The sequence below is a fragment of the Furipterus horrens genome, unplaced genomic scaffold, assembly GCF_987537825.1.
Source record: "Furipterus horrens unplaced genomic scaffold, mFurHor1.1.pri manual_scaffold_5, whole genome shotgun sequence".
Classification (NCBI taxonomy): Eukaryota; Metazoa; Chordata; class Mammalia; order Chiroptera; family Furipteridae; genus Furipterus; species Furipterus horrens.
In genome coordinates this window covers 28,008,729-28,080,817 of record NW_028327175.1, presented here as the reverse complement: position 1 = coordinate 28,080,817, position 72,089 = coordinate 28,008,729, and the positions used below count along the sequence as shown (strand labels likewise).

At 41.6% G+C, this 72,089-nt stretch overlaps 3 protein-coding genes across 4 annotated transcripts in view; 1 reads left to right on the top strand and 2 right to left on the bottom strand.

The window, feature by feature from the left end:
* Positions 1-33,048: 33,048 nt before the first annotated feature.
* Positions 33,049-48,769, bottom strand: ATPSCKMT (ATP synthase c subunit lysine N-methyltransferase). Of its 2 annotated transcripts, none has more exons than XM_090276232.1 (5): positions 48,690-48,769; positions 43,292-43,581; positions 41,304-41,441; positions 40,045-40,095; positions 33,049-33,270 (listed from the first exon to the last, which is right to left on the bottom strand). In XM_090276232.1, the coding sequence occupies exons 1-5, from the start codon at positions 48,757-48,759 to the stop codon at positions 33,055-33,057; spliced, it is 765 nt and encodes a 254-aa protein (XP_090132358.1). In that variant the 5' UTR covers positions 48,760-48,769; the 3' UTR covers positions 33,049-33,054. The 2 variants fall into 2 exon arrangements, with proteins under 2 accessions (XP_090132358.1, XP_090132359.1); XM_090276233.1 differs by lacking the exon at positions 33,049-33,270 and adding an exon at positions 38,318-38,487.
* A 294-nt stretch (positions 48,770-49,063) lies between these two features.
* CCT5 (chaperonin containing TCP1 subunit 5) lies at positions 49,064-63,894 on the top strand. Its single transcript, XM_090276231.1, has 11 exons — positions 49,064-49,259; positions 51,848-51,908; positions 54,997-55,161; positions 56,208-56,406; positions 57,286-57,478; positions 57,559-57,708; positions 59,709-59,828; positions 60,482-60,667; positions 61,152-61,289; positions 62,326-62,506; positions 63,539-63,894. The coding sequence occupies exons 1-11, from the start codon at positions 49,155-49,157 to the stop codon at positions 63,664-63,666; spliced, it is 1,626 nt and encodes a 541-aa protein (XP_090132357.1). The 5' UTR covers positions 49,064-49,154; the 3' UTR covers positions 63,667-63,894.
* Positions 63,895-68,784: 4,890 nt separating this feature from the next.
* The window catches only part of CMBL (carboxymethylenebutenolidase homolog), a 17,190-nt gene continuing 13,885 nt past the window's right edge, over positions 68,785-72,089 (bottom strand). Inside the window, exons 5-6 of the mRNA XM_090276230.1 lie at positions 70,559-70,650; positions 68,785-69,179 (exon numbers count right to left, since the gene is read on the bottom strand). Coding sequence (XP_090132356.1) covers positions 69,000-69,179; positions 70,559-70,650 — 272 coding nt within the window. The 3' untranslated portion in view covers positions 68,785-68,999. The remainder of the gene's footprint in view (positions 69,180-70,558; positions 70,651-72,089) is intronic.

Sequence of the window (72,089 nt, the reverse complement as noted above, 5' to 3'; positions counted from 1 at the left end):
CAAATAAACAAAATCAGAAATGAAAGAGGAGAAATCATGACTGATACCTCAGAAATACAAACAATTATAAGAAATTACTACAAACAACTCTATGGCAAGAAATTTGACAACCTAGTAGAAATGGACAGATTTCTAGAAACATATAACCTTCCAAAACTGAATCAAGAAGAAGTAGAAAGTCTCAACAGACCAATAACAAAGAAGGAAATTGAAACAGTAATCCAAAATCTCCCTGCACACAAAAGCCCTGGACCGGATGGCTTCACAGGTGAATTTTACAAAACATTTAGGGAAGAACTAACTCCTACCCTCCTCAAACTATTCCAGAAAATCCAAGAAGAGGGAAAAATCCCAAACTCTTTCTATGAAGCCAGTATTACCCTCATCCCAAAACCAGGTCAAGACACAGCAAAGAAAGAAAACTACAGGCCAATATCACTGATGAACATAGATGCTAAAATCCTCAATAAAATTTTGGCAAACAGGATCCAACAATACATCAAAAAGATCATACACCATGACCAAGTGGGATTCATCCCAGGGATGCAAGGATGGTTTAATATTCGCAAATCAATAAATATAATACATCACCTAAACAAAATGAAAGACAAAAATCACATGATCATATCTATAGATGCAGAAAAAGGATTTGATAAAGTACAACACCCATTTATGTTGCAAACACTCAGCAAAATGGGAATAGAGGGAGCATACCTTAACATCATTAAGGCTATATATGAGAAGCCTGGAGCCAACATCATACTCAATGGACAAAAACTGAAAGCATTCCCCCTGAACTCAGGAACTAGACAAGGCTGTCCACTCTCCCCACTTCTATTCAACATAGTGTTGGAAGTCCTAGCCACAGCAATCAGACAAGACAGAGAAATAAAAGGCATCCAAATTGGGAAAGAGGAAGTAAAACTATCACTATTTGTAGACGACATGATAGTATACCTAGAAAACCCTGTAAAATCCACGAAAAGATTACTTGACGTAATAAGTGAATTTGGCAAAATAGCAGGGTACAAAATAAATATACAGAAATCTAAGGCATTTCTGTACACCAACAATAAAATCTCAGAGACAGAAGCAAAAAAGAAAATACCATTTACTATAGCAACAAGAAAAATAAAGTACCTAGGAATAAACTTAACCAAAGAGATAAAAGACCTGTACACTGAAAATTATGCAACATTGAAGAAAGAAATTAAGGAAGATACAAATAAATGGAGGCAAATACCATGTTCTTGGATGGGAAGAATCAACATCATCAAAATGGCCATACTACCCAAAGCAATTTACAAATTCAATGCAATCCCTGTTAAAATACCAATGACATATTTCACTGACCTAGAACAAATCCTCCAAAAATTCATATGGAACCAAAAAAGACCCCGAATAGCAAAAGCAATCTTGAAACAGAAGAACACAGCAGGAGGAATCACGATACCAGACATCAAACAATACTACAAAGCCACTGTGATCAAAACAGTCTGGTACTGGCATAAGAACAGACATATAGATCAGTGAAACAGAATTGAAAGCCCAGAAATAAACCCAGGCCTCTATGGTCAACTAATCTTCGATAAAGGAGGAAAGAACATAAAATGGAGTGAGAAGAGCCTCTTTAACAAATGGTGCTGGGAGAACTGGACAGGGACGTGCAAGAAAATGAAACTAGACCACCAACTTACACCACACACGAGAATAAATTCAAGATGGACTAAAGACTTAAATGTAAGCCGTGATACCATAAAAGTCCTAGAGGAAAACATAGGCAGGAAGATTTCAGATATCTCACGTAACAATCTCTTCACGGATACATCTCCTAAAGCAAGAGAAATAAAGGAAAAAATAAACAAATGGGACTACATCAAACTAAAAAGTTTCTGCTCAGCAAAAGAAAACATCAGCAAGATGAAAAGGAAACCAACCATATGGGAAAACATATTTGCCAATGATATCACAGACAGGGGACTGATCTCCAAAATATATAAAGAGCTAATACGACTCAACATCAAGAAAACAAACAACCCAATTAAAAAATGGGCAAAGGACCTGAACAAACACTTCTCCGAAGAGGACATACAGAAGGTCCATAGGCACATGAAAAAATGCTCAACATCATTGGCCATCAGAGAGATGCAAGTAAAAACCACAATGAGATACCACCTTACACCTGTCAGAATGGCCATCATCAACAAATCAACAAGGAACAAATGCTGGCGAGGATGTGGAGAAACGGGAACCCTACTGCACTGTTGGTGGGAATGCAGACTGGTGCAGCCACTATGGAAAACAGTATGGAATTACCTCAAAAAACTAAAAATGGAACTGCCATTTGAACCAGTGATTCCACTGCTAGGATTATACCCGAAAAATCCTGAAACCCTAATTCACCAGAACTTATGCACCCCTATGTTCATAGCAGCCCTGTTTACAATAGCTAAGTGCTGGAAACAGCCTAGGTGCCCGTCTGTGGATGAGTGGATCAAAAAACTTTGGTACATCTACACAATGGAATACTATGTAGCAGAAAGAAAGAAGGAACTCCTGCCATTTGCGACAACATGGATGGAATTAGAGAGAATTATGCTTAGTGAAATAAGCCAGGCAAAGAAAGCAAAATACCATATGATATCACCCAATACAGGAAACTAAAGAGCAACACAAACAAATGAACTAAATAGGCAAAGACTAGAATAGTAGTCAGTAGGGGGGAGGGGGGAGGGAGAGAAGGGGGATAAGTAAGGGAAGGGTCAGGTCAGGGAACGTATATGAATGACTCATGGACATGGACAACGGGGAGGGATATGATTGTGGGAGAAGGGATGGGTTGGGAGGGGGGAGCAATGGGGGAAAAATGGGACAACTGTAATTGAATAACAAAAAATAAAATTTAAAAAAATGCAAATAGGGCACACTGAGGTTCAGAGATCATAATGGAGAAAACAATTAACACACCAGAAATGGGAAACAAAGGGAAGAGATGGGGGTTATTAAACCCTAGAGCAGAGGTAAGAGCCCCGTAGAGGACCAAGATCTCTGAGGAGGGGACATGAACCACCAGTGTGGACACTTCTGAGGAGACCAGTGAGACTGGTTGTGGGCATGTGGAAAAAACTGCTCTTGAAAGCAGTCGTTGTTACTAGGATATCTGATGTTCCAAGATAAGAACCCATCGGCGGGCAGTCAGTGACAGGAAACAAATGGAAGAAGTAGGTCCCTCCTTGCTCCTTCAGGCTAGCAGCTACCTTTTGGCAGAGCCTACAAGGGAGCAACTGACAAAGCAGCCCCAACACCACAACACTGAATAGAGAAGGGTCAGGGGAGCTGAGAGACAATAGCTCAGTCAGCACAGGACTTATTTTCTAATACTAGTTGTAGTCGAATTGATGGTCTAAGAAGATATAGCATATTAATTCATCCAACGGCTTTATACACTTCTGCAAAACATTTTAGACTTGATAATGTGCCAGCACTGGCTTTACCAGCCTAGTGTGAATTAACTAACCAGGGAATTAGCAAGGTCCAAGACACCTGCATTCCCATCCCAGTCCAGCCACTTTTGGCATGGCCAGACACATCACTTCTCAGTTACCACTCATCTAACATGAAGGAGTTGGATTAAATTTCCTTAAAGCTCATTCCAATTTTATAATTACCAAAGATTAGTATGAGAAAGATCACCTTTTATAAGCAAAGTTTTTGTGGAGAGAGAAATCCAAAATAGTGAGATTTCTAAGATGTTGGTGAGCATCCAGAGTAACTTGAGGGTACTGGGAGGAGGAGAGCCTTGGAGAAGAGATGAGGGAGGAGGAAACAAACCAGGAATGCAAGAGTGCTGAGGAGGGATCTGTAAGGAATGATAAGTGAGAGCATACATGCCAAGCAGAAGAGAGCACCTGGTATTTCTGTGATTCTGATTACTTGAATTTTTCTCGATAGTTCATCTTACTGCTTTCTGGTGATTGTGATAAATAAGCTTTGTGTGTTCTATAATCCTGTGTGGAAACAAGATAGAATGGGCACAAGTCCACGCAGGGGAATTAGAGTCCAAGGTTGAACACTTAATCCTCTTTTCCCTTCAGGACTGTAAAAATGGAGGGTAGGAGACCTGGACATATTGCCACCTGGCTCAAAACATTTCTTGACATCAAACGGCCTTTATATAGATGAAGTAGTTTGTGCTTCTTGGCAGAATGGTGACGTTATTTCAATGCAATGTACATGTAACTCACTTCCTTACAGAGGAAAGAATTGCTTGTAACTGAATCACAGAGAAGCCAGGTGAGTACCAAAGGATAGACGATGTTTGTGACTAGATTTTGTATATGTAGTGTTGATGTCTAATGCTTACAATTTCTCTATAACCCTCCCACTAATCTGGTTACAAATCTTCCAGTAATTAAATATACTCTTTCAGATATTATGGCTGATTTCATCAAGGCCAAACCCATCACAAGAGATTTTTAATCCACCCTGACTGGCGTAGCTCAGTGGGTTGGATGTCGCCCTACAAACCAAAAGATCACCCATTCAATTCCCGGTAAGAGTACATGCCTGGGTTGCAGGCCAGGTCCCCATTGGGAGGCATGTGAGAGGCAGCCTATTGATGTTTCTCTCCCTCTCTTTCTCCCTCCCTTCCCCTCGATTTTTATTACAGCAAGATATTTGGTAATAGTCTTTATTAGGCTGATGAGTTTTGAATTGCTTTCCATTTTATTATCACATTAGTTCCTTCTTAATGATTTTACTAGAACTCCGAAGTCTCCCAAGTTTTAATAACCTCTTTTTTTTTCAGTACTTAAGAGTCATGAAATTAATTATATAAAATCATGATCCTTCACTGAATGTGTCACCAGGCCAAAAGAAGAAAATTTAGTAGAAAGAAATAGACCTTGAAGAGTGATTGAAGATTCATCCCGCTACAGATTTTTCCCTATGAGACTTTCATTTGCTTCTCAGTAGCACAATTTCCTTTCTCTCTACCTCTACGAATATCCTTTAGATTGAGGAATTTTGCAATTCTCTGAACTTAGATTGCTAAAATTAAACTTTTTAGAGATCTATTGACTATGAAAGACATGCTTCTATTCACTTAAGAATATTCTCTTTATGGTAAGCTTTATTTAAAGGAGAGACAACAATAAAGTGAACTATAAGAAATTATCAAATTAGTAATTAGAAAGTTTTCTTAGAATCTGACTTTCATGTTTATCTTCCTTGATCCATCCTGGTAGCAATTCTCTTAAAAGTAAATGTCTAATTAAAGTCCTGATGTCAACTCACCTTTGTTAAATCATAGTTAATTACCTAAATGACAAAATATCAGATATAACAGGTTCAAAAAGAACAGAAATTCTAAATATTTTATCTTATATTTTGGCAAACAATGAGAATATCAAGTGAAATTCAGTGTCCAGGTTTTCAAAAAGGAATAAATAATTAAATACTCAATAATGAGATAAAGAGTAGGGTAAATTAAAATCATAATTAAAAATTTTCATTATCAAGTGAACAGTTACTTTGGGTGATCAAAAACTTCCACTTTTACCAGTGCACAATTAATTACATCTAAAGTCTCTCCAGCAGCAGCAAATTAGAACATTATCCTGATGTCAAAAGTTCCCTTCTAAATCTAACACATAATAGATGTGCAATAAATGTCTTCTGAATGAATGGGTTTGGTCAATTAATGGTTTTCTTCAGTTAAAAGAGAACTGAGTCTATCACACATAACTCCTTGGTCTGACCAAACTTTGCAACTAGCCAATTATTGACAGACCTAATTTTTTTAACAATTCATTTGGGACATGAACTTTTCTAAAGATATTTAAATAAGCAAACTATTAAGGTGATAAGCAAACTATTACACAAACTATTAATACATTGATCCTTGATGTATGTAAAAGTAAATGCAGATTTTATTTTTTTCAAAAGCATCAGGTAACCAAATGGCTTCACTGGTTTAATTTGGCTCCACCAAATGTTTATAGAAAAATTAACATCAATCCTTCACAAACCTTACCAAACAACGGAAGAGAAAAAAATTTCCAAACTCAGTCTACGAGTATAGTTTTACTCTGGTAGTAAAACCAGACAAAGACATCATAAGATACAAAAACTATAGAAAAATATTCCTTAAGACTATAAGCTCAAAAGTCTTCAACAAAATACTAACAAACTAAAGACTGTGACATAAAAAAATCATCCCAGGAAGAAAAGGTTGATTCAATATATGAAAATCAATCATTGTAAAACACCATAATAATAGAATAAAAAACAAAGACAATATGATCATCTCAATAGATATTGAGAAAGCTGACAAGATCTAACACTCTTTCATCATAACAATGCAATAAACTCAAGAAGGAAACTCTCATTCTGACAAAAGTTATCTACAAGAACCCTACAAAGAGCATTATACTAAATGCTAAAAGACTGAAAGTTTTCTCCCTAAGACCAGGAATAAGATAAGGATGGCCAATCCCACCATTTCTATTCAAAATTGTACTAGAGGTTCTAGCCAAGGCAATTAGACACGAAAAATAAATCAATGTATCCAGGTTAGATGATAAGAAAATACTAAGGGATACACAAATATACTATTAGAGCTAATAGACAAATTCAGAAAGGTTTCAGGGGACACAGTCAATAATCAAGTGCTTTTCTATACACTAGCAATAAACAATCTGAAAAGAAAATTAAGACAACAATAGCATAAAAAAAAAAAAAAGTATCTTCCAGTCAAGGTGGTGGCATAGGTAAACAGGGCTCTCCTCCTGGTACAACCATGCCAGAAATTACAACTAAATTACAGAATGACCATCACTCCGAATTATCAGGAACTGAGCTGAATGGAAGTCTGACACTACAGAATTAAAGAAGCTACATCCATCCAGACTTGTAGGAGGGGTAAAAATGCAGAACAGGCTGGTCCCACATCCACATGTGGTGAATAAAAATTTGGGAGGAAGTATCAGAAACTATCAAATTAGCAATTAGAAAATTTTCTTAGAATACATTTTTTCTTTATTATCTCAGGAGCAAGGAGTCCCAGCCCCATACCAGGGCCCCAACCCAGGGTTCCAGTGCCAGGAAGATAAGTCCCCATAACTTCTGGCTGAAAAACCCAGCAGGAATTAAGCCAATGGAAGAAACTTCTGGAGTCCCAAGCCATTCCACTTAAAGAACCCACACATGGGACTTCCAGCCAACATGGAGGTATAGAAAGACATGCTGCATCTCCCTCCACAACTAAGAAGGAATACAACTACCTCAAAACTAGAAACAACTAGAAGTTCCAGAAAATCAAACTACATGGAAGTCCAGCAAACAAAGATATAAAGAAGAAATACTCATCCAGACAGGTAGGAGGGATGGAACTGGGGTGGAGAGGACATGGTGTGGTGGCAGCAGGAGTAGCAACAGCAGCGGCAGCAGCAGCAGCAGCAGTGGCAGCAGCAGCAGGCTGGCAGAAAGTGCAATCACAGATTTTAAAGTTAGGAGGGACACCTGGGGAGCGTTCCTAGCTCCTCACCAGACCTAACAGGTCACCATCCCATCACCAAGGTAAATCAAGCCTCATTGCTTCTGACTGTGCAGACCAGTGGGGGTTGGGGTGGAGGCAGAAACTGCCAGTCTCTCAGCAGAGTCCGCTTGTTTAAAGGGCCCCCACAGTCCTAGAATGTCTGCAGACCCACCCACTCTGGGAACAACAGCCAGGGCAGCACCTAGAGGGGCACCAGTCTGGTGCGGAAGTGGGAGAAGTGCCTGGGAAAGGGGCGAGTGCTGGGCAGGTGGCATTGTTCCCTCTTGGACCCCTCCCCCACATACAGTGCCACAACATGGTGAAACAGGTCACCCTGTACTGACAAATCCCTAAGGCTCTGCCCCTTGCAATGTAACAGGAGTGACAGCTCTACCTGGGACGCGGAGGCAAACAAACACAGGAGCCTGTCAGAATGAGGAGACAGAGAAGTATGGCCCAAAAGGGGGAATGGATCAAGGGTCCAGTGGGAGAACTAAGTGACGAGGAGATAACCAACCTAACAGATGAAATGTCAAAGGGACTTACTTATGATAAAGAAGATAAAAACTATGAACACTAAAATGACAACAAACTCACAACTATCAACAACTGAATCTAAAAAATAAAAACAAAATCCAACTAAGCAAACCAGAATAGGAACAGAATCATAGGTATGGGGTTCATTTGGAGGGTTATCAGCTGGGAGCAGCGAGGGGGAGAAATGGGGATATGGTGCAGGGATGAAGAAGCATAATTGGTTGCTACAAAATAGACAGGGGGGAGTTAAGAATAATATAGGAAATGGTTAAACCAAAGAACTTATATGCATGACCCATGGACATGAACTAAGGAAGGTAGGATTATTGGAGGGAAGTGGGGTACTGGGCAGAGGGGAGCAAAGGGGGAAAAAATGGAACTACTGTAACAAAAGAATCAATAAAATATATAAAAGAAAGAAAGAAGAAAAGAAAAGAAAGAGAAAGAACACAGACATGGACTTACTCTGAGCTACAGCACTGGGGTAGCAGTTTGAAAGGCACCAGTGGAATACAGGGAGGAACTGAAGTGTCTGGCATCAAGGCAAGAGAGCAGGACAGCTTTCTTTCAGAAAGGCAGGCGGAGGCCATTGTCCCTTTTCTGAACCTTCCTCACAACAGACCACAGAGTTGGCAGGTGGGTGCCATATCTGAGACTCCATAAATCTGGCTAACACTGTTTGCCCCACCCCGGAGATCCCCTGAGGCTCCATCCCACCTTATAGCTATTGACAGTAGTTTTTCCATAATAATCACTAGTCTTGGCTCATGCTTCACAACTTCCTAAACCCTTTCAAACAAGCAACAGCCAGCCTCAGTGAGCCTCAGCCCCATGCCTTTTGCTAAGTGGCCCCAGGCACAGCACTAGCAGCAGCCAGTCTAGAGTCACAGTTTGGCTTCCCCTGGGAATCTCCAAACATAGCACAACTAGCAGCCATCTCAGATTGTTTTATAACTCAAGCAGGGTGGCCCCAGGAAAAACACAGGTGGGGGCTCACCTTGGCCTGCACCACCTGGGACACCCCAGTAGACAGCTACAGACCACATCAAGAGCACCACCACCCTGTCCCTGTGCAGCTGATCCTCCATGAAAAGTGGAAGTTGGTGGTCAGTGGTCACAGCCAGTCCTTGTAGCTGACAGACCTGGATAAATCCCTCTCATTGACCTGCCAATAGCAACCAAGGCTCAACTACAAGAGGAGGGTGTATTCTGCCCACAGCACCCAGCTTAATTGATAAAGGAGACTGTACCACTGAACCTACTACATTAGACCACTCTAGCAAGACACGGAGTCATAGCGGCTCTACCTAATACATAGAAACATACACAGGAAGGCTGCCAAAATGAGGAGACAAAGAAACATGACCTAAATGAAGAACAAATCAAAACCAGAAAAATAGTTTAACAAAATAGAGATAAACCATCTATCAGATGCAGAGTTCAATACATTGGTTATAAGGATTCTCAAGGAACTTAGTGAGGACCACAAGAGCATAAAAAAGATCCAGTCAGAAATGAAGGATACACTAATTGAAATAAAGAACAATTTACAGAATAGCAACAGTAGAGTGAATGATGCTGAGAATCAAATCAATGATTTGAAACATGAGGAAGCAAAAAACAACCAATCATAATAATAAGAAAAAAGAATCCAAAAAAATAAGGGAAGAATAAGCAGCCTCTGGGACAACTTCAAGAGGTCCAGCATCCACTTTATAGCGGTGCCAGAAGAAGAAGTGGAAGAGCAAGAAATTGGAAATCTATTTGAAAAAATAATAAAAGAAAACTCCCCTAATTTGGTGAAGAAAATAGATATGTAATTCCAGGAAGCACAGAGTCCCTAATAAGATGGATGCACAGAGGCCCACTCCAAGACATGTCATAATTAAAATGCTATAGGTTAAAAATAAAGAGAGAATCTTAAAAGCAGCAAGAGAAAAGTAGTTAGTTGCCTACAGGGCTGTTCCCATAAGATGATCAGCTGATTTCTCAAAAGAAACTTTGCAGGCTAAAGGGATTAGCAAGAAATATTCAAAGTCATGAAAAGCAGGTACCTACAGCCAACATTGCTCTACCCAGCAAAGCTATCTTTTAGAATCGAAGGGCAGACAAAGAGCTTCCCAGACAAGAGAAAACTAAAGGAGTTCATCATCACCAAACCATTATGATATGAAATGTTAAAGGGACTTATTTAAGAAAAGTAGATGATCAAAACTATGAATAAAAATGGCAATAAATACATATCTATCAACAATTGAATCTAAAAACAAACTAAGCAAACAAGAAGGAGAGAGACAAAATTATGGATACAGAGAGCATTTTGATGAGAGGAAGGTGTAGGGGAATGGGCGAAGAGGTGAGGGGATTAATAAGTCCAAATAGGTAGTTACAGAATAGCCATGGGAGTGTAAAGTACAGTATAGGAAATGGACTAGTCAAAGAACATATTTAAATGACCCATGAACATAAGCAATCGTGGGGGGATTGCCTGAGGAAGTTGGTGGTGCTGGGTGGAGGGGGGCAAATGTGGGAAAATTAAGATAACTGTAATAGCATAATCAATAAAATATAATTAAAAATTTTTTTAAACAAAATAAAATACTTAGGAATACACTTAACAAAAAAAGGTTTGAACATGGAAAACTACAAAACCCTATTGAAAGAAATTAAAGATCTAAATAAACAGAACAGGATCCCATTTTCATAGAGCAAATGACTTAATATTGTTGAGATGGCAATATTACACAAACCAGTCTTCAGATTCAATATAGTATCTCCTCATTTCATACTCAACATTTCACTATCTTGATCTTCAGTTTTAAGTGGTATCCTTTGACTCTCTCCTACTAACTATACAGCAATCAATGATATTTCCTTTCTTTCCTATGTGTTAGTAGTACTTTATTTCAACTTTGGCAGAAGATAAGGCTTTTTACATATTTTTTCTGTGCACATTTCCACTCTTGATTTTGTCCTAGATCTACAATAAAATTTGTCAATTTGTCATCATCAGTCCTTTTGCCAAATTTTCCCAGTTTCTTGTTGGTTTGATAGAGCTTCTCCTCTAGTAGTACCTGAGGAAGGTTCCCAAGCAGAATATATTCCCTGAGTCCTTGCACTTTCACAATTTTTATATATACATTTGATTATTTTTTAATTTGTTAAATTTTTTTTTAAGAGAAGGGAAAAAGAGAGGGAGAGAAATATTGATGTGTGAGAGAAACATCCTCAGTTGCCTCTCGCACACCCAGGCATGTCCCCTGACTGAGAATCAAACTGGCAAACTTTCAGTTCACAGGGCAGCACTCAATCCACTGAGCCACACCAGCCAGTGTATATACACCCTTGATTCTTAAAGAACAGCTCAACAGGATGTAAAATTCTTGGTTTTCACTTTCTTTCTTTGAGTCTCTTAAAAACAATACTTTGCTGTTAACTGTTTTTTATATTGTTCTTGAGAAATATAATGCCAACCTAATATTCTTACCCTTGTTACTAATTTTGTCCTTTTTGCCTGGAGACCCAGAGGAATTTTTTTTCTTCAAAACCAACTAGTTTTACTAGCATATTATAGCCCAGAGATGATTTTTACAGTTTATTGTCTCAGACATATGGTGGACCATTTCAGTATTTAGATTTAAATTTACTCTTATTTCCAAAAAGTTGATATTCACCAGCTTCAACAAAATTTATGTTCACAAAAGAAAGCCTGTATACAAATGTTTATACTGGCTTTATCCATAATCATCAGAAACTGGGGAAAACCTAAATGATTTTCTGCTAATGATCAAGTCAGGTACATTCATACAGCCCCACTCAGCAATGAACAGTAACAAACATGTAACAACCAGGATGAATTTCAAATGTATTACATTAAGTGAGAGAAGCTGACTCAAAGGGTTACCTTCTGCAGGATTCCATCTATATGACACCCTTAAAAATGTAAAACTATAGGGAAAAGAAACAGATCAATGGTTGTCAGGGAGTAGGGTCGGGAGAGGGGCTGACCATGAGGGAATTTTGTGGGTAATGGGATTATTCTATATCTTAATTGTGTCATTGATATGAGGCTGAATGCATTGTCAAAGTAGCACTATAAACTAAAAAGGGTGGATTTTTATGTATATAAATTATACCTCAAATTTTTGAAAGTGTAAAGCTTTCATATTCTACCATTAACACCTCAAAATATTACATTAAAACATTTCTGCATAGCACTTACATGTTACCATTATCAGCCTACACTTGAAAGATTTCTTTTTTTAGGCAAGAATACTGGTTTTTCTGAACATAGGAAAGAAAAATACATCAAGTCCACTTTGAAACTTTCTGCTTCTATGGGAAAAAAATGTAAAGAGCAAATCATTGTCCTCCATCATTTTCCTCCACATACAAATTGAACTGTAAAATTCTCTTCCTCATTTTAATTCAAGCAATAATTCATTTGATTCTGGGAAAGAACTCATCGTGATTGGTCTGAATTATTTTCATGTTTGCTAGCAGTTTGCAGGATTTGACCAAGTCATATGAATAATTTGAAATATTTGTGTGTTCATATCAGTCTAAACATAATCCATTGTGTTTTACAGCAACATAATTCCATGTGCCTAAAAAAAAAATCAGAACCTTGTTTTAATGGAAATTCTCTTTATACAGGATCAAAATTCATTTCTTCAAAAACATTGAGTAAAAACCTGAACAAATAATCACCAAGCTACTGCAGATACAAAATGCCAGCATGTGAACCAAACCATGAAGCAGAGTAAAATGTAAATCCATCATGCACTTATCTCATCTGAGAGATTGCTGAGCACTCAAGCTTTTTTCCTTCCCTCTGCCTAACTACTAAGTGGGTGGAAATGTTTTCCTTTCATTGACTGGAAACAAAAGTGATGCTGCATCAGCAGATAGGTTACAAAATAAAGCATTAAAAAAAAAAAAAAAACAAGATGGCTCCTCTTAAATGTGAACAAAACAAATTGACAAAAGGCTTTATTACAGCATGAATTTTGCAATCAAAAATTGTATTCAAAAAAAAATTAAAATGTGGAAGGAAAGGGCCTAAGACCCATCAAAGACAGAAAGAATACAAAGCACAAGCTAGAACCCACAGGGCCCAGGATTCAAGGGTCAGAACAGCAAAAAACATGAAGGTGAGCATCAGGGGGAACAGAGAGAAGTCAGCCCAGCTGAACTGATGGATGGGGAAAAAAAAACTATTAAATGGAAAAAATTTAATTTAATTGTGATAAATGTGAAATTCATTGTTCCATATTTGGAATTTGTCATCCCCGCCATGTGATAAATGTGAAATTCATTGTTATATATTTGAAATTCACCATCCCCAAAAAACTTAGTCTGTAATTGACATATTATCGTCGTCGTCGGCAGCCGTCCGTCTCGAGAGACGATGGTGTAGCTTCCTAAGAGTCTATCTGCACCGCCGAGAATGGCTGTGCAGTCCGACTCGGGAGTGACACGGTATCTGTCTCCTCCCATGTTGAAGCTACAGAGCCTGGGCAGGGTGATATGGAGGGTCTGCTGTTGCCCATGCAGCAGACCCCCCCTCTCTTCGCAGCTGAAGGGTCCAAGGGAAAGACGGAGTCAATACAGCTTGGCTTCAGGTGCGCCGCAGGAGTTGCCGGTGTTGACTACAACGTCGAACCGCGTTAGGGACTCCGGCTCCGGATTTTCTGTCGGGGTTTACTCCCTTAGCCTTTCCCCTGAAGAGGTATGCCGCAAGGCAGCGGAGGTTTTTTGGAGTCAGAGTTTTCCTTCTCTGATGTGCCCTGACTGGAAGATCGAACCAGCGACACTTAGCTCGCAGGCCGACACTCAATCCACTGAGCTAAACCAGCCAGGGCCAATTGACATATTATAAATGTGAGATTATTAGTAGAAATGTTTCTCAATGAATGGTTATGTTAAGAGAAAATTTTTCCATTAAAAATTACAAACTTAAACTCATTTACTTAGGAAGAAACCAGCACTGTGAGAATTTCTTAGGCATAAAAAGCAAAAGAAGTTTAAAAAAAAAAAACAGAATAGTAAAATGTATTCCAACTGGGTGTTTTAATCCACAGAGAGACAGCTATGTCAGTTAACTGCTCTAAATGAATCCCATTTCCAAGCATGTTAGGATAAAATACTGCCCAGAAAACTGAGAAACTGTATAAATGAGACAGATGAATTTTTACAGGGGGGTACTAGAGATATTGTGTACAACAAGAGAGGTGCCGGAGATCTACACTGGCATGCAAATATTAGTGTGAGTTTTGAAAAGGTGAGGATGATCAATTCTGCAAACTATCAACTAGAGAGCTTGACGTTATCTCAGGAGAGAGACTGCCCTGGAAGTTCCCTGCAAGCCTGAAAAAGCAGAGACTCCAGCAGTGATGACAGGGATGAACCAGATGACACTATGCTAAGTGAAATGTGCCAGTCACAGAAGAAAAAATGCATGACCTCACTTATACAAGGAATCTGAAATAATGAGACTCACAGAAACACAGAGTAGAATGGTGGTTGCCAGGAGCTGGGGGAGAAGAAATAGGAAGTTTCTCTTCAATGGATATGAAGCTTCAGAAATGCAGGGTATGTTCTAGAGATCTGCTTAACAATATAGCACCTAGAGGTAGCAATTCAGTGTTGTACATGTCAAATTTTGTTTAGAGGGTAGATCTTGTGTCCCTTCCAACAACAACAACAAAAAAAAAAAATAACAACAAACAAAAGAGCAGGAAGAAATTTTTGGAGGTGACGGGTACATTTATGACCTTGATAGTGGTGATGGCTTCACAGATGTATGCCGTGTTCAAATTCATCAGAGTGCATGTACATATGGTTTATAGGGTAGGGAGGTCCCAGAGCTCTGTCTCATTCAAAGTTTGTGGCTATTTCTTTCAAACAACACGGATTTGGATAACATGGTTATTAAAGTGGTGTGTGGCATAAAATCCACAGGGACAACCAATTTAGGATCCCAGAGTCCCTTAAAAACCCATAGCAGTAGAGCAACTCTAACATGATAAAATGTATAAAGGATATATTTAAGGTTCTTTACTTGCTTCAAAAACTTAAAACCCACTTGGGTCAAAAAAAATTACTCCACTGATGTGGTTTATATTAGACTATGAGATGGGTCAGATGACTTAGAACAAAAAAAATAAAAATTCCATGTGAGTTGAGAGTGGCTATGTCAGTCTCATTTGTAGGCCAGTTCAAGAGCAAGGAAAGGAGTGTCTGTTCTCCTCTGTGCTGGTCACTGGTCAGATGTCACTTGGGGGCTGTGTCTGCCTCCAGGAGCCACAGTTCAAAAAGACAGTTTAAAACCTACTTCTGATAGGACAGTCAGCAGCCTAGGTAGGGTTGGCTTATATGAAGAACTGTGAGCATGGAAGATTTGTTGGGGACAACGATCTTCAAACCTTTGTAGTTCTGTCTCACAGAGGAAGCATTAGGTTTGTTAGGGTGGTCCCAAAGGAGTAAAATCAGAGCCCATGTATGGGAAGTGTTAGGCAGCCAGGTTTCAGCCACATATACAGAAGACATTTTCAATAGGGGTGCACCTGGGTAAAATGGAATGTGTTTAGAGTAAGGAGTGAATTGTAAGTCCCTGAAGCATTCTCATAGGGCTCTATAACCACCAAGGAAATGTTTCCCTCCAGGGATGGGGTGGGGGAAGGTTGATGGTTATTTAGTCAAAATCCTAAAGGTTCTATACAGTGCTGTTTGTGTATGTTACTTGCTGCTCTACCCAATGTGTCCTTTTAAAGACAATATAAAAAGCAAAAGAAAGCCTGACCAGTGTGGCTCAGTTGGTTGGGCATCATCCCACAAAGCAAAAGGGTGCCAATTCAATTCCCAGTCAGGGCACGTGCCTGGGTTGTGGGTTTGGTCCCCGAATATTCAAGAGGCAATTGATTGATGTTTCCCTCTCTTTCTCTCTCCCTCCCCCTCTCTCTAAAAATAAAATCTTTTATATATATAATGTATAAATATATATTAAATATGTTATATACTATATGTTTTATATATAAATATGTTATATATTTGTATATTATATCGTCGTCGGCAGCCGTCCATCTCGAGAGACGATGGTGTAGCTTCTTCAGAGTCTATCTGCACCGCCAAGAATGGCTGTGCAGTCCGACTCGGGAGTGACATGGTATCTGTCTCCTCCCGTGTTGAATCGACATCTTGCGATGACGCTGAAGCTACAGAGCCTGGGCAGGGTAATATGGAGGGTCTGCTGTTGCCCATGCAGCAGACCCCCCCTCTCTTCGCAGCTGAAGGGTCCAAGGGAAAGACGGAGTCGATACAGCTTGGGTTCAGGTGCGCCGCAGGAGTTGCCGGTGTTGACTACAACGTCAAACCGCCTTAGGGACTCTGACTCCGGATTTTCTGTCGGGGTTTACTCCCTTAGCCTTTCCCCTGAAGAGGTATGCCGCAAGGCAGCGGAGGTTTTTTGGAGTCAGAGTTTTCCTTCTCTGATGTGCCCTGACTGGAAGATCGAACCAGCGACACTTAGCTCGCAGGCCGACGCTCAATCCACTGAGCTAAACCAGCCAGGGCAATGTATATTATATATATTTTTGTATATAACATATATTTATGGCAAAAGAGAAAGCATTGTGGCTTTTACCTTGCTGTTAAAATTCAATGTTGGCCATAACCAGTCCTAAAAGATAGTTGCAAACTCTCAGTGAAGGCAAGAAAGGACAATAAGGAAGAAGACCAAGGTAGGGGGATGAACTTGACCTAGAGCAGTCAGGGAAGGAGAAGTGTATAAAAGAAGGTATGGCCAGGGAAGAGGCACTCTCCCAGAGCAGCTCCTCTCAGCCCTCCCTACCAAGTCCCACCTGCTGCCATGGCCCACCTGCTGCCTCCTGCATTTCCGTGCTTTTCTAACTTGGGGACCTTTAAGCTGCTGACCTAAATCTTACAAACCACGTATTTCTCTCTTTCCATTTATGATAAAGACATACATGGGAGAGGAGGGTGAAAGACTTGGAGGTAGAAAGAAAAATCAAGAACTAACAATACTTAACCAATACAAGTCTTTGAAATTCAGTTCTCTATCTTCACAAAAGCACAGTGTGCTGGTGGATTTGCTCTGAAATGTTCCAGATCTGATTTTTCAGAGTCTTATTTACCAGTGTCCACAGTCACAACAGCTCAGCATATCTCAGTCCCATATGTTCTTTAAAAAGTGGCATCTCGTATGTGATGCAAAGCTAATCTTCTATCTGTACATCTGAACTGTAAAATACTAACTTTTCATTTAAAAGCCATATATATGGCACTTCTGACCAAGAGGGAGGCCTAGACTGACATGCTCCGTCTCCCTCCACAACTAAGAAGGAATACAGCTACTGCAAAACCAGAAATAACCAGAAGTTCCAGAAAATAAAGCTACGTGGAAGTCCAACGTATGAAGTTATAAAGAAGTGGTGCTCATCCAGACAGGTAAGAGGGGCAAAGCTGGGATGGAGAGGTCAAGCTGTGTGGGCGGTGGCAACTGCAGTGATGGCAGTGGGATGGTGGTAAACGCAGACACCCACATATAAAAAGAGGTGAGAAACACCTAGGGAGCAACCCTGGCTGCAAACCAGACCCATCAGCTTGCGAGTCCAACAGCGGAGAAGGCAGACCCCCCTTTGCCTCAGACTGTGAAGGCCAGGGAGGGTGAGGATGGAGGAAGAAGCTCCCAGTCTCTCAGTGGAGAGTAAACAGCAGGAATCCATCTTGGACCCCCACCCCCAACACAAAATGGCACAGCGTTGTGAGAAGGGTTGCCCGGTAGTGATGAGTGTATGGAGCTCCGCCCCTATAGCATAGGAGGTGTGACAGCCCCGAGCAGGAAGCAAAGGTAAACACAAAACTGTCAGGATGGCACAGATCATGATAGAGATCTCGGTAATGCAGCTAATCAGTCAGCAAATATCTGATCTAACAGAGCAGCAGATAGGAAATCTTTTGAGGCACAGTTCAGAGCTTTGGTTATGAGAATGCTTAAAGACCTGACAGCAGATCTTAAACAAGACAGTGAAGGAATGAAGGCTAGTCCTGCAGAAATGAACAAAAAGACATATGAAACAAGTGGTGAGGGAAAGAAAACCAGAGATGAAACCAACCAATCGGGACATAGGGAAGGAACAAACAGTCAACCAGTGCAGAAAGAGGAAACAAAAAGTGAGGAAAATGAAGAGAGGCTCAGAAACCTATGGGACAGCCATAAGCAGGCCAACATCTGAATCATAGGGTTGCCAGAAGGTGAAGAAGAAGAAGCAGAAATTGAAAAATTATGTGAAAAAAATAATGAAGTAGAACTTCCCAAACTTGGGGAAGGAAATAGACTTACAAGTCCAGGAAGCACAGAGAGTTCCAAAAAAACTGGATCCAGGGAGAACCACTCCAAGACACATTATCATCAAAGTGTCAAAAATTAAGGATAAAGAGAGACTCTTAAAAGCAGCAAGAGAGAAGAAGAGAATTACATACAAAGGGGTCCCAATAAGACTATCAGCTGATTTCTCAAAAGAAACAAGACAAGAAGGGAATGGCAAGAAATATTCAAAGTAATGAAAAGCAAAAACCTACAACCATAATTACTCTATCCAGTGAAGCTGTCATTCAGAATAGAAGGGCAGAGAAAGTGCTTCCAGGACAAAGTAAAACTGAAGGAGTTCATCAGATCCAAACCACTGTTATATGAAATGTTAAAGGGACTAGTTTAGGAGGAGGATCAAAACTATGAACATTAAAATGAAAACTGTAGAAGATGGAGGCTTAGACGGACACGCTAGGTCTCCCTCTACAACTATAGTGGAATACAACTACTTTAAAACAAAGGATAACTAGAAATTCCAGAAAATAAAGCTACACGGAAGCCCAACATATGAAGTTATAAACCAGCGGTGCCATTTGGGCAGGTAAGAGTTAAAGAAGGCAAAGCTGTTTGCGGAGCGGCGGGGCGGGGCGGTGAAAAATCCTGGAGGCAATTAAGCCCCTGGCGTGCGCGACTCCAATCAAGCCCCTGGCTTGCACGACTCCGGGCGCTGGGGAGCAGCCGCAGCATCGCCTTGAACAGTGAGGCCCAGGGGGGCGGGAGGATGGATCCCGGTCTCCTAGCTGAATAACTGTGTGAATCCATCTTGGACCCCCGCCCCCACAGAAAGCACCACAGAGCTGCGAAATAGGTCGCGGACAGGCAGGCGCCGGCGGTCGCTGATTTGTGACGCATACGCAGGCACTGCCCCCTGCCCCCTGCCCCCGACAGCCGGCCCAGGAAAACAAAACGCATCTGTCAAAATGAGGCAGACAACTATAGAGATCCCGGTAACACAACTCACCAGGCAGCAGATAGAGAACCTGACAGATGAACAGATAAGAAACCTGTCAGAGGCTCAGTTCTGGGCCATTGTTATCAGGTGGCTTACAGAATTCACAAAAGAGCAGGAAAAAGATATGAAAGAAGCGAAAAACTTTCATAACGAAAGGAACAAAACCACATACGAGACAGATGGTGAGGAATCCAGAGTCCATTTCAACAAACTGGAATATGGAGAAGGAACAAGCAGTCAACCAATGCAGCGAGAGGAAATGGCAAGCAACAATGAGAGGATCAGAAACCTCTGGGACAGCTATAAAAGGCCCAACATAAGAATCATTGGTTTGCCAGAGAATGAGGAAGATGAACTAGAACTTGAAAAATTGAGTGAAAATATAATAAAGGAGAACTTCCCAGACTTGGGGAAGGGAATAGACTTGCAGTTCCAGGAAGCAAGGAGAGTTCCCAAGAGACTGGACCCAGGGAGAACCACTCCAAGACACATTATAATCAAAATGTCAAAAATTAAAGAGAGAATCTTAAAAGCAGCAAGAGAGAAGAAAAGAATTATGTACAAAGGGGTCCCAATTAGACTATCAGCTGACTTCTCAAGGGAAACCCTACAGACAAGAAGGGACTGGCAAGAAATATTCAAAGTAATGAAAATCCAAAACCTACAACCACGAATACTCTATCCAGCGAAATTGTCATTCAGAATAGAAGGACAGAGAAAGTGTTTCCAGGACAAAATAAAACTGAAAGAGTTCATTAGATCCAAACCACTGTTATATGAGAAGTTAAAGGGACTGGTTTAAAAAACAGAAGCTAGGGAGATGAAACAAAGGCAAACGAAACAGGCAACGAGAGTGGAAAAGGAACTGTGGGTAAGGGAAACATAGTGGGGGGAGGCCAACAGGGAGGGGGAGTGGGGAGAGGGAGGGAGATGATATAGGAATTGGGGATCATGGTAGGAGGGAATGGAATAGACGGAGAGAGATTGGGAGGAACTGTAAGCACAACTAATGGACATAATCTAAAAGGGGGGGACAACTGGAGGGAGGGGGCCACCGGGTGGAGGGGAGCAGAGGGAAGGGAAAGGGGCACAAATGTAATATTTTAATCAATAAAACACATTAAATCTGAAAAAAAAAAAAAAAAAAAAAAAAAGAAGCTACACCATCGTCTCTCGAGACGGACGGCTGCCGCCGCCGCCGCCGCCGCCGACGACGACGACGGATACATTGCTTTCATTTCTTACATGTGACTCCAAAACTCATTCCAATGTTATAGTGGACTAAAAGTGGATATAGGAAGTTCTTTAAAATTATGCAAACCAAATAAGAGAACTTGAGATGCTGGCCAATGAACATGAAAAGGCACCTAAAGGTCTGGAAATATCCTGGCTGGTGTTAAAATGCACACAGAATTTTCTTTATGTGAGATGAGGAGGCAGAGTAGAAGCTGTGTTGTGAAAATATGTGTTTTGTGTTCTGAGACGCATCATGCCTTCTTGCATTTCCACTTTCTGATGCTGTGCAGTTGGCTGAGCCCGCATCTGCTTGCTGTTGTCAAGCAGGAGGCGAGGAACTGAAGACTGATCTCCGTAGAGAGCCAAGCAAGGTCATCCGGAATCTCTGTTTCTCGATTATAAAGTATTTAATGAAGAATCTGTAAAACATTTATGTATATTTTAAAGAATACTATGAATTTTAGAGAATAAAATGAATAGCTATATAACTGAGTAAGCTTCTCTTCCCAATTGTATTCCTGTCCCTTTCTTTCCACCCAGAAGTAACTACGACTCTGACTTTTGTGATAATCATTTTGTTTTCTTTATACTTTACCACCCATATTTGTGTTTCAAATTTGCCTGTTTTTGAACTTTATATAAATGGAATAGCTCTGTATGTTTTATATGATGATGTTGCTTGCACTCAACATACCTGGGAAATTCATCCCAATGACTTGTTAGCTGTATTTTGTACATTTTCATGTCTGTGCACTGTTCACAGTTGATCTGTCCATCTTACTGTTGATGGATATTAAAGTTATTTCTGGTTTGGTGCTATTAAAAAAAAAAAAAAAAAAATGAAAACTGTATCACAACAACCAACAACAGAAGCTAGGGAACCAAAGCAAAGGCAAACTAAGTAGGCAAGGAGAGTGGGAAAAGAATTATAGGTATGGGGAACACATAGTGGGTGGTCAGCAGAGAGGGGGAAGGGGGGAAAGGGAGGGAGATGGTACAGGAATTAAGAAGCATAGTAGGAGGGAGTGGAGTAGACAGGAAGATGTTGAGAAGAACTATATGCACAACCAATGGGCATGGACTAAGATGGGGGGGAACAACTGGAGGGAGGGGTGTCACTGGGTGGAGAGGAACAAAGGGAAAAGAAATTGAGACAACTGTAACAGCATAATCAATAAAGCATATTAAAAATATAAATAAATAAAATAAAAAATAAAAATAAAAGCCGTATGTATAGTTAAAAATGAAAAAAAAAATCTTAAATATACAATAAAAGATGTCTTCCTCTCACCTCACATTCCAATCCTCACCCTCCCTCCCTGGAGGCAAAAGCTATTATCAGTTTCTCATATGTCCATAGGTTATTTCTGCTAGAATATGCTCACGCACGCCTTGCACAGTCCTGGGCTTGCAACTGGGTGGAAGGCCTCCGGTGGCTCATCTGCATTCTGTCTATTCCCCCAAACCAGCCTTCCCACGCTATTTTATTTTATTATGATCCCCTCGGGCAGTCTGCAACACCACAGAGCTGCCTGTCTGCATTGTCCAAGTAATCTCCGGGTACCAATGACTATTCCCATTAATGCTGTGGTTTCAAGGTTGCACCCCTTCTGAGTGTTCTCTTATTAACTCTTTTTCCATAAAGCCAGTTATATTTAATGTGCATTTTTGCAGACTCTCTTACAGGAGAGGAGCATCTATCAGGAAACCACACGTGCATTGGCAGGAGTCACTCTGCAGTCTTTTTCACAGCTGATCCACACAGATCCACCAAAATGTGCTTAACTAGTCTCAGCTGACACATTGAAGCTTTGCCCAGTTCTTATGGACTGAATAGTCCTCCCAAAATTTGTATGTTGAAGCCCTAATCCCCAGTACCTCAGAAAGTAACTGTATGTAGAGGAAAGGCTTTTTAAAATGTGATTAAGGTTAAGTAAGGTCATGTGGGTGGACCCTCACCCAATAGGACTGGTGTCCTTCTTAGAAGAGATTAGGACACAGACACACACAGAGGAAAGGCCCTGTAAGGACACAGGGAGAAGGTAGCCATCTGCAAGCCAAGGAGACAGGCCTGAGGAGAAAGCAGACCTGCTAGGAGGTCTTGGACTTCCTGCCTCCAGACTATGAGACATAGATTTCTGTTGTTTAAGCCACACAATCTGCAGCACTTTTCTATGGCAGCCTGAGCAAACTAACACAGATGTGTATTTTCACAAACTGCATATTTTCCAACATAGATGTTATATTTGCAACTACCTACCTTTAGATAGGGTAGACCTAAAAGGCAAATGGTAATTCGGGTCTGCTTGTTAGAAGATACTATTTCATCTACTTCTGGGAGGGCCGACCAAACTCTGTAAAATCTGCTGCTTTGCGCTTCTCTCAGGCTGATGCTTCTAACTCAAGGACCATCCTGAGCCTAAAAAAAAAAGATTTATTCTGATTCAAAGAGGCATGGAATCTAAGTTTCAGAGTTATTCAGATGTTGCTAATGTCTACTCTAACTGGATTGATGAAATCAATTCCAGAGCAAGGGAGCATTCCCCACAAATATCATATCTACAATGCAGAACTAATATAAGCAATAAAAATAATGTACATGAACACATATCTTCAACATGATAGACAGTCAATACATGAGAGCTAGCCTTGTTATTGTAGTTTTTGGACTATGAATATCCATTCATAATTAACACTTTCAGATGAAGAGAAGCTATGGTAACCACAGTTTGCCTTTCTGAGCTGCCACACATATGCCAGTGGGTAGTTTGGACTTGGATAAGGGCCAGGTAGACGCAAGCAATCTTACGTCTCTCCATTACAAACCCATTACTTTCAGTCTCACTAAAATTCAAATTCAGAGATCCGGCCAAGATGGCGGTGTAGGCAGACATGGCTCGCCTCTTTGCACAACCACATCAAAATTACAACTAAAATACAGAACAGCCATCACTCAGAACCATCAGAAATCTAGCTGAATGGAAGTCTGACAACTATGGAATTAAAGAAACCACATCCTTCAAGACAGGTAAAAGGGGTGCAGACACAGAACAGACTGGTCTCTCACCCATGTGAGGTGGATAAAAATTTGGGAGAAATACCTTAGAAGCAAGGAATCCCAGCCCCACACCAGGCCCCCCAGCCCACCGTTCCATTGCCAGGAAGATAAGTCCTCACAACTTCTGACTGCAAAAACCAGCGGGATTGAGTTGGTGGAAGAAACTGCTGGAGCCCCAAGCAGTTCACCTTAAAACTACCTGCTCAGACTCACTCCCTCTGGGCTCCAGGACCAGAGTGGCAGCTTGAAAGGCACCAAGTGGCATACAGGGAGAAGCTGAAGTGTCTGGCATCAAGGCAAGCAGAGGCTATTGTCTCTTTTCTAAACCCTCCCCCAACAGAGCCAGCAAGCTGGTGCTGTGTCTGAGACCCAATCAACCTGGCTAACTCTGTTTGAGCCACCTTGGAGATCCCCAGAGACTCCACTCCACGCAATTTACAGGCCCACCCAAGCTGCTTTTCCATATGAATGGCTGGTCTTCGCTCATGCTTCACAACTTCTTAAATCCTATCAAACAAGCAACAGCTGGCTTTAATGAGCTCAAGGCCCAACACTACCAGCAGAGAGCTTAGATTCACAGTTCGGCTTCACCTGGGAATCTCCAAGCACAGCACAAGTAGCAGCCATCGCAGATTGCTTTATAACTCAGGCAGGGTGGTCCTGGGCAAAACACTGGTTGAGGCTCTCCTTTGCTTGTACCACCAGGGAAATCCCAGGGCGAGCGTACCCAGTAGAGAGCTACAGATCACATCGGAGCACCACCACCCTGCCCCTGCACAGCGGATCCTCCACAGAAGGCAGAGGTTGGTGTTCAGTGGTCATAGCCAGTCCTTGCTGCTGACTAGCCCAGCTAAATCCCTCCCATTGATCTGCCAACAGCAACCAAGTCTCAACTACAAGAGGAAGGTGTACTCAGCCCACACAAAGGGTGCACCTCGAATACCCAGCTTGCGTGATAGGGGAGGCTGTGCCACCAGACCCTACAGGCACCTACTACATTAGGCCATACTACCAAGACACATAGAAACAAACACAGGGAGGCAGCCAAATTGAGAGACAAAGCCATATGGCCCAGATGAAAGAACAGAACAAAACCCCAGAAAAAGAACTAAAAGAAATGGAGATAGCCATCCTATCAGATGCAGAGTTCAAAACATTATCGGAATGCTCAGAGAAATGACTGAGTATGGCCACAAAATAAAGGAAGATGTGAAGATATACAAAGTGAAATAAAGAAATATACAGGGAACCAACAGTGATGGGAAGGAAGCCAGGATTCAAATCAACAATTTGGAACAAAAGGAAGAAATAAACATTCACCCAGAACAAAAAGAAGAAACAAGAATTGAAAAAATGAGGAGAGGCTTAGGAACCTCTGGGACAACTTAAAATGTACCAACATCAAATCATGGGGATGCCAGAAGGGGAAGAGGAAGAGCAAGAAATTGAAAACTTATTTGAAAAAATAATGAAGAAAACGTCCCTAATTTAGTGAAGGAAATAGACATAAAATTCCAGGAAGCACAGAGAGTCCCAAACAAGTTGGACCCAAAGAGGATGACACCAGGACACATCATAATTAAAATAATTAAGATTCTCAAAGAGAGAATCTTAAAAGCAGCAAGAGAAAAGCAGAGAGTTACCTACAAAGGGGTTCTCATAAGACTATTAGCTGATTTCTCAAAAGAAACTTTGCAGACAAGAAGAGACTGACAAGAAGTACTCAAAGGGATGAAAAGGAAGGACCTACAACCAAGATTACTCTATCCAGCAAAGCTATCATTTAGAATGGAAGGGCAGATAAAGTGCTTCCCAGACAAAGTAAAGCTAAGGGAGTTCATCATCGCCAAGCCATTATTATATGAAATGTTAAAGGGACTTATTTAAGAAAAAGAAGAAGATCAAAACTATGAACATTAAAATGACAACAAACTCGCAACTATCAACAACTGAATCTCAAAAATAAAAACAAAAACAAACTAAGCAAACATCCAGAATAGGAGCAGAATCATAAGTAAGGGGATCACTTGGCAGGTTATCAGCTGGGAGAGGGTGGGGGGAAAATGGAGAAATGGTGCAGGAATTAAGAAGCATAATTGGTTGGTACAAAATAGACAGGAGGAAGTTAAGAATAATATAGGAAAAGGTGAAGCCAAAGGACTTATATGCGTGACACATGAATATGAACTAAGGGGGGTGGGGTTGCTAGAGGGAAGGGGGTTACTGGGTGGAGGGGAGCAAAGGGGAAAAAAAATGGGACAACTGTAACAGCATAATCAGTAAAATATACTTAAAAAATAGAAATAAAATTCAAATTTATATTAAAGCATCCCTTAACGAAATGGAAATGCCTTTGAAAATGGCAAAACATAATGTAACACTTAAACCAAAGATGAGTGGACATGTGGGGAAAAGGCCATGTAATCAAATGATCAAGGGTAGGTGCCTGGGACAGGTAGACGGGGAGTGGGCAGGGTAGCAGTAGCAAAAATGAATGATCGCCAAAATTGTAGAAAGTTCACCTGCCTTACAACTTTGCTGACTGATAGCTATGCTGTACCGGCATTTAGCCTAATGCCTTATGACACAGTTTCTTCATTAGCTGTCACGTTCCCCACAAACACCACTGCAAAGCTATCTTTACAGCAAACCCTGTAAGACCTTCCCACCCAAATGTATCCACCAAGCTTGGGATATACATACCCTCTTAAAGTTTTAAATTATCCTGACATTAGAATTCATTCTTATAAAAAATAATTTCACAGCCCAATTTTTCATCCTACAATACTACAGAGAAGAAAACTAACTTGATTGCTCCCTCCCATCCTCGAATTAAACCTAATGACCGAGCTATTGTTTTATCAATCCTTCTTGGATACTGCTCACATCATAATATTAAATTAGAAAAAATAAGACATCAAATTTCCCTCATCTATAAAAGTTATGTGATTTTGTTCATGTTCAATTCGCACCAGTCCATTAGGTCACAAGTGTGCCCATTCCCGTATAATTATGTCATTACAGGAATGCTTTACTCTAAAGGAAGGTGTTCTGCCGAAGAGAATCTCTGATGTCTCAAGTTTTCTATCTGAGCACAGAAACTTTGTTATTTAGATGGAGATTTCCCTACGTTTATATAAATATCCACTTTCCCATTTAAATATATGGTCCACACCATCTTTTGGGATATAAGTTCCTTGTGTTTAATACCTGTTATGACAATAGTATTGTCATTCATCAGGGAATAACCTATTTCCTAAATGGAGTTCTTCAAGGAACACGACATACAACTAAATGTGATGTGGAGATGGGCTGAAATGTTCTAGGGACAGTGACAGCTCTGCCCCTGCTGCCCTGGCCTTTGGCAATGATGACAATCGGAGGGGACAGACCCATGGCAGGGTCCTACCCCTCCTGCTGGCCCGCTCTCTTTCCTGAACCCTTGACCTGGAGCAAAATGTTATTTTCTTGTCTGTCACAGCCCTCCAAGTCCCTCTGATCTCAGCTTCATGACCTAACTTCCACCTAGATGTCCCCAATCTTTGTTTCCCAATTTAATTCTCAACAGGAACTCTTCATCTCATCTCTACGGCCAGCCTTTGGCTCAGATGCCCAACTCTGGTCCCATCAATTGAAGAGGGGTCAGGGAGCTATGGATCCTCATAAAGCTGCTCTCTTGACAAGGTTATGGGTGGGGCAGTATCACTTAGAAGGGGATGAGACACCATTAGGAACATGTTTCTCACAGGGCTTCCAGAACAGTTCCTGGTTCTACTCAGTACTGGGGGACACAACTCTTCTCTCTAGCAAAGCCCTCTGGGGCTTTATAGATTCCAACTTCTCTGATCATTCACCCTTCTCCGCTGGAGTTTAGATACAGCTTGTCTTCATTCATCAGCTTCCCCAATATTCACACTACAGGTATACCTCGGAGATGTGGGATCAGTTCCAGGCCACCACAATAAAGTGAATCTCATAATAAAATGAGTTATAATCTTCTTGCTGGTGGAGGGAGTTGCTTTCAAATTGTTAAAAACATGTCTGTGAAGTATAGTAGATTGAAGTGCATTAAACAAGGCATGCCTATACTTTGTTTTGCAATATCAGAGTTAAATGTTGCCACAGCCTCCTCATGTTCAGGGGATGCTAAGTTCTGTTGGAGTCGAACACTTTATTGCTGAGGACAACTTTGATGACACAAACCCACAGGGGTCAGCTCAAAGGATGCAGACAGGCGGCCAGCCCTGCTGAGGTTGGAAAACTCACTGTCATTTTAGGTCATTTTAGGACTCCACACCTGCCTGCGGATGGATCCCTTCTACAACATCCCCACCAAGTGGCTGCCCAGCCTCTGCTCCAATATCTCCAGTGACAAGGATCTCACTTTGTCCAAAGGCAATGCATTCTAACTTTAAATGACTAAGACTGCACTTCAGACTGAGCTTAAACTTCATGTCCCTTTAGGACCCACCCAGTGACAGAATTGACACCCAGAGCTGGTCAGAGCACGTCTAATGGCGGGGAAGCAAGTGCGTGTAGTAAGACCCTGTGCTCCTGTGTTGATGTGACTGAGCGAAGTGACAACTGCCCTTGGTTAAAAAAAAAAAGAAAATGAAAATAGTGCCTTCTCCCTGAGGATGGGAACAGAGGCACATGGTCATGTTCATTATCACTTTCTTTTCTTCTTCTGCTTGGAAACCCTTCAACTATTGGAAAACACCTGTCCTGACTTCTTCAAACATTGTCTCCTCCAGGAAAACATCCACAACCTCTTTAACCATGCCTCTTAGGGTAGGTTTTCAAGACCTTTTACCATCTAGAATTCATTTCAGCTTTTCACTGTGGCTTTGACTGTCCCTTTGAGTTTTTTCTGTCATCCGTATTAGTTTAGGGACAAACTGCCAGAAGCTTCTCTTTATGAGCCAGGAAGGGGTGGCTCAAAGGAGATCCCGCCCAGGAAGGCCCTCCCTGTGATCAAGGCACCAAGCAGCCCCCACCATCACATCAAGGAGATGCTACCCGCCCCCTCAGCCATGAATCCTCATGAAGCTTGGCTCCCCTCCCACTGCCTTTCCTCATGCTGGCTAAGGAAGTGCTGGCGGGGTCCCAGACAAGTCTAGGTAGTGCTGGCTGTGGCTCTTCTAAGTTACCAGCTTGTCTCAGTCAGCTTGACTGCTGTAACAGAACACCAGACTGGGAGGCTTAAATGACAAGCATTTACATCTCAGAGTAGAGGGCTGAGAAATCCAAGATCAAGGCAATGGCAGATTCAGTGTCTGGTGACAACCCGCTTCCTGGTTCATAAGTGACCGGCTTCTTCCTGTGTCCCCCCTGTGATGGAAAGGGTGAGGGAGCTCCCTGGCATCTCTTCATGAGGGCACTAATCCCACTGATAAGGGGTCTCCCCTCATGACCTAATCACTTGAAGGCCCCACCTCCTAATACCATCACACTGGAGGTTAAGCAACGTGCTATATCTCAGGACACAAACGCGGAGTCCACAGCACAGCTTCCCTACTTGGCGACGCTACCTGCCTACACGTCTGAAGTAATGTCCCTCCCTCTTCCTTACTAATCTTAAGAAATCATCTCTCCCCCTAAAAAACTCCCTGGGTGCAGGGATGCAGCAGAAGCTCTGCTGTTCCTCACCCCTATCCACATCTTCAAGAACAGGATGTCTGCTGGGATGACTCATGTCAGCTCTGAAGGCCCAGTCCATGTTCACAGCCGTCTTGACTTGGTACAATTTCCCAGACGTCGCTCTGGGAGTAGGTCCCCCCACCTCAGAGCTCTCCACCCCTCTCGCACACTTTAGATGTCCCCTCTAACTTGGCCAACAAGTGCTATCTCCTCTCGTGCAGGCAGGGAAAGTGGGCTCACAGGGGCCCGCCTCACACACTGCGGGGCTCCTCTCACCCTCATTCAGCCTCACACCCTCCTATCCCTGTCAGGTTACTGCAGTGGGGCAAATAACACAACACCAAGTCAAGGCAGCTGAAAAGCACGTGTTTATTACTTCACTTAACAAGATGTCTTGAAGTCGGAGGCTCCAGGTCACTTCAGCAACACAGTGGCATCGTCAAAGACCCAGGGCTCTTCCATGTTCCTGCCCCACCAGCCTCAGCACCTTGGCTTTCATCTTCACTTCCCTCCAGTTTGCAAAGTGGCTGCTAAAACTTGTGTTACTACCCTACTCAGCCTGTCCAAAGACAGAAGGACGCGCCCTCCTCAAGCATCTCCTTCTATCAGCAATAAAACCTTTCCCAAAGCTCCCAGCAGAAGTTCCTCCAACCCCACTGGCAGGAAGTGGATCACATGCCCACCACCCAATCTGATGCCCAAGTGATAGGACCAAACAACTGGCAGGGCCCGTCACCCCTGAAGACATCGATGCCTCACACCTGAAAAACTGGGGATTCTGTTACTAAGGAAGAGGAGCAATGACTGTTGGCAGGAGGGAACAGTTGTCTGCACACCTCTGGCAGGCCCGCTGGTGTCCCCAGCTCCCGGACAAGTGGCCTGGTCAGAGACCATGTCTTAATGAAGAGTTGGGCACACTGTGGCCCCAACAAGCAAAAGACACCACACAATTAAGTTATGTGCTTGTTTCTCTGTTGAGTCTTAAGTAGACTCCTGTATTATACCCCACAATGACCTGGAAGTCTTCCCTGGAATGCACTAAGCCAGGCCTATGCTAGGAAATTTTGGTTATAGCACAACCTTAGAAGACTCCTGGACTTGAGAATGGTTATTTCTTTACAGCAGGTCTTTCAAACATTTGGCCACCAGGGAAAGTACTTTGGCAGAGGAGTAGTACCTGGATGTGTGGTTTAAATGTCAGGAATCTTGCATTTTTTCTATTCTCTTTGGTTATAACTTGTCATGATGTACACCAGTAACCCAGCAATGGTAAACACAGTGTATGCAGAAGAGTCTCTCATTTCTTAAATCTTTTAAACTTGGTTTTACATGCACATGTGGAGCTAAGAATTTCAAGGAATTTGAATGCCAGACTGACTGAGGATCTCATGAGGCCCACCTAGCAAACCTAGGTTGCAATTCCTGGGGGCCATACCTTTGGATAAAGATGCATTCAGATGGAAATGAGCTCAAATCATTGACCTGAGTGTCAAGGGACTCTGCAGGTCTCTGTTCACAATGGCTTCTCTTAGACTGCATCACCCCTAAGCTATATTTCTATTTTTGTTTTTGTTTTTGTTGTTTTTTTAACTTAAATTTTACTTATCCCAGATTTCAATCTGCACAGACATTTTTAATCCCTATTTTTTGACATCAAACATAGTAGCTGCCATGTCCTACCTTGTGCTGTGTGCAAATTTAACCAATGTCCTTAACCTAGTAACTGATAAAAATTCAAACCAGCCAATCAGGGAAGCCACAATAACCTCTACTGGAAAAATCTTGTTGAATAGTTCTTACTTAAAGGCACAATTTTAAGAAGCAATTAAAGATCTTGCAGATTCCATGAATCACAGTACTTCTATGAAACAGTCTGCTTTACTCTGAGGTTGCAAGATCAAGCATCATCTAATTCTTGGGAAGCTAAAGGAGAAACTCCAAAAGTGGTAAGTTATACATGACTGCACATAACCTGATGCCTCTATAAATCCACCAGGAATATATCTGCCTCTGTCCACCACACTGTCCTGGCAATGAGCTACAATGGGTTCCTTCCCAAGCATGTCCTGCCAACTTATAGGGTTGGCCACAGCAGAGATGACAGTGAGGGGGCAGACACCAAAGCTGCACACCATGGCAGAGAATTTGTTCTTCATTAGAAAATCAATGCCTAGTGGGAAAGAGAAAGATGGTGGCAACCAAAAACCTAACAAATGTCCACAACCCCCTCACCCCCTCACCCATAATACACACAGTTGCTCTTTGTACTCTCACATTGTTATTCCTTTCCAAGAACTTCACACACAATAATATTCACTCACCTATTTTTGTCTCCCTACTTCCAAAATATAAATTCTTTAAGGTTAGGGGCCTTGCCTGTCCATTCACCATTGACTCAGAAAAGCTCATTCCACAGCAGACACTAAGTATTTGCTGAATGAATTAATGAGTCCCCAGTTGCTTCTCATTTAAATAAAAATAATCAAATTGATCATATTTTTATCAGTTTAGTAAGACACAAATCACCTCACTTTATCAGATCTCTAAGACAGTTTGGTATTTAGGTTACAAGGCATATGGCTGGAAGTTCAATTCTTTTCTCTGATAAGCAGGGATTAGTTGAGCCACCATTCAATATTAATTTTCAGATATATGAAGCCTGCCTACTCAAATTCAAAGGTTTTTCTTAACTTGTCTTTATCTAAATCAGTCAAGTCTCTTCTCATAAATGAGAAATATTAAATAAATGGCTGCTTTCATGAAATAAAGAAGTGACTAGCAGAACTAATCTGCAACTTCTGTGAATAAGCTTTTCAATAGCATCTAAAGAAATAATAACATTTACAGACTAAAGACTACATGCCATGAGTTTTACAAATCGGTCCCCCTGTTGAGCACATCCTTATCCCAATGACAGAGACACTCAGGAAACCAAGGCTCTGAGAGTATCCAAGGCCTCCTGAGGGTCCCACAGGGATCTGAGACAAGGTCCAGCTTACTCCAAAGCTAACGATCATTTAAATTACTATTAAATCATTGCCAATCACTCCACTGCATCATGTATCTTCTCTGAATACCCTATTTCATCAAATCTGAGGTTCTAGCAATAGTCATTGATTATGTACAATACTGCCCATTACAGCTATAAAATACCATTATTTGGAAGGTACCTCACAATTTCAAAAATAATAAAATATGTATACATATATACACACACACATATATCTTAGATTCAATAAAGTACAGTAATGTAGCCTAGAAACAAATAATTCCTAATAAATGTTATAAAATATAAATGCCTCTCTAAATCCCTTAGAAAATTAATGTTGCCATGACATATAGAAAAGAGATAAATCTTAAGTATGAATAAAGTTATAGGAAACTGCAAACATGTATTAATATGTACCTTTTTTTAAACTGTTTCTTCTCATCATATTCTTCAAAATGTGAATGGCTGTCAACATCTTCCCCACCCACCAACATTCATACATGCAAGGGCATGAAAAGCTACAAGCACATTTTCTAGAATATACCATGAAAGGAGACTTTATCTACCAACTGTTCTTGTTTGTTTTCTCCAAAAATTAAGGAAAGTAACAGTAATTTTTCATGCCATGCCAAACAAAAGTGTACTCTTTGCTAAACACACAGCTGTTAAGTCTCTAAAAATCAAAGATCACCAACACTGCAGAAAATGACTTTCAATGAATTTTATATTCCAATGACTGACTGAAAACGCATCGACCTTCACGGTCTCTTTCACTCCCTCTGAAAGTGCTCATGTCATAAGCCCACACAGTGTCTGTCCCCTCTCCAGTGACCTGGTCTGGGGTCCAGTGTGGGAATGGGAACCGGCAAGCAATGACTCTAGCACCATCCAGAAGTTCAAGCTCAAGTTTCTTCTCCAACTGCGGCATCTGTGGAGAATGATAGTCACTATTATAAGCAGCAAGTCACAGAAAATGATTCCTAAATGTCTTTCTGTACTTGATCCCTGAATCTACCTGTGCAAAACTTGCTACAGGTTAAAAAATATCACTTCAGGGAAGAAGAAGTACATTATCAAACAATCCATCAAAATACAGAGGTCACACTGACAAAAGTTATAAGAACTTCTAGTATCAATTATGAAATACGACATTTTTATCACAGATTTCTAGTTTTCTAACTAAAATCATGATATCGCAATAATTAAAATGAGAAGCAGGTTTAAATTACTTACCTACCTAAACATTTCACTCAACTATTTAACATATTTTTCCAAATTTTAACATCTCTGATATCTTACCATTGACGTGGTCTTAGAATTATAATTGGCAATAATTTTTCTTTCTCAATAGCAAAAGTGCATCTTAAAATTAATACATCTAGATTCAATAAAATATAAAATAATAAGACTTAAAATTACACACATTCTACCAACTTGAAATATAAAATATTTCATACTTTTTGTTTAAGACTTTATTTATTTGTTTTTAGAGAGAAGGGAAGGGAGGGAGAAAGAGAGGGAGAGAAACATCAATGTGTGGTTGCCTTTCATGCACCCCCAGTTGGAGACCTGGCTCACAACCCAGGCATGTGCCTTGACTGGGAATTAAACCAGTGACCCTTTGGTTCGCAGGTGGGTGCTCAGTCCACTGAGCCACACCAGCCAGCGCAATATTTCATACTTTTTAAAAATATATCAATAATATACTGATAATTGATTTGATAGTCAACATAAGATATAAACAGTAAAATCTTCTTACTTATCATTTTTGTATTATTTTATTACCTAACTACCTGTGGAGAAAGTATTTTATTGTTTGCTAAAGATATTGACATTGTAATTACATCAGCAAATTAATAACCACTTAAAATTTATCTTCAGGTCCTAAAAATATATTACCACCTTCACCTCCCAAGAATATTTTTTCCACCTTTACCTCCCAACAATATTTTTTCTACTCTCTTTTTAACTTATTTGAAGCAATTTCAAACTTACAGAAAAGTTGCAAGAAAAGTCTGTCATGCTTACTTTATCGAATTTGCCCTCTTTCCCTCTCTACAAACATCTTTTCTAATTGGAGAATAGGTTACACAGAACATGCTCCCTTATTCCTTGATACTTCAGCGTTTTCTAAAAAAGTATTTTCGAAGAAATAGCCCCAGCAGTTATCACGTTCAGCAAATTTAGCATTATATGCCAATAAAATAATCCCAACAGTAACATTCCAATTTTGTCAAGTGTCTCAATAATAAATGTCCTTTATAATGCTTTCCCCCAGTCTGGGACTCCATATTTCATTTAGCTGCAATGTTTCCTTGGTCTCTTTTAATCTGGAACAGTTCATCCACCTCCCTTTGCTTCTCACGACAATAACATCCTTTAGAATATGGGCCAGTTATTTTTCCAAACGGCCCTTACTGAGGTTGCTCATGATGATGCTCATGATGACTCAGTGGGTGAGTCTTTGGTTTTGACCCATAAGTGGGGCTGTGAACATCTCAGGATCCCACAGTCAGACGCCCACGGGGTACCCCTGCTTTGAGGGTGATGGTCACCACTCGGCTGAGGTGGTATCTGGTGTCTCCACAGCGTGGTCACTATTTTTACTTTACAATGAATAATTTGTGGGGACATACCTTGAGAGTAAAATACTCTGTTACTCACTGAACCATTCCCCCACCAGCTGTAGCGTTTGCTGATGATTCTGGCCGGAGTCAGTTTTTGTTATAATTGTTGCAAAGTGTGGAGTGGATTTGCTAACTCCATCATTGCTTCTAGATGGAATTCTACTTTCTACTGCAAGAAACACCTTTCTCTTCTATCTACCTAGCTACTATCACTGTAGAATGAACTCCTAGATTATTTCAGTCAGTGGGTAATAATCCACTACTGTCCCATTTATCCTAATGCTCAACTCGTCCCAGGTTGGCCCCTAGGAGCCTCTTCAAGCAGGCTTCTCCTTCCTTTGGATCTGCTCCCATCAAATATTTTGAGCACTTCCTTATAATCAATCTCAACAAAATGTTCCAGGCTTTTTTATCTTTCCTTTCTCAGCCCTGGGATCAGCCATTTCTCACACATTCCTGGTTCCTCTGGTTGGAAAATGGTATTTCAAAACCACAATCTGCGCAAAAACTACTCCCTTTACAAGTACCAAAGTAAATCAAGACAAACAAATCAACTGTACTTCTATGAAGATTTTATACCTTTAAAATTGGCTTGGAAAATCTCCTCTACATGACCTGTGGCTAGAGTGAGCCAGAATTCTAATTCTTCGTTAGTATCAACACAATGATAACAAAGAATAAATTCCATTAAGGATGGAATCTTTCTATTTTTTGAACAGCCAGATAAAGATGACTTAAAAAAAAAATGTTTATTCCTTGAGGGAAAAATTAAATAAGGAAGGAATGAGACAATATGTGTTTTTCCAAAATATCAAGGGTTTCTTATGGTAATTTTGCTCATAAAAAGGATAATTGTAAATGTATTCATGTTACCATTATTCTTTTCTCTTTTACAGTTTCCTTTATTTCCAAATGACTGTCATATGCTAAGTCAAGATAAACCTAAAAATGAAAGGAGCTATTTCAATCGTAAGAAATTAACTGACTAAATTACACGTAAATATGCAACAAATCTGGGTCTTGTTATCATACACAAAGAGAAGCAGAGATGTGTCATGTATGTCTAATGGAATTCAAACTTATTCATACAGTTATTGGTTTCAAAGTAATGCGAACTCATTACACTCTAATTACATCTTCAAAACTTTAAACATAAGCTGAAAGCAGCTCAAAGGCCTATACGACAAATTAGCCACAGCCATGGGCAGCTTCGCGTCCCTTCCTCGGGCCCTCCTCCCCGAGGCACTGGCTTCGCTTGGCTTCTAGGTAACACCCCCACCACCACCGCACCTCCGCCCTCCCCAGCTCCTCCTCTCCAGTCCTCCAGTCCTTTGCTGAGTGCCCGTCATTAGTCAGAGGTCAGGGCTCAGGCCTTGGATGTCTCTGCCCCTCGCTGAGTGACGCCAGTCACCCTCGGCTTCAACTTCTTCCAGGCGCTGATGCCTGAACGCCTGCTCTGCAGTCCTCTCCTGAGCCTCAGGTCCCTCTGGCCAGCTCTACCAACCTGACACTCCCCACACACATTTCAAACGTCACATGCCACCCGGAATCCCCGATCTTCTCCCAAGCTGCTCTGCCTGCACCTTTCCCAGCTCATTAATGGCAACTCCAAACTTCCAGTTGCTCAAAACAAAAACCTGGGAGTCACCCGCTGACTCTTCTTTGTTTTGCCCCAGGGTAGCCTGTGATCCTTTTCAGCCTCAGTCTGTTCCTCCACTCCGCTGCTCAATCCCCTTACCCATGGCTCCCACCTTCCAAGGGCCCGGGGTCCTTCATGTCCCAGCCCTAGTTCCTCTCTGATTTCACCTCTTCCCAGGTCCCCTCTCTCACCCTGACCCCGCCACACCCACCCTCTGCAGCTCCTGGAACCCAGCAGGCACACACACCCAGTGCCTTCAAAGTGGCTCTTTTTCTGTCTGGAATGCTGTTCCCCTCCTCTGGACACAGACACACAGCTCCCCCCTCACCTCCAATGGCTCCTTTTCAAGGACGCTGTCTCTGCCTCAATCCTCCTCTTGCTTTAGTTTGCCCCATAGCACTTAACCCCTTCTCTCACTCAATATATTTTATAGACATCTCATTTAATATCTGCTCTCCCCACTAGCATATAAGCAGCCGGGGTAGGGACGTTTTTCTCTTCTATTTACTGAAGTATTCCAAGTGGGCCCTGAATAAATACTGGTCAAATGAATGATGAAGGATACATAATTCAATCATGAATGATTTTTCTTTATCAGAACATGCTGATATTTTCATTCATGAATTCAAAACCAGATTCACAACTATAATTAAATTAGTCATTCTTTGAAGTTACAAAATGTAATAGGCCACTGGGAAAACTGTACTTAACGGGTATGTTTATACCATATTTATTCATTCACTTAACAAATGCGCCCTGAGTGATCACTCTCTGCTGGGGCTGCTGGGGCTGTCGTGCTGGAGATCTGGCAGCCTAGATGACAGGCCAGTCTTCATGCTCAGGCTTGCAGTGCAGTGCCACGAGGACACTGCCAAAGCCACCACACAAGGAAATGTGCATCAACTCCTTTAAGGACAGGGGAGCCAGCACTGAGTGAGTGAAAAACAAGGGGCACTGGAGCTCATCCCACTGGGGCATGAGGGACCGTTCTCAGAGGAAAAGACATTGGACCGTGAGTGGTCAATAGGTGTCCACTAACCAGGCCTAGAGCTGCGAGACTGACATCAGAGGAAGGATATGGCGCCATACACAGTGGAGTCCAGGACTGAGAGTAAAACAAGGCTAGTGGACAGGCAGCTGAGAGAAGCAGGGGCCACTCCATGCCAGGCCTCTGGGCCATGCCAAGGGTTCAGGCATTATCCTCACTGCTTTGAAGCAGCAAGAAGAATGGAAGGGTTTTAATCAAGGATATAAATGATCTGTTCCTCATTTTCAAAGAATGTTCTTGGGGGATAAGCTAGTCTTAAATGTGGCTATTTGCAATCCTACTACAAGATTTACCAGGTCCAATGGGATTCCTCATTCCTGTATGTTAAATACACACCAGGGTTGCAATGTTAGGACACCTCTAATTTCAAGCAACAAAGAGCTGTTAGAAATAGTCAGTCTGCTATTAGAAGCAGGGTGAGGATTTATAACACCAGGGTTTCTACCTCTGAAGTTCCCTAACGGTCCCCCTGGCTCTCTCGTGACCTACGTGTGCTTCAGCTGTCCAGGAAACGTTTCCTGCCATCCTGGCTTTGCTGGACCACCTAGGCATGACCAGAATACTGACCCATGCTCAGGGAAGGGAAATGCATTTTAATAGAAGAGTGAATGATGGGGTCCAAACAGATAAAAGGACTTTTCAGGGCTCACACAACTCACCTCACTGATGGCAGACCTGCCCCCTGGCTCCCCAGACAGTGCTCTCTCTCCCACTCACATCTGGCATGTAGGCAAAGCTTGATGAAGGCAGAAAGCGGGCCCTCCACACCCGAAAGTGGGCCTCCAGACCAACGGAAGCCACCTGGGTTCTCTGCACCTGTGATCAATCCACCTGCGCAGAAAACCACAGGGTGGCTGAATCCCTGCCATCCCAGGGAAAGTGGGTGCTTCCTGCATTTCAGCTGCGCCCCTTTTTCTTGGAAATAGTGAAATACTGTTAAGTTCCTTATTTAAGAATTCTTCTATATACAGAAGAATGGACAATGATTGCAAAAGCGTTCATCAAAATAATAGAACTCTTTTCCCCTGAGTGAACAGCTCCAAAAAGTGACTATACTTCAGTCATCATAAGGGAAGCACAAGGAACTGGAGCCCACAGGTTATGCGGTGACAATGACTAGCAAAGGCCACTGCTGCCCCCCACTGGGACATAGCTGCTGTGGCTTCATAAGCCCACATCTCAAGTCATCATCCAACCTCTCAACATTGCATGGAAGTCCCAATAAATATCAACTTTCTATTTTTTAGGAAGCATGGATTTCAAGTTAGTTATTTGCCCCCGAATGCTCATTATTCTGAAGGAATGCCCAAACACCATAACTAGTAAATAACTATCAAATTCATAGTAATTACATGAACCTGAATAGTTTTGTTTTGTTTTTAATGGCCAATGATCATGCCCTTCTATCTCTTTTCAGTTCTATAACAAAAGTATGGACACCAAGGTTTCATCTTAATTTTAGGCTCACCAAAAATAACAAACATACAGAATCTGTCACTTTCAAGAATATGTAACACAACACTTCTAAATCAACTTCAAAAAAATAAAAGAAAATGTCATTCCACTGAAGGTTCAGGGGCTAATAAATTTCTCAAGCATTAGAAACTTCTTGTACAAAAATTAAGATATGAGTAAGAAAATGAAACATCCAAAAAAGTAAATTTCCCTTTTTTTAAAATTGAAAAGCATATCAGCTTTATAGTGGCATTTCAACAAACATCCAATTTCACCAAGATTATTATGGCTACAATTACAGACTTTGAAAAGTGAAAAGGGGTTTCTTTCCATGGTCTGTAAACCAACAATTACAACAGAAGCATCCCACCGTGGTTATCTTCCCAAAGACTAAATTTAGGGCCATTTGCAGCGCAATGCTGCGGTATTTTCACTTTTGAAAATACATAATCAAAGTTCAGTACCAATCAGTCATCTGAGGTCAATTGAAACTAGTCAGCACTCCTCTGCCCTCAAAATTACCTTACTGCAAAATCAGAGAAATGATCAATTCAAAGAGAACATCCCATTAACTTTCCCAAGTGATTTCAGCTGGATGGAAGTGAGCAACCATGAAAACCTCCAACTACATTAGATGATGGGAGCTCATAAAGTCTCCAGTTTTCAGGCTGGAATTTTTAGGGCATAAGTAGGTAATTGAGATTTTTATCTGAAGCAAAAGTTTAAAAATAAGACTGAATCATCCATGATTAAACTTTAAGACCCTGAAGTATTTTGCTTAACCAATAAACTGAAATCTAGGTCCCCTCAGAATATCTGGGAGGCCATCATTTTGCACACGGGTGAGCATAACATAGCAAGGTAGTCTGTCAGAGCTGGAAGGGTCTTCATGACCTGAAACCGAACAGACAGGACAGGAGCATGCATACTCACCATCTGAGGCACCCCAAAAATAACAACGTTTGAGTACTGCGAAAAAGTAACCTAAAGAGGAGGAAATCATTTAGAGATTAATTTTTAAAAACCAAACATCCAGCTTAACTTTTGTTTCAAAATGAGTAGCAATTTTACATTTCACCAAATAGTAAGTTTTCACAAAGAGTGGTCTCCTTGTAGATTTCATAAGGAAAAAAAGCACGTGCACATTTCATTCATGCTAGTTCAATCCATCACAGTTTTCCAAATGCTTCCCTATAAATCATCTAATCTCATCCTCATAGCAACTCCATGCAGGGCCTGTCCCAGGGGTCACCTGTCACATGGCGAGTGACCTAACCAATGACCAGCTGGTAACCAAGCCAATTTGCTCTGGGCCACTTGTAACCCTGGTCCACACCTTCCTACTCTACTCTATACCAAGGTAGCTTTGCAAGAACTCAAGGGATCTCAGACTACCAGTTTTTTATCTTGAACCATCCTTAAAATTCTAGTCGCCATCTTCTTCTCTAAAATACTAAGCAAAAAATGCAATAAAATAATCTTTGGTTGAAAAACTGGGAGGGTGGGGGGGTGCTGCTTTGCCAGTCAAAATTTGTATTGCCCAATAAAAGTCTTACTTACTCTACAGGGAGATCATTTATGTACATATGGTATAAAAAAAACTGCAAGCAAAAAGCAAGTGAATTTTTGTAAGCTGCTGATGACACCATTACAATGGGAAATTCTTATTTAAGAAAAACCATTTTATGGAGCATTCCTAAAGCAAAAGTACAAAGCTATTTTTTAGAGTACTAATAAACTTGGAAGTATCTTGTACTTTATGAAGAGCAAGAGAAGCCATGGCAAGTATGGTTGGTGGCTTCTTTTTCTTTGCACCCATCTCTGTCTCTCTCTAAATACACACACACGCGCACACACACACACAGAAAAGTCTTCTATTTACCAAGAACAACATTAAGTTAAGGCCTACATTACAATTTATAAGATTTCCAAATGAGATCAAAATTTTGCAATAAATAAATATGTGAACTTTTTTATTTGGGCAAATTCTTGGAATTCACATGATGAACCTTAAGCTTATACTCTAGCTGATTTGCAAATCTATCCATTTAAAAGGTGTTCACATTTCATTATGCTAAAATATACACGTGTATTTTAATTACTTTTATACATTCTTCAGTTTGCAATCATACTAATGATGAACTATAAAGTTTCAGATGGAGTTTCCTACGACTGCTCTCTGCCTTACATACCTTCCACAAATCTGAAATATAAAATCTGGCCAGGTGTTGTACCCCTTCTCGCCAAGCACGGTATCTGGAATACCAAACTAGCCATGGGTTTAATTCATAACCAACAGCGGTGAATCCTTCCTTTGCAGCTGCTATCACCTGCAGAAAGAGGTGGGTATTTATTCAAGATAAAAAGAAAAACATCAACTTATCTAGGAAATTATGTATTTCCTGCTTACAGACTACAATCATAAAATGTCCAATCAAAAGGCAACTCCTTTGTTCAAGACATCATTTAAAGATAGATCTCTAAAATTATGTAGATTTGTGGACAAGATAATGCCAGTCAATTTTAACCCAGTTTCCATGTTTTGTCAAAGATTTCACCTCAAGCATCAGAACAGACAGTCAGGTTTGCTTTAGACAACTATGTAATTAGTTCTGGATTGGCCAACCTCTGGTTCGTCTGACAAAAGTTGCTGAAAGCCTAGTCTCTCTCCATCGGTGACATCACACCAGCAGGTGAATAGAATATATTGTGAATAGTTGTAATATGCAATAAAAATAATGTGTTGACAAAGAACCTGCAATTTACTACATATTTCCTTAGTATTTAAGACTGTTCACTCAAAATTGAAAGCAGATACAAGTAAAATGGAACAAATCAGAACAAAGTCAACGGCACAATACCACTACCTATGTAAGGTGACAGGGAGAGTGGGCAGGTCCCTGTGGTGGGCTGTTCACTGGGGTCTCTCTACTCACTTGGTCTTGCCACCACTCGCTGAGAGAGCATCCTTGAAGGACCTGTCCCACATACAGTAACTTCCAGAGTAACTAGTGTCACCCCTTAAGAAGGAACATGTTCTGAGAAACCATAAAGATACTATTAAAATATATAAAGCATTCAAATCTGGATTTTAAAACTTCTTCCTGATTAATATATACCTCTTCTGATTTCTTATAAACACAAGGCACTTTTTAACCTCTTCCTGATTTCGCTTGAGTCACCATGATGAAACTGCAGGGACTATGTGGAGAGGGGCTGCTGAAAGGCATCGCGGCAGCCTGCTGGTCTCCACACTAAAGGTTTCCAGGACCCTAGCCTTGATTACTGCTACCCTCACTTTTTGGCTCATTGAACGGAGGCCTAGTTCCTTAGGTGCCACCTTGTCCATGAAGGAACATGCTCTGGGACACCCGTTTGCCAGTCAGCACCTTGAGTTAAGTAATACAGCTTCCCAGTGGTGTGTTGGGGAGGAGAGGTTAAAGTGAGGTCATTAACCCCCATTTTTTGAAAGGTCACTAAAATCTGACCTTTCAAAAAATCGGGGTTAATACTCTTCCCTATTTTAACTGTTATCCCATAGGAATTACACATGTATAAGTATAGATAAATGTAGGAACAAACATAAGTAGTACAAAAATGTAAAACAGTGAAACTCCATAATTGAATATGTTTCTTCTAGTTAGGCCACCTCTATTGGCCCAAGTTTCTTTCTTTTTTTTTTTTTAATATTGTATTTATTTAGTTGTTGTTTTTTTAGAGAAAGAGGGGAAGGGAGAGAGAAAGAGAGGGAAAGAAAACATCAATGTGTGGTTGCCTCTCACACACCCCCAACTAGGGACCTGGCCCACAACCCAGGCATGTGCCCTGACTGGGAATTGAACCAGCAACCCTTTGGTTCACAGGCCAGTGCTCAATCCACTGAGCCACACCAGCCAGGGCAGTGGCCCAAGTTTCTTAACAGGCAATTTCATAATTACCAATTAATTGTTCCTTTTTACCTGGTATATCTACAGAGCACTTTCTCCTTTAAGAAAAAAACAATCTGAGAAAAATACACTCCATATTCATGCTGGAGGGTTTGAAAGTTCAGCCAAACACAAAATGAAATGACTATTAAACCGTCAGGTTTAGCGAGTCTTTACTTAATCCTCATAAGAAACGTGAAACAGAATTTTAACAATTCTGGTGCTAAACCTTAAAATGCCTCATCATAACTCACAATCCGTCCATCACCACTACCGATGTCCACCAGAGGTCCTTTTCTTCTTCGCAACATTTTCACAACATTTTCAATCTGCTTTGTAGTTGCAGGTACAAAAGGCAAGCAAACTGTTCGAAGGGCTGGGGTTACAAATGGGGTGGCCACCGCATACACGGCCACCAGTGTGCCACCGACAACCCCGGTAAGTAAGAAGCCCCAGCTGCTCTTCTTCAAACCACTGGCTTCAAGACTTGTAGGTAGAACATATCCTGGCTGACTTTCTTCTTTAAGTGTTTCTGGGGCTGTACCTAGATTGAGAACAAGCAGAAAATATATAGGTAGTCCCAAATCCGAAATTCAAGGTAGTACTTTTCTCCCACTTGTTGAGAAATAAACGCATGCTTTTTAAACAAAGATAATTTAGCTGAATACAATTTAAATTACTAGTGTGGGATTCCACAATGAGTTCTAAATTCCATGAACTAAACTAAGATGTTTTAGAGAAAATTACTTGATACTAATAGAAGACTAAAATTTCTTCTTTCCAACTTTTTTTTTTTTGTCTCTAAGAGTCAGCTTTAGGATGTATTTATACCTATTTGGTATTTTATTAATTCAATATCCATTAATACAAATGTTAACCAGGAACTCCATACTTTTATGGTTCAGAACAAAGCCTCATAAATAAGCATGAAAATACCTAGTTATTACCCTATTTCCAATAGGATGAAAGGATTTTGTATCAAAATTGGTCAAGCATCTCTAATCCAGTTGCAAATACACAATTCGAAATAACAGAAGAGACAAGACTAAGGTTTTACTAAAAATCTGAAATATGATAATAATGAGATTTTTAAAGTAGATCTAAAAACAAAAAGTAATCATTTCAGTGCTATCACAAGTATAAAGAAAAAATTCCAATCACCAATTACAGAGATATGAATGGTATCTTAAATATCCTCCTCTTCAATTTCATCCTTTAAAACTCATTCTTAATTAGATTTCAAGTATTTCAGATTGAAATTGATTTGAAATTAATTTTGAAATTGATTACCAAGGAGCACAGCACCACAGGTAAGAGCAGGAGCCTGCAAGTTTAGGACCCCAGCCAGATACTTTGCTAATGGTGTGATTTCCCCTTTCTGAACCTCCATCTCCTCATCTGCAAAGTGGAGATCAGCAGGTCATTGTGAGGATGAAATGAGTCGGTGCAGGTAAAGCACCAAGAACAGTGCCTGGCACTTGAACCTCACAGGGAACAAGCCAGTCCTGCCCTGAAGCAGTGAACCCTCTAGCTGAGGAGCTGAGATTAAAAACAGGAACCCATAGGGAAGAGAGAACAAAAGGAGGGAGGACAATAAATTTGTTGGTTTCAGAAATTAGCAAGCTATTCGAAAGCCCATTGGATTAGTTTCCTAGTGCCACAGACGAGTACGTTACAACAATACACGTTTATTATCCTGCAGTTCAGAGAGGTAAACTGTCTGAGATGGGTTTGCTTGCTTTTTCCTGCTTCTAAAGGCTGCTCACGCTCCTTGGCCAGTGACCCACAACAGTCCCAGCTTCTGCTTTCGTCATAATATTTTCTCTGACCCTCCTGTCTCTTTCTTTCCTTTAGAAGGACCCCAATAATTACATTGGTCCCACCTAGATAATCCAGGATAATCTCCCCATCTTTAAGTCCTTACCTGAATCTCATCTGCAAAAATCTCTCATGTAACATAGTCACAGTCCCTGGGAACAAGGACATGGGCCTATTTGGGGTTGGGGGTGGGGTCACTATTCCACCGACCATACCCATGAAATGTGGTGATGTTATAATTTGGGGAGGGACAAATGTGAACACAGGACTCACCACAGCTGGTTCACAGCAGTGAGTTTCCCCTCCAGGGCAGCTGACCAACCACCAGTACCTCCCATACACGGAGCTTTGTTTTTCTTGATGTCTGAGGTTCCCCAAAGCAAATTTTAAAACTGGTTCATAGCAGAAAACAACTCAGAAACAAAAACAACAAAAGCCTACTTCTGGCGCTAGTGATGGAGGTAAAATAAAAGTTTAGGAAGATGATGGTGTGTGATAGAAAGCAAGAGTTTTAAACACATTTACAGTTATACTTTTCAGTATAGTGTGGAGGACCTCACATGCCATAGCAGTCATGCATCTGATTACTTTTTAAATAGTCAAAGCACATCTACCACGCCTTGTATAAAATTATCCTGTGGGCATCCCAATTGTACAGCACAGTGGTTAAGAGGATTTGAGTCACAAAGTTCTGGAATCTCAGAACTTAACCAGTTGTGTGGCATTAGGTAAGTTGTTGCTAAAGCTGCGTTTCCTCACCTGTAAGATTTGGAAGTAATACTATCCTCACAGGGTTATTGAATCAGTTAAATAAATAATACATATAAAGCCTTTAGCACAGGCCTGAAAGAGTAAGTGATGACTGTTAGCTACCATCACAGAGGGAGGGGGGAAGAGATTAGTAATTTTTAACAACTCTCTTGAGATGTAATTCATACACAATATGTAGAATTTACAAAGTTTTTATTATATTCATAGATGTCACAAATTTAGAACATTTTCATCACCTCAAAAAGAAACCCCTTAACCTTTAATTACCACCCCTCTATCCTACCCACCCCAATCCCCAGCCCTAAGCAACCACTAATCTGTCTCTATAGAGTTCCTATTCTGGACTTTCACAGGAGTGAAATCATATAGTATGGGGTCTTTTGTGACTGCCCTCTTTCACTTAGCATAATATTTTTTAAGATTCATCCATGTTTTACTGTGTATACGCACTTCATTCCTTTTTATAGCCAAATATTCCATTGTATGGATATACCAATTTTTGTTTATCCATCTGCCCATTAATAGTTTCTCTAGTCAGCATAAGCCAGTAGACGGTTAATTAGACAACCCTAATTCTATTTCACCTCTGTAGACTTGTACCCTTCAATTCAATCAGCAAAAGATATAATAAAGAGCCCCAGTCTTCAGGGCCTCCCATCTAACCCGTGTGCCTGGTAGGGTCCAGTTGAGACATACACAAGGCAAGTTGGAAGAAATGTTATAAGGTATACAAAAATGCTGTGGGGATATAGGGGAAGATAGAAGAAAGATTGATCCCAATGACAGAACCAGGAAGGTGTTGAGACAGAATTTGAGCTGTGCATGAGGATTCTGGAAAAAAGGACATTAGCAAAAGAGCAAGCCTTGGGACTAAGGCATTGAAGGTGGAGAAACCATTTGCTGAGCAGATTGGTAGACAGTACAGGAAGGCAAGTGTGAGACCTTGATGCCAGGCTAAGGGTGTATTTTATTCTTGTGCACTGGGATGAAATTTTGAGCAAAGTCACTAGAATAGTCGTGTTTTTAAGAAAGGCAACACCGGCAGCAGTGTATCCCTTAATGAAATCACTGAATTTCCTGTCACAAGTTTTTACACCTGCAAGTCTATTAACTACGCAAAAATGTGTAGGACCTTTTAAAGTTACTACGTAAATCCAATATATAATTATACTGTTACCTCCATTCAATTAAAAACCATTTGATCAGTAAAAAGCAGCCCCTGAAGATTCAAAACTAAAATCACGGGTGTTTCTACAAATTTCTAATCCTTTTAATGGAACATGCTTAGGGTCATAAAACTGTTTACTATGATATGAATAAATGACAAAGACTTCTGTCACGTGTGCTGTTTGGAACATGGAGCCATTCCATTAGATGAGAGCCGTGGTGGCCACTGGTTGTTTCTGTGAAGCACTTGGGAGGGAGTTAGTCCTTAAAAGTAAAGGATTCAAAGACGTCAACTTCTATTGTCCCCACGTTTGCCTTATTACTGACTTCTGATAATGGTTGAAAATCTCAATTTTCAGGGACAGATCTGGGTTACCTAAAGCTAGAGGCAATGACTGGGATGCACAAAAAAGTAATCAGGGTTCTCATCTAAGTTCAAGCAAAAGGACAAAGGCCAGAAAAAAGAACGGCCCTATTTGGAATTGTGACCTGTCACATGTGTTTAAACTGGGGTTTATGTTTTCATGTCACAGTATTTAAGAGCTATTGTATACTTGTATTCACATACCAGTTAAAAAAATACAGCATATATTTTATGTCCCTGTAACATATTTTTTAGTCCTTAAAGGCTTTCTTGTATTATTAGTCTAATGTCATTTGTGTGCTTTTGATATGTAGTACCTAATACTAGGAAAAACCTTTTCCCCCCCATGTTTTGACAGAAAATAAAAATAAACTGTATGGAGATCATTAGACATTTCCTATACTCCACAACAATCTAATGAGCCAGAGAAACTGCAGAATTCACCATTTTGAATGAGAAAATGCTGAATCGGCCAAGTGAATTGAGACCTGACTCCAAAATCTAAAATGTCCTTGGATCATCACTCTGTCTTGAGAATCAGTGGGCTAAGCACTAGAAGAAGGTAAGTGATCACCGAACCTCCAACAATAAAGCCAGGTTTTGACTTTCAGGCCAGGGTCAACCATGTTATAATGCATGCACTCATTTCAACAGCTGAGTAGCTAATAAAGACTAGGAATACACAGGGGTTAAATCCTTGTTCTTTGGCAGTTGGAATACAGGAAGGCTTAAAACTCATACCAAATATCCATAAAATATTTGGTCATGACCAGTGCTATAAAGAACCAATGTTCTAAAGAAGAACCAGTGTAAGGGATTTAGGGGACCGGGTACTATTTAGGGTTTCCAGGAAAGAGCTTTCCGAGGCAGCACAACACGGGGCTTCAGAGTAGGACCCTTAGCCCAAGGCTGTGCAATTGTTTCTTACTAGCTAGCTGTATGACGTTGGGCAGGTTACTGGGCCATATACGCAAAATGGGCATTTCTTAACAAACACTTAAACAGCGCTTGCTAAGAGCCAGGCAATGTTCTCCCTGAAGCCGTATAGCTGCTGGGTAAGACAGATACTACACTATCACTGCCATTTTTGCAGATGAGAAAACTGATGCACAGAGAGGATTGGTCACTGCCCCTAAGACACAGCTAGTAAAATGACAGAGCTGCGATTCCCACCCGGAGAGTGGGACTGCAGTACCCTTACCACATCGAGAGTGCCAAGCACTACGTGACTTATTCGCCCTAAAACGCTCCTAACAGTTCCTGGCAGCTAGATACCAATACAAGCAAACGCACCCGCAACCCACCACCCGAGACCGGGCAGCCGCGCAAGCCCCGAAGGGAGGAGGGGCGCGGCGACCACGAGCACTGTGCACCCAAGCCAGGCAGTGAAGAACAGCCCCAGGGGCTTCCACTGCCGCCAGCATCCGACACAGACGGTCTAGTCGGAGGAGACTCCGGCCAACCGCGAGCCCCACGGCGTGCCTATGCGCAGGACGCCACCCAAAGGGCCCACCACGCACGGCCGACCTCACCTCCTCCTTCTCCTTCCATCGCGAGATTTCCCACAGTAACAAAGAAAAACCCGGAAGTGGGTTCTACCATCTTCTTGGAGTAGAGGTAGGAAGGAGGGAGAAAAGAATGCTCTAAGTAAGTGAGTTGCTTGTTGGAATTCAATATCCAGATATTCTAAAATGTATAACTTCATGGAATGACTAAATTCTGTCTCCTCTTGGCTTGTGGGTTGTAAGGTTCCCGTTCGTGACTTCGAACTTCCCCCCACAGCTTCCCAGATGATAGAAGTTTCCGAAGGCCGCCGATTCCAGAAAGTACTGTTTGGCGTTAAACCAGTCTCAAAAAAAAAAAAAAAAAAAAAAAAAAAAAATCGGTCTGCTCATGCGCATGCGCGAGCTTTGGAGCCGTCCCGTGAGCGGAAGCTGCGTTCTAGATTCCAGAGTAGTCTCGGCCGGTAGCGGCAAAGTAACCTCAGCTGCTGCACTATGGCGTCAGTCGGGACTCTCGCCTTCGATGAATATGGGCGTCCTTTCCTCATCATCAAGGATCAGGACCGCAAGACTCGTCTTATGGGACTGGAGGCTCTCAAGGTAACGGGACCGGGACCCACTGGCGGTGGGATACAAGGAAACGGCCGAACCCCATGGCTCTGCGCCTGCGCAAGCCCAAGAGCGGTTCTGCCATGTGCTCCGGGGGAAAGGCCGAGGGAATGCCTCTCGTGCGCTGACCCGCATCCCGCTCCTAGAGCTTGGGAGAGGCCAACGTGAAAGCCTTTAGGGGTTAGGGTGAGCCTCAAGCGCCCTTCAGAGTGGGATGGGACACTTATAAGTCACAAGCAGGGAACCCGCGTCTCGCTCGGTTTTCCAGCCTGGCAGCCTTACGGTTCAGTGTTTTTGTCAGTAAGATGCGGAGAAAGTACTCTCAGGTCACCTGGACGTTTAAGACTGATGCTTAATCTTCAGCTAGTGTACCTGCAACAGCCCTAAAAGAAATGAAGGTTTATTTTGTCACTTCCTAAAGGTTTAGTCATTTATGGAGTATTTCATTTTTGAGTATCTTCCGTGCATGGCGTTTTCCTGGATGCAGTGTCGTGAAAGTTCTAAACGGAGACCCTTAAGGAAGGAAATACTACCGTAACAGTGAGAAATGGACACCAGTAACCAAAGTACAAGGCGGTGTGTGACCAGAATCACCAGTAATCTGAGGGGATGCAGATGAAAGTTGGAGGTGTCTTTCAGACATTGATAGAGGTAGCTTTTGATCAGGGATGGAGTCATGCTTTGAATGAGGTTGAGCCAGCCTTCTGGAAAAGGGAAGCAGTAAAAGCAAAGACCTGAGAAGGAAGTGGCCCGGCCCGTTGCAGGGGGAGAGTGCACCCTGGTTTGGATGGAACACAGTCTGCTTCAAGTTAACATCAGTTTCCAAAGATGGAAGTCCTTGAATACCCCCCAGTCAAGGTGCTATCCCGTGGGGAGGACGGGCGTTGAGCAGAGTCTAAGCTTAGGTAGTACTGAACCTTAGGGAGCCGCATTTGGGCTGGAGTGAAGGAATACAGAAGACCTGCAGAGTCAGAGACCGTCGTAGGAGTCCTGGTGAGGACTGGTCATCTGAGCACAGACATGGACAAGCAAGCACTGAGGAAGGGAGAGAGGGCACTGACTTTAGAGGTTGTTATAAAGGGAAGTAATCCACGGTGTGAACATGTACAGGCTTTGTCACAGGGTCTGAGACATCCCTGTTCACTTAATGTCTTGGGGGTTTTACATAAATTAAGAAACAGTACAGTTCTTCCACTGACTGTTTGACTTGGGACAAGTTGTGCAACCTCTTTGAACCTTTTCTAAGGGGGGCAGGGGGCGGGTAATACACTTCTGTCATGCTGAGGATGTGTGTTCAGTGGGGTAACCTAAGGAGTGACCACACAGTATTTGATTCATGGTAGTTACTCAGGCCACTTGTATTACGTATTCAGTTCCATTTTTCTCTAAAAGGGACCAGCAGAGAAGGTAACATTCAACACAGGCACCCCGTAAAATAGTGCAATAGAAGCTACAGGTTAGTTATGTGCATTATTTCATGGTAATCCTCACACTCGGGTATTACTTTACAGAATTGAAAACTTGGCCCACAGCAGGTAAGTAATTGCTTAAGGTCACAGAGCTAGTGAAGAACGGGGCCGTGGTTGAAGCACTGGTTCAGACCTGGGTTCTCAGCCTTGGCACTGCAACATTTGGGGCCAGGTTACTGTGTGTGGCGGGAGCTGTCCTGTGTGGGCCGTTAAGCAGCATCTCCACCTTGCTCTACCCACTGACATTAATTGCCAGATGCCTCTTGGGGGACAAAACCCTGCATTAGGAACCACCTCCCTATGAAAATTCCATTATGCAGACATACCAGTCAAAGTATATTTTAAGGATTACAACATTTTCACAGATCTAATGAACTTGGTATCTTGTTACTTGTCAAGTGGGGTGACCAGGGAAGGCGTCACAGAGCATGTACATCTGAACTGCTTTAAAAGTTGGTTGAGGGTTTGGTGGGTTATCAAGAGGGCCTTTTGTGTGTCCTTGGTCCAGGGGTCAGAGGGCATGTTTGGGGAACAGGCACAGACCATCTTCACTGGAAGGAAACTAGGTCTCAAGATTGTGGAGGACTTGGAAAAGCTGAAGCTTTTAGACTTTCATGTTGAGACACTGGACAGGGAGGGGCAGGGAAGATTTGGGGACTGAAGCAACAGAGAAAAAATGATGGCTTGGATATAGGATGAATCTGAAGGAAAGGAGGAAAGACAAGAGTCCCTGGATTTCTGTAGGGTCCTGTGGATCTGGGTTACGTTGTGACAGCAAGAATAGACAGCAAACTCGACATGGAGATAAAATGGACCTAATTCTGTGTGAAAACAAGAATGGATGGTTTCAAGCTTCGGTTTCTCTCAGTAGCAATACCCTTGCAGGTGACAAGGAAGAATGACCCTTTGTGTGTGGGTTCTGTATTGGCTGCACCACTCGAGAGAATGTATTTCTGCCGTAAACCATTGTGCGACCGTTCAGGGTGCTGCATGTTTATGGCTGTATGAGGTTGGCGTTGCAAAGCGGTCTTAAAATCAGTCATCAGCTGTATGCTTTCAACTGTTAAAATTAATGTAACTTGAATATTTGCTTTTTTCTGTTTCATTTAGTCTCATATAATGGCAGCAAAGGCTGTAGCAAATACAATGAGAACATCACTTGGACCAAATGGTAAGAGACTAATATTCTGAGTCTTTTAACAAAAATTTTAAATCAGAAACTAGTCAATAAAGCATCTTTACAGAAGAGGGGGGTGGGTGGGCCATTCCACTCCCCTACTACATCCAAACTTTTGGTGTATTCCGTACCCTTTAAATATGATTATGGTCATAATGTGTGTACAGTTTTAGGTCAGATTCTTTTATTTCCACGTAACATCATTCCATTTCCAAATCGTGTATATGTTACATGCCATTGAGCTCTGACTCTTGGTGACACAGTGAAAAGAGTGATGTCCACAATGTCCTATTCTCACCTGTTCTGCTCGGTTCCTGTAGATTCAATCTATCTCATATTCGGCCTTCCTTTTTTCCTTTTGCCCTCTGTTTTACCCAGCATAATTGTCTTCTCCAAAAACATCTGCCTTCTGGTGATGCGCCCAAAATAGGACAGCAGCAGCTTTGCCATTTTTGCCTCCAATGGTACTTCAGGATTAATTTCCTCTAGAAACCACTTATTCATCGTCCTGGCTGTTCAATGTATCTATAGAGCTCTCCTCCAACATCATAATTGAGATGATTTGATTATTTTCCTATCAGCCTTCCTCACTGTCCAACGTTCACGTCCATACCTAGTAATGGGAAAGGCAGGCCTGTAGATGATATTAGCTCTGGTCTCTAATGACGCATCTTGGCTCTTAGGGATCCTTCCTAATTCTTCCATTGCTGCCCTTCTGAGTCTCAGCCTTGTCTTGATTTCTTGGCTGAGTCTCCATTTGAATTGATGACTGGGCCAAGGTAAGCAGAACCTCTAACATCTCAGTGTCTTCATTGTCTGTGTTAAAGTGTGTTTCTTCTGTGGTCATGATCTTTGTCTTGGTGTTCAGATGCAGCCCTGCTTTGGCGCTTTTTTCGGCCAGTAAAATGCCATCTTCTGCATGTCTTCAGTTAGTAATATTTTTCTATCTATTTTCCCTCCTTCCTCTTAATCTAGCCCGGTTCTGTGGGCAGAATAAAACAATACGGAGATTAAGTGCACCCTCGTCTGGCACCTTTGCTGATAGAAAACCATTCTGTCTCTCCCTATGCTTCCTGACAGCGGCTTCCTGCTCACCATACAGGCTATGTGTCAGGACAGTGGAGTCTGAGGCATGCCTGTTGCAGGGCAGCTTATAGCTTTTTGCAGTTGACGCCATCAAAGGCTTTCCTGTCGTCTTATAAAGCACAGAGTGATCTGAAATTCTTTGGCGCACTCCACCATCCAGCAAATGCTTACAGTAGTGTGGGAAATCCGAGCAATGATCCAGTCATTACTGCACTTGGCATCTCCTTTCTCGATGGTCGGGATGTATATTGAATGTTTCTAGTCTGTGGGCCATTTTTTGTTTTCCGTGTTGACATAGTCTCATTAGGGTTTTGACAGATTACCCCTCGTGATTAATTTCTTCCCAGTACTTTCAGGGCAGCTTTCACTTTGCTTTCTAGAATCCTTCCTCATAGGAATCTTCTTCAGAAGTATCTGTTGTATTTTTTCTCCTCTGTCTGTTCCATGCACTGTCTCCACCTTTTGTTTATTTTCTCCTGATCAAATAATGTGCTTCCTCATTGGTCATGCAGCATTCCTAATCCAGATTTGAATTTCTCTTTTATTTCTTGAATCTTCTGGTAGAGATCACTTGCTTTTACTTTTTTGTTTTCCTCTATCTCTTCACATTCACTGTTTTAATATTGTAATATTTTTCATTATCTCTGCATGATAGTCATTGAAAAACTGCATTCAGAATTCTAAGCCTGCTTTTGTCACCTTTTACCTCTCTTGTCTCTAACGATTCTTAAGGTTTGTTTTTTCTGTCATCCATCTCAAGGTTTTTTTCCCTTTTTTATTTCCAACATTGTCTTTTCACATTCTCCTTATAATAATATTTCTAGTTTCAGTTCACACTTCTCCCTCTCAGTCAGTTAAGTTTAACGATGCAAATCTATTATTTATGTGGACTTGAATCCATCGTGAATGTTATTTACATAATATTTTGACTCTACAGTTTCTTCTGGTGCTCTTCAGCTTTACCCTGAAGTTCAATACGAACAGTTTGTGGTCAGTACCACAATCTGCTTTGGTTTTGGCAGAAAGGATACAGCTTCTCCAGCTCCTGTTACTAACATAGTCTGTAATTTCTTCCCCCCCGCCCCCCAAGATTTTATTTATTTAATTTTTAGAGAAAGGAAAAGGGAGGGAGAAAGAGAAGGAGAGAAACATCAGTGTGTGGTTGCCCCTCGCACACCCCAAACTGGGGACCTGGCCCACAACCCAGGCACATGCCCTGACTAGGAATCAAACCAGCAACCCTTTGGTTCACAGGCCAACGGTCAATCCACTGAGCCACACCAGCCAGGGCAGTCTGTATTTCTATGTTGACCATCTGTGATGACTACATGTTTCAGTTGTTTGAAGCATGTGCTTGTGATGGACAAGTTGTTGGCTTTGCAGAAATCCACGAGCCAATCTCTTGCTTCATTTCTGGCCCGTAGTCTGAATTGTTCAGCATTTGATTCTGCTTCATTTCCTACCTTTGTGTTCTTGTCACCTATAATTATAAGGATGTCTTATTTTGGTGTGCGATCACTTTCTTCTTGAATACTTGCATTAAAGTTTTCAATTTCATCTTTAGCCTCTGTGGTTGGAGCATAGGCTTGAGTAATGGTTATGTCATAGGTTTTCCTAGAAGTCTGATTGCTATCATTTTGTCAGAACTTGCAAAGTAACCCCTAACTGCCTATGCTACATCTTGCCTCGATATTAAAGCTACTCTTTCATGTGAGCTTGTCATTTCCAAAGCAGAACACTGCTGGAAATGTCTCGTTCCAGTCCATTATAGTTCGCTAACACCGCGCACTGCAATGGTGAGGTGTTCCATCTCTTGCTTTATAATTTCCTGTTTACTTTGGTTCATGGTTCTTAACGTTCCATGTTCCTATTGTGTTTAGCCATTTTAGATTGTAATAATTTGTTTATGATAAATTCCTAACTAGGACCTGGGTCAAGACTTTTAACACTTTACAGATTTTTGTATAGGCTGCTTTTCTTTTTTTTTTTTTTTTAGGGCTTGATAAAATGATGGTGGATAAGGATGGTGATGTGACTGTAACTAATGATGGTGCCACCATTTTGAGCATGATGGATGTTGACCATCAGATTGCCAAGCTGATGGTTGAACTGTCCAAATCACAGGATGATGAAATTGGAGATGGAACCACAGGAGTGGTTGGTAAGAAAGGGCAAATATTTTTCTCATTTAAGAGGTGTTATTTACAATCACAGGGCTCACATGCCTACCCAGAATCAAATTACAAGGCGACGGATGAGTCCAAGTTGAAGGGATACCCTACAAAATAAGTGGCCCAGACCCTTTAAAACTCAGTATCATGAAAGAAAAGGAGTGGGGAGGTGATTAGATTAATGAGCTAAAGAGAAATGACAATCAACTGTAATACATAAAACATGATCAGATGCCAGATTTTATTTTAGCTATGTGGGATGTGTGGGGCTTTTAGGGGAATTTGATTGTATATTCTGTATCACAACGTAGTATTTTTTTCAGTGTTAAGTTTTGTGAGTGACAGGTACAATACACTGCATTGAAGTAGAAAATGCCCTGATTTCTACAACATTTCTCAAAGAGTTGAAGAGGAAAAGAGTGCATGTACAGAGAAAATATGTGTGACAAAATGTTATTGATAAGTAATGTTCATTTTACTGTTCTTATATTTTTTCTGAGGTTCTGAAATGTTAAGTTGAGGAAGATTAAAGAGTTGAATTGTTTACGGTTACTTTTTCTGCAGATGGAATTTTAATTCATTTATTCAAACCTTAATTGGGTACCAGATACTGTTCTAGATGTGTTTGGAGTGTAGCAGTGTTGAAACAAACAGAACTCATCTTTGTGGCACTAAAGTTGGGGGGGGGGGGTAAGTAAGTTTTTATTAGGAGCATAAGTGTCACAGAATAGAAATCTCTAGCCCAGGAAACGTAACAGGTTTTTTTCCCCTTATAATGTTTTTACATTATGTTCTTTAATTACACTTTTTACATCACTGATAGTTGAACATCCGGCTATAATGGGAGACCCACTAGACCTCTGCTAGAACCGAAAAAAGAGGCTCTCTTTTTAAAAATAGATTAGGTGGTCTCAGCCTCTAAGATACTTCCAGCTTAATTTTGGAACCTTCAGATTTCCAAGGCAGCATCTAACTTGTATTGCATATACAAGTTTTAACATTTTCCTGAACCAGTTGTGCACTGTCTTGTCTGCAGTCCTGGCTGGTGCCTTGCTGGAAGAAGCTGAGCAGTTGCTGGACCGCGGCATTCACCCGATCAGGATTGCTGACGGCTATGAGCAAGCCGCCCGCATTGCTATCGAGCACCTGGACAAGATCAGCGATATTGTCCTTGTTGACGTAAAGGACACTGAGCCCCTGATTCAGACTGCTAAAACCACGCTGGGCTCCAAAGTGTACGTTTCAGTGTTACAGGTAGCATTTGTAGAGATGGCAAAGTTTATTTGCTTGTTCCTAAAGGCAACAGGAAATGACCTCAATGACTTCATATCAATTTGATGTGTTTCTTTCTGTTTCCATTGTTATTTTGGTTTCGCTTTGGTTTTAATGTATGTGTAGACATAATCAACATAAAGGAGAATATTGTAAATCACCTACTTAGGATACTAACCACATTTTTAGTTTCATGCTCATCTTTCTAAATAATGTAAGATTTCAGGCACCATTTCAAATACTAGATGTCCCTTATGGTTTTTCCAGAATCAAAAGTAACTTTGTTGAACTGTCTATTTAAATGTTTCAAAACTTTCAAAAAAGATAACATCCCCCACCTGTGACCACTGTTGCGGTGGAAATGCCTGCAAAGGTAGGACACCACACCAACTCTCGCTTCTCAGTAAGTGCAGCACCTTCCTTTGAGAATTGGCTTTTCCTGAGTGATTTCTTATGTTTCCCACTCTGTTTTGGACTTCTAAAATATTGATAGTATTCTTAAAAAGTAACAGAATCTTGGAGAAATCTTTGTTCTTGCCATACTTCAGTAGTCTCTTGTGTACATACATATGGAAGGAAATATTAAATTTTAGAGTTAGTGAAAATAAAGATACAATTTTTTCCATCCAAGTTTCTGGTTCCCTTTGGATTCCCGGACTGTTTAAAGTACGGGTTGTAATGGCATTCCTTTCAGAGACTCTGAACATCATTAGTTTTATAAAACATCTTCCAGTTACAATAAATTATTTTGTATTTGAGTGACCACATTACATTATATGCTCTACTTTGGTTGCAGTAACTGTAAGTGAATGTGAGCAATTTGTTTTGTGTGTTTTCACCAGGGTTAACAGCTGTCACCGACAGATGGCTGAGATTGCGGTGAACGCTATCCTCACTGTGGCCGATATGCAGCGCAGGGACGTTGACTTTGAGCTCATTAAAGTAGAAGGCAAAGTCGGCGGGAGGCTGGAGGACACTAAACTTATCAAGGGCGTGATTGTGGACAAGGACTTCAGTCACCCACAGATGCCAAAAGTAAGTCATTGCCTTCACAGCCTCGGGATTTTTCAACTCTTAAAGCCACCAATTCAAGTGTTTCTATTTTTTCCCCATAGCAAGTAGAAGATGCTAAGATTGCAATTCTCACATGTCCATTCGAACCACCAAAACCAAAGACAAAGCATAAGCTTGATGTGACCTCTGTGGAAGACTATAAAGCTCTTCAGAAATATGAAAAAGAGAAGTTTGAAGAGATGATTCAGCAAGTAAGTCTTCCCATAGCTCTTAGTGTCACTTAAGCTCCCAAAGGATGCAGTTAGGCAGCTGTGTGGCAGTAACCTGTACTGTCTTGATACTTCATTATGTCGCTACAAATAACATTAACAGTGTAGGCTTGCTTTCTTCACTTACAAATTATAAAAGGAGTAAACATTCACAATGAGAACAAATCAAATGGCACAGAAAGGCATAAGGGGAAAGTAAGTCTGATTTTGTCTTAAAATGATCATGCATCTAGGGTGCCTGAAAGAGTGGGCTCAGTTACCTTGAGCTGTGCTTTTGACTTTATATAATTGCTCTCCTGAACACATCTAAACTAGAAAGTTCAACGCTTGGCAAATTTTAATATAGTTTGACCACGTATTTGAGACCTCTAAAATTAACTCTTAGACAAAGGAGTGGATGGAGTTCCTGGATACCTGGAACTAAACCGGAATGCAGTCATAGAAATGCCAGTTCTTTGCTCATACAAGTCAGGGTATTATTTTGTAAATACCTTTTCTCTTCTCTCTCTGGCTGTTACTGTTTTATGTGTGTGCTCTGTGGTATAGCAGTTCTTCTTTGGGGTGCTGTCCTTAGGAATTTAAAGCAGCAGAACTCAAAAGATACGTGAACATGGATATGATCATAGCAAGCAAACTAGAGGAGAGCTTGATGTCTTCTCAGAGGGGCATTGAATTCATTTATTTTTTCATGGTATATTTCTCTGCCTACTTTATATCAAGCACTGTTGTGGGCACTGAGATAACAGCAGTGAACAAAGCAGAGCTCTTGCTCTTGAGGTGCAGAATAAGGGACAAGTGGGAAGGGGCTTGCTCCGTTACAGACACTCGTCACACAGGGCCTGTGAGGTAATGTGCGGACAGAGACGTGAGACAATGAGAGCAGCATGTCTGGTGAGGAGCTCTGCAGGCTGCGGCCGGGTGGGGGTGGGTGCAGCATGGACGAAGGCCCTGCGGCACGAGTGTGGCTGGCCATGCAGAGAGCAGGAGGGCTGAGGGTTGGAGCATGCTAGCAGGAGTTTGTGAAGAAAGGTCCGTTACCTGGGTGGCCGTGAGAGTGCCGGCCACGGTGCAGGGGAGAAGAGTGTTGGGCACGGAGAGGCCAGGGGAGGTAAGAACGAGAGGGAGTGGCCCACAGAAGGTGGCTAGGGGGAAAAAGGGCCCCTCTCCTACTTTGAGCACATGGAAGAAAAAAATAGCCATTTGAGAGGGGTGCCGGGGACACCCAGGGTTTGTTCACAGCAGTGATGTAATGGCAACATGGCAAGAAGGAATTTCTGTTAATGGATTAAGTTCCAAGTTGGAAGGAAGGAGAGCGAGAGAGCCAGGTGTGTCGGATTACCTGAGTCTTGGGTGAGGACAGGAGTGAAATGGCAGCTTGGGCCATGGCACAGGTACTGCAGGGAATCACCAGAGGAGGGATGGTCAGCTCTAATCATTGCCACCGTGGGACGAGGCATGAACCATTTGCAAGGGGAGGAGGGGTGCTGCTGCTTAGAAGCGAGGATCGCCGTTGCTGGTCTCTACATTGGTCTGTATCCATGGATACACAGTATAGCCCACTTGGGTGGGAAAGGCAAGTTACAGAGCAATGTGTGTCATAAAACCGAAGCACACACAGGTGAGCAGAACTGCTTCATAGGTATTTGTGACAGGGCAGAGCTGTTAGCCTTGACTTCCTGGGAGCTTGCAGGGTGCTTAGCTTTGTGGACTCTCTTGTTTTGCTTCATGATAACAATCGAGTTCCATATGAATTACTGATTTTTAAAGACTGGTTTAAAAATGAGGCGATTCTCATTGGTATATGTTCATTATTTAGAATATGGAGCTGACAAAAAGTAAACAGTTTTGTCCTTTTCTGTGCTTTATTTCAGTGCACGCACGTTACCCAACTATGCATGTCACCTTTTTTCAACTTTTTTCAAACATAGAGCACAGAGAATACTTAGGTTTTCTTAACATGATTGCGGCATTTCTTTCCCCAGATTAAAGAAACTGGTGCTAACCTAGCTATTTGCCAGTGGGGCTTTGATGATGAAGCAAATCATTTACTTCTTCAGAACAATTTGCCTGCAGTTCGTTGGGTAGGAGGACCTGAAATTGAGGTAGGAAACTCTGGAGAGAGACTTCTGAACTTAGGGGTGGAGCTTCCAGTGCCTTCATGTATCTTGGGGCTGCTTTGTTAGCACTTGTCATAAATTACAGCATCATGCTAAGGCTTCATAGATGAGAGGAGGATGAGCGAGGAGAGAGAGGAGTGCTAGAATCTTTTGTATTGTTTTACTAACTGCTATTTCCAGTGTTGTATAGCATGTGCTTTCCATGTCATCTCAGCAAGGCCTCTACTTGGCTCTCAGAGGTGGTCTTACCCACTTCTGTCTCAGCCACCCGAGACGTGGTCTGAACCTGAACACACACGGCCTCGTTGGTCCTCACTGCAGCCCAGTGTGCAGAGGGACGGCTGTGCAGGCCTCTGATTCAGAGTCACAGGCGGGAGATGAGGTCGAGAACTAGGGGGGATGTGTGCGGGGTGACAGAGTCAGGCAGCGCCAGATCCAGACCAAGACACTCAACTCTTCAGAGCCTTGTTCTTTATCAAGACTTTCTGGGTTGAACCTGAATTTCTTTGTCCAGAGTGGGGCAGCCGTTCTAGTGAACAAGGTGGTCCTTGATCGAGTCCAACTCATTTGTGATCCAGTTGTAGAAATTCATTGTTGACGCACGTTGTCTTCCTTCTCTTCCGACCCACCCGAATTAGCTGATTGCCATTGCGACGGGAGGGCGGATTGTCCCGCGCTTCTCGGAGCTCACAGCTGAGAAGCTGGGCTTTGCTGGGCTTGTGAAAGAGATCTCATTCGGGACAACTAAAGACAAGATGCTGGTCATTGAGAAGTGTAAGAACTCCAGAGCTGTAACCATTTTCATCAGAGGAGGAAATAAGATGGTGAGAATTCAGTTATTTGTCCTACATTTTTTCCAGGTTTGGGGATATGTTTTGACTTCGCCCATAATGTATTTAACAGCGACACTTACTGAAGACCATGTTTCGTTGTCCGTTTTACAAGGCGCACTTCCCTTTTCTGTCCCTCATGTAGAAATAGGGAGCCTAAGCAAACGACTCATTCTGAGGTTTTTCTGTGTCAGTTTTGTTTTTGATCCCTTTGCTTAGTCAGCGCTGTGGAATGAGTCACTGGCTGCATGTTTCGTGTCTTTTGACTACATTATAAGGAGAAGAGCCAAAGTTAGAAACCATCTGATAACAAATATTATGACAGGTTCCCTTCAATTGTTTGAACCAAGCTGATTTTAAAAATGGGGGAGTTAGGAATATTTTTAGCAAGCATTTCGATTAAACCAGAGGTGCCATGTATTTGGCTCTAAAATGAATAGTCGCGAGTACATTAATTTAGACAGAACTGTTTCCCTAGATCATTGAGGAAGCAAAGCGATCCCTTCACGATGCCTTGTGTGTCATCCGGAACCTCGTTCGTGATAACCGTGTGGTGTATGGCGGAGGTGCTGCTGAAATCTCTTGTGCTTTGGCAGTTAGCCAGGCGGCAGATAAGGTAAAATGCACGTGGGGACTCTCAAAGGGCCAAGACGGTCTAGACTCAAAGTAAGCAGAAACATTGGGAGTTCAGCAGTGTTCGATCTGAGTCGATTCTTGTGCCCATGTAGTCAAATTCATGTGACTAAATTGCATTTCTCAGCTTCATTCAGTCATTCCAGCCTTGACAATTATTATTTTGTATAAATATCTACACTTAATGTTATTTGAAATTTAAAATTAAACGTTATAATACAAACAGTTCAGAACTGATTCGCAGACTTCTCTCACATGTATACCTTCCCCATCTTTATTCTGCAATGATATTTTAATATTCTGGTAAATTAAAAATAATCAAGACAGCTCTGGCTAGTGTGGCTCAGTGGATTGAGCACGCAAGCCTGCAAATTGAAAGGTCACCAGTTTGATTCCTAATCAGGGCATATGCCTGGGTTGCGGGCCAGGTCCCCAGTTAGGGGCACGGGAGAGGCAATCAGTCAGTGTTTCTCTCGCACATCAATGCTTCTCTCCCTTTCTCCCTCCCTTCCTCTCTAAAAATAAAAATAAAATCTCTTAAAATAATAATAATAATAACATAGTCTTCACAAGCATGCACCCCCCCCCCCCAAGGTATGTACTGTATTTTTTGCTCCATAAGATGCCCTATTTTTTTCCACAAAAGGGAGGGGAAATGTCTGTGCGTCTTATGGGGCAAATATTGCGTCATAGACAATGATGTGTATTACCTGACCTGGGGCTCCCAGAATACTAGAAGAATACTTGAACCTTAAAGTCTCTCCTCATTTGTTAATGAGAGTGATGATGGTTCTTAATGCCACTGTTGACTGCTGTTCACTTTACATGGTTGAAATATTATTGTTATATTTTATTAAATATTTTAGTACACCATTTGGTTCAGAATATTTTTTTTCTTGTTTTCTTCCTCTAAACGTAGGTGCATCTTATAGTGAGAAAAATATGATAATTTAATTACGTTTCTAAATTGTTCCTGGGGGTTTTGCCAAGCACACTTACCATAGCCCTGTACCTTCCAGTGCCCAACCTTGGAGCAGTACGCCATGCGAGCATTCGCCGATGCCCTGGAGGTCATCCCCATGGCCCTTGCTGAGAACAGCGGCATGAACCCCATCCAGACAATGACCGAAGTCCGAGCCAGACAAGTGAAGGAAGTGAACCCTGCTCTTGGGATCGATTGTTTGCACAAGGGTACAAATGGTGAGGAGCTGTTGGGACTTGGGGAGCTGGGGAGCTGTGGTTTGATTAAAATTAATTACGTCCTGCATAGCTCTGTAGTATGTAATACTTACTGTGAGGTTACTGTCTCTTTAAACACTTAAACACACTTAAGATATTTAGGTCCTGAAGTTCAGGTGTCTGATTTGATTGCAACTACAGTGTGGTATTTACACCAAAGATGGCTTCCATTTGCATCTCTGGTTTTAGAAAATAATTTCTCTTCTTGCTATTTTTACACAACTGTTCTGTCATAGTGCCTTGGTTCTGGGTCTCATAAAAGACCCCTGAAACTGACTTTTAGTTCACAGCTTATTCTGTGTGTGTACCCCATAAATTACAGGGTGTTTTATAAATGTGATGTGCTGTAGCCTCTGGCCACATGAATAGTTCACCTGCTGAAAGTAATAACATTAGCTTGTTGAAACGGATATGGTTTCTGTACTATTTGGGCCATATCTGGAGTCTGCAGTCAGTCCTAGCTACAGAATCAGACACGTTGTTTTTTCACTTAGAAGTATAGAGCTGTTCTGCTCTTTGTGTCAAAGTCCAAGGATGTTTTAACAGCAGGTGTTTAAATTTTAAATTTGTCAGATGTTTAAATCTTGATTTGAATGCCTGGTTGTGCTTAAATTTACCGTTTTTAGGTCTGTCTTGGAATTATCTTACACTTGAAGATTTCATTTATTTCAGGTTTACTAAATTACATGGTGTTGAATACTTTGTAGAGCGAGGTGTCACTGAAAAACATTTTAACTAATTGCCTGGCATTTTAGCCTGTGACTAAAGAGAGGTTCCCCCTACCCCCTACCCTTCGCCCCCTGACTTTCTAGTAATAACCATGTTCAAATTCCAGAATGTCCTTGGGAGAGATGAAATTTATTCCTCTTAAGAATTCAGCTGACTTCCAAATTTGTAATTCCTAAGTGTTAGGCTTGATTCCATTAATCAAAACAAGTTTTCAGTATTCAGTGCATGCTGTTTTAGGATAATTGATTTATTTGTATTTTTCAGATATGAAGCAACAGCATGTCATAGAAACCTTGATTGGCAAAAAGCAACAAATCTCTCTTGCAACACAAATGGTTAGAATGATTTTGAAGATTGATGATATTCGTAAGCCTGGAGAATCTGAAGAATAAAGAAAAAATGTAGAATAAAATGTAGCAGTAAGATCCAGTACTGTGATTAAGTAAAAGGGTGTCTTATGATGCATCTACAGTTATTTATTATTACGTTCTTTTTCAGACACTGTAGATGCTATAATAAAAATAGTTGTTTGGTAACCAGTTTCACTTGTTCAAAGACATGTAAGGATGCTGTCTCACAAGCTTCTGGATTTGTTATATTAAAAAGATCTCTTTTAAAACCACTTTTACCTCTTGATCTTTAATGCACGTTCACTGTAATCAAATGCTGCCTTCATTCAAGGAGTTTGTTGTTTTGAAAAGGCTGTAGGAACGATTTTAACAGCTTAAACTGAGTTTGTTCTTGAGATTTATTTTAACATTGAGATGAGTATGGGCTTGATCCTATTAGATATATTTACATGTTCCTTTCTAAATGGGTAGGTCTTGATTATAAAGACCTGTCATAGGTGAGTGTTTCTACCACATAATTATGAGGTGCCTTTAGTGCCATTAGGTTATACCAACATAACCTTGGACATTAGTACAGTGCTCATGAGACCAGCTTTGAAAATTTAATCTTCACATAGTCCTTATTGCTTTACAGTGATCCATCACTTATCGCAGGTATTACATTCTAGACCACCCCCCCCGCGATAGGTGAAAGTCCGCAGAGTAGGAACCTTACATTTATTTTAGTATTTACTGTACAGTACCACAAAATCCCGCAATATAGTGAAAAATCCATGATATATAATTAAATATAATATTTTTTTAAATCCCATGATACAGTGAGGCCGAGATAAGTGAACTGCAATATAGAAAGGGACTACTGTGTTCTGGGCCTGGTCCTACCCTGAACACAAGCCAGCTTGTGGAAGAAGGCCAGAGTGGGCACAGACTCCTGCAGCACCTGCAGATGCTTAGATGGGCAAGTCAGAACCAACTGAGGTGGTCTTATCAAAGGGACAGAACAAGTGGAGGTTAGAGTGAATTCTAGAAAATAAGAGATAGTGCAAGGAAATGTCTTGGAATTGCCATGTATAGGTAAACTGCTATTGAATTAATTCTATACAAAAAGGAGCAACAGTGGCTGCCATCACCATGGCTAGGTATTGTTTTGAATAGTTGCCTTCAGTCGTCTCAGTTCTCATCATCCTGTGAAGGAGCTACACTTCTCATTATTCACATCCTAGTGAGATTTGATCATTTGCCAGACAATCTCGTGGCTGGTAAATTGCAGAGCCAGGTCAAACCCTGGCAGTCTTAATGTTTCTTACAGAGAATCGTGATGGTAAAAGTTCACTTAATGCATCACCAGAGATAGAGGATTTGCTTGTAAGAGGTCTTGATTTCCTAAAATTAGGAAATGATTCTTCCTGACTAAAGTGTCAGGGTTACCTTCTGTGAGCCTGTAGGCTGACCAGTCTTAACTTTTGGTCATTGTGTTTTCTCTACATTAATGCATTGGTGGTTTTGCTAAACAGGTATACTGAGGATTTGGGAATAAGGTGTAATGTCGGTCTTCCTAGTTTTAGAATGTTTATAGAACTAGACAATGGAATATTGAAAGCTTAAAACCTACTGAATTAGCTAGTGTATATTTCATACAATGGATGGTGAAGTCACATTACAATTTGTGCTGCTACATTATTCTCGCTTCATCAGGATGCATCTGTTCCAAGAGTAAGTTCTCGTCAGACATAGAGTTGCTCAGATAATTAGTTCTAGTCAGACATAGAGCTACTCAGATAATTGCCCTCCTAGTTAGGATGAGTTGATTTACCGGTTTGACGACTGATTCCAGCCTGCAGCAAAGAGCGCTGGCTTTGAACGGAAGTCTCTTGCCTGAAGGGGTTTGTGGTTGTGTGAGAAGAGCCACTAGATCATGCTTCCCTTTCAACAACAAACCTCACAAATGTTCCAGGCACTTTTGTGGTGGAGGGAAGAAACTACACGGCCTGTGAACGGGAAAAGGTTTAGCAGTGTTTCCCAACTGTTGCTTTTATTTCATTAAAAGCACCTCTAAAGGTAGCATTACTTCGTCTTCAGATTCCAAATCACTTGTCAAGCTTCACATTGCTTGTACTTTGGATCCCGCATCTCAGCTGATGTGTGGCAAGAGCAACTAAAGGCACATGACCCTGAGGTCAGAATCCCATAGGACCCACCGTTTTCCCGTTGGTTTCCAACACCTACACTGGCTGGATATATTTGATGTTTCTTAAATAGACTGGTGGTTGTAAACGACCACTCAAACGTACGAATATCTCTGGAAGGGCCAATAGGCTAGTCTGTTCCACGTGACTGAATTTCTTTAATCCTTTTGCCTTTCTCTTTCTTGTGAAATAGCTCCACTAAAGGATTGGGAGTTTGAGGGTGGGGAAGGTGGTAATTAAAAAATAACTTTAATTAGATTATTTGTAAGCACAGGGAAGTGTTTCTCCATCTTAGGTGATCTTACAGACATCCTTGCAAGATGGGGGTCATCTAAATTACCAGAAAAACGGGGATACCAAAGACAATTGGCTGCTTAGGAAATGGTCAGGGACGGCAAAGTGGGGAGAACCTGACAGCAACAGCAAGTGTATTAAACATTCGTTGTGTCCTAAGTGCCGTTTTAAATGTTTTCTATAGATAGTGACAGTGGTTTCACAGCGTGGTCCATAGGCCCCTTTGGGCTCCTGGACCCTTTCGAGGGGCCGTGAGGGCAAAAGTATTTCCATACAAAGTTGATTTGCCTTCTTCACTGTAGACATTTGCACTAATGGTGCAAAAGCGGTGATGGGTAAAATTGCTCTCATGTTCGCGTCAGTCAGGGCAGGGGCAGCAAATCGTACTAATGGTATTCTTCACCACCACACTAAAAAAGGCCATTTGCACTGAAGGATGACCTTGATCAAGCGACTCAGATTACTGAATCATTACCTCTCAGCCCTTCAGTGTGCAACTTTTTAGTACTTGGTGATGTAAGTATGTAAAGGCTCATGTAACAAGTATGTGGTGGTCTCAATTGAATTGCCCCTTATAGAACACCATTTTTATTTGAAAGAATGGCAAACTGAGTACTCAGACTTGGATATATGACATTTTCTCAAAAGTGGATACAGTGAGCCTGTCACATCAGTAGAAGAGCTGTCTTAGTTCAGGCTCCTATATCAAAAACGGCACAGATTGAGTGACTTAAACAATAAACATTTCTCACAGTTCTGGAGGCTGGATGTCCAAGATCAAGGAACTGGGACATCCAATGTCTGGTGGGGGCCCACTTACCTGCTCGTATCCTCATGTGGCCCAGGGAGAGAGCTGTCTCCCAGTGATGATCTTCCCAACCCCCTCCCCGCTTTTCTTAAACTCTGAAACCCTTGCCCCACAGCATGATTTTCATGTAAGTTCTAGTTGTCCTCATGCATCCCCGGCTCCTCCATCTCACTCCTCTCTGAAGGTATGTGAAGTCCACCAACCCTGCAAAGTGATGTCATTTTCCTCATTTTATAAATCTTACACTGAGAAAAACAGAATTTAGGTACAAGCCCAAAATTAACATGGTAGAGCCTCGGCACTTGGAGCTCCTGTCGTCTCTGCCCATCCTGCCTCCCACCTCTTTCCCTCTGCCCACACCAGGCAGATGGCTCCCAAGGTCCATGTGGGGCTGCCTCTGCTGCCCACCCACCAGACCTCCACGCCCCCTTTCTTCACTGTGCTCGGCCTGGAAACCCAACAAGTCCTGGCCATGGACTCCCCCAACTTCAGCTCCTGCTCACTCCCATCCTCTTTCATGATGCATAGGGGAAGTCAGCTAGAGGATTTTGGGAAAGAGTTCTCTCCCTAACAGAAGTAGATACAAAAAGAGCCCTTCCCACCTTTTCCTTCCGGGGCTGATGTTTCGTGAAGTTCACTGTGTCCTAATGGCTCTGGAATCCCTCCTCTCCATTCCCCAACCTGGGGTCAGGCCCCTCACTGCTCCCTCATCCCTCCCTCTCCAGAGGGGCCCATCTCTCACTCCTGCTGCTTCACAGAAAGAACTAAAAACCTCAGCCAGCGGGGACTCTGCAGCCCCAGCCAGCAATGAAAGAAGAGTGGGTATGCCTCCCTGAGGCTGCAGGGCTCCTTCTTGCTCCCCATCTTCCATGATTTCCCCTCCAGGAGCCCCAGGGCTGCCAAGGAATGGCCCCCACATTGGCCATGGCACATGGAGATGAAAGCCGCCTGCCTCCACCCAGGACCCAAGCAAACCCCTCCCCATTCTCCCACCCAGTGGAGGAAGCCTCCTGGAGCACAGGTCTGGGTGGGCTGGACACTAAGCAGCCCTTCTGGTGTCTGCAGATGTGAGAGGGTCCAGTGGGAGGGACAGCTAGCTCCCTGGTCTAGGCTTGGTTAGTCTTCCAAGTAAACATGCTTGGCAGGAACTGAGGGAGACCAACCGCAGGGCTGTGACATGGTGGGATGACAGAATTAACAGAAAGTCAACAGGAGCAGCTAGAGGATTCAAAGTGCCTTCACTAATGGCCACTGAGCGACCAACATGTGGCAGGGCTACTGAGGAGCTGAATTTTTTTATTTGATTTAATTAATTCTGGTAGAATGCATGAGTGATTTTTGATGCAGCCCTACCTCCTGGGGCCCCAAAATGTCCTGGGAGACAGCTTTTAGAAAGAGCCACAAATTCAAAAACTCAAAAAGTTTATTAGCTCAAAGAACTAGTATAAATGACCCATGGACATGGACAACAGGGTGGGGATTGACTCTGGGAGAAGGGGTGGGCAGGGTGAGGGGAAGCAATGGGGGGGAAAAGTGGGACAACTATAATAGAAAAACAATGTAAAAAACTGAAAAAAAAAGTACAACTCAAAGAAAAAAAGTTTATTAGCTTGATATAATTAGGGCCATGGAACCCTATTTTAATCTGTTTTTTTATAGTGCCATATATGAATGTTAAATTCATTTGTATGAAGACAAAGAAAACATCTAATTAAGCTGGGCTTTCAATCTACCTGAGTTTACGGTTCATGTTCTCATGGCTTTGCAACATTACAGCCCAGAAAGGCCACACCTGAGCTGTCAGCTGCTGTGAAAATAGCCCCAGGTTTTTACTAATAGGATATTACCCTACCAATCAAGTTCTTCAGGTACTAACATTTTTTTAGTTTTTATTTAGGTACATGTTAAAAAATGAGTTATTTCATACATTAACATTTTCTATTGAATTCGTGTTTCAAGTGAAATAATGAATTTCAAGATTCCTTGATTTATTTTATACAAAGTGGAAATTAAATCAAATGATCTAAGTATTTCAAAGCCCCTTTCCAGACAAAAGCTACCTTGAGAAAAGTATGCACTGGCCACTCCTAAACATACTTGTTCAGCCATTCGAGTAAATTCCTTCTTGCTTCATCAACATAGGGCTTCTCTTCAGGTGAACAATCTTCTCTCTTTCGATGCACGAACCCGTGAGTTTGCCCAGAAAATGTTTTAATTTGATATTCCACTTTGCAGTGTTCTTTCAACTTCTGGGTCAGCAAAGAGACCTGGTATGCAAAGATTTTCACAATGAAATGATTTTAATCTTCTAGTAATATTTTCCAATCTCTAAATCTTCTGTGAATGCTCATTAAAGAGACTTAACATCAATGCTTTAACTTGGGTTCCTTAGCCATAATGAATTTTTTACTTTTCATGTTATAACCCACACAGTACTTACCTCTGGGAAAGGAGCGAATTCAGGGCAATATAAAAATTATACATCAACTATTTAAAATTGTATTTTACATATACATATATATATATTTTTTTTTTAATTCTCACCCGAGGATATTTTTTTATTGCTCTTAAAGAGAGAGGAAGGGAGAGAGAGAAACACTGATGCTAGAGAAAAGCATTGATTGGTTACCCCCGTACAGGCCTGGAACAGGGATCGTACATGCCCGGCTGGGGATCGAACCTTTCAATTAGGGGACGATGCTCCAACCAACTGAGCCACATCAGCCAGGGCTGTATTAATATATCTTATATAACATATTCTATATAATATAATATCCAATATACAATTAATGTGTTCAAATACATAATATTCAATATATTTATTCAATATATTCAAGTACAAAATATTTGAAATTTATATTAACAAAGTATTGGTTATGAATAACAATAATTTCTAAATGACTGCTTTTAAACCACAGTTTTCTTTTGCATTTTCCTTATCAACTCGAGGATGACACATGTGGGTACAGGAGACAGGGCCTCATCTACACCCAGTAACTGGGTCACACCAAGAGCACTTTTGTGAGTATTACAATCCCACTCTAAGTCCCCAATGAAATCCAGTTTTAAAACTTAATGATGTCCCTGGCCAGGTGGCTGTTGGTTGGAGCATCGCCCATTCGTTCACCAAAAGGTTGCGGCTTCGATCCCCAGTCAGGAGGCAGCCAATTGATCTCTCTCTCTCTCTCTCTCTCTCTCTCTCTCTCTCTCTCTCTCTCTCTCTCTCTCTCTCTCTCAAAATCAATAAACATATCCTCAGGTGAGGATTAAAAAAAATTTTTTTTAGCCCTGGCTGGTGTGGCTCAGTGTATTAAGTGCTGGCCTATGAACCAAAAGATCACTGGTTTGATTCCAGGTCTGGGCACACGCCTGGGTTGCAGGCCAGGTCCCAGTTGGGGGCCTATGAGAGGCAGCTGATTGATGTTTCTCTTGCACATCGATGCTTCTCTCCCTCTCCCTCCCTTCTCCTCTCTCTAAAAATAAATAAAATCTTTTTGAAAAATTTAATGTTAAAAATAAAGTTTAAATTTTTTAAAATGCTGAAAAATACTTGAAGCAACAAATGAACCCTTTAGTATGTTGCCCCCAAATTGTCAAATCGTGTTATTAAATACAGAAATGCAAAGAGGAAAAAATGCCAACTTACTTGCTCAAGAGGAATCACAGCATCGTTTTCAGCAAAAATGAACAAAGTGGGGTTCTTCAAGCTACACACGTCTTCAGAATCCTTGACGATGCCTGCAGTAGGGGGACAACGACACGAGGTATGATTTCTATACATACAGATGTCACAGAAAACTACGGGGCTTTTCTTTCATTCTTCAGAGTAAAGTATGTGCTTTTGGGATTTTTTTTTTTTTTTTTTTAAAGCAGTTCCACAGCGGTAGGCTGCCCTATAAAATTAGTCTCAAGGAGAAGCTTATCTACGGGGGATTTATGGCCAAGGACCAGGGTGTGGGGCGGTGGATGGATGGAAAACTAAGAGGAAACAGGGCATTTCTGGCCAGACAGCTTGGCAGGATTCCTTCTGAAGGTAGGCCTAGTGACAAGATACAGGGGATGGGGGATGAGGATTTGATCAGATACCAAAGGTGAGGGATTCTCACTAAACTCAAGCAGTAGTCTGCAGCCTCCTGTGGGAGGACTCCACAGGGGAGCCTGAGACCTAGTCAGTAGGTGGGAGAAATAAATGGGTGGCTTTTTCCCCCCATTTCCTGTTGGCAGCACAGCGAAACTAAGAGGAGGTAACTCAGAGCCTCCTTTCACCTATAAATTCTCTCTACGAAGCAGGGAGCCACAGGAAAAATGGCCCCGCTCCCTGCCCCACTACATAATGGCTGGACAGCGATTTGATGCCCCTGGGCCTTGGCGTCCTGCCACGCTCCGCAGCTTGTGCACTGCACAACAGTAGCCAGAAGGGGGCGCCAAAGAGCCATCCAAGTAGGAGCACCTTTTGCTAATTCGTACAAAAGACTGCATGTTCTAGCAACCCAATGACAACCGGAAATTTATTCCTTTCGTTTAGTAAATACTTAAAGGGATTTTTCTAATGCTAAAAGTAAGTGAAAATACCATAGTGAGGAACCATAAAGCCAAATAAGAACATTAGTATCATACAGTTGTATGATAAATATATATTATGAAAGAAGGCCAAATTTTTAACTTTTTGTGTGTGTGGCTGAATGCTTCTATGAGAGGGGACCAAAAAAAAAAAAAAAAAATCTTTATTAAATATTCTGTATTTATTCTTACATTTTTAAACTACAGTCACCTTCAAAGTACTCTCCATTTGATGCAATACACCTATCAAGATTTTTTTTTCCCCGCTGCTCAAAACAGTTTTTGAACTCGTTGATTTTAATGCCTTTTAGTGCTTCTGCCGTTTTTTTGTTTCCCCTCATCCACATAGGCAAAACGTTTCATTTTGAGGATTTTTTTCCATCCAGGGAAGCAAGAAGAAATCGCTAGGGGCGAGATCGAGTGAATAAGGAGGGTGGGATCAGGGGGGTCATGGTGTTTTTGGTCAAAAACTGCAGAACACTTAGGAAGATGTGGGCAGGTGCGCTTATAAATCACCCATTATGAAATGGGCAAACATGTTGAGTCTTCAAAAAATATTTAAGTGTATTTTATTGATTATGCTGTTACAGTTGTCCCAATTCTTTTACCTTTGCTCC

Coding starts and splice junctions, on each gene's coding strand:
- ATPSCKMT (XM_090276232.1), bottom strand. CDS start 48,759: ATGGTAGAACCCACTTCCGGGTTTTTCTTTGTTACTGTGGGAAATCTC. Junction 40,096..41,303: donor ATATTTCAGATTTGTGGAAG/GTATGTAAGGCA, acceptor CCTCCTCTTTAG/GTTACTTTTTCGCAGTACTC. Junction 33,271..40,044: donor TTTTTGGGGTGCCTCAGATG/GTGAGTATGCAT, acceptor CATTCTCCACAG/ATGCCGCAGTTGGAGAAGAA.
- CCT5 (XM_090276231.1), top strand. CDS start 49,155: ATGGCGTCAGTCGGGACTCTCGCCTTCGATGAATATGGGCGTCCTTTC. Junction 56,407..57,285: donor ACCACGCTGGGCTCCAAAGT/GTACGTTTCAGT, acceptor TGTTTTCACCAG/GGTTAACAGCTGTCACCGAC. Junction 57,709..59,708: donor TTGAAGAGATGATTCAGCAA/GTAAGTCTTCCC, acceptor TTCTTTCCCCAG/ATTAAAGAAACTGGTGCTAA.